The sequence below is a fragment of the Halichoerus grypus genome, chromosome 4 (genome assembly GCF_964656455.1).
Source record: "Halichoerus grypus chromosome 4, mHalGry1.hap1.1, whole genome shotgun sequence".
Classification (NCBI taxonomy): Eukaryota; Metazoa; Chordata; class Mammalia; order Carnivora; family Phocidae; genus Halichoerus; species Halichoerus grypus.
In genome coordinates, this window is record NC_135715.1 from 42,711,147 (window position 1) to 42,783,235 (window position 72,089).

Genomic DNA, 72,089 nt, shown 5'->3' on the forward strand with positions numbered 1-72,089 from the left:
GAAGGAAAGAGTCATTTAAAATGATGTTTCTAGGGGCACCTGGGTGGCTCAGTCAGTTAAGCGTCTGCCTTCAGCTCAGGTCATGATCCCAGGGTCCTGGGATTGAGTCCTGTGTCAGGCTCCCTGCTCAGTGGGGAGCCTGCTTCTCCCTCTTCCTCTGTCCCCCAGCTCGTGCTCTCTCACTCTCCTTTTCTCAAATAAATGGATAAAATCTTTAAAAAATAGATAAAATGATGTTTCTAGAGATAGGCAAGAGCTAGGTTGTATACAGGCTTCCAGGCCAAGAAAAGATGGTCCTTTTTGTATTGAGTTCAGTTGAAGTCCATTGTTGGATACCACGAATGAGTAGCATGGATCACTTTAGGTTTTCAAAAGAGCATTTTTGTAGTTAAAGAATGGACTTGACAGGAAACAGATTGAAAGACATCTCAAGATGTCTAGACATGATAGGATAGCCTGGCTTAAATGCTGTAAGTGCAGATAGAGAAACATAGATTAATTTGTGATATCATCTAAAGGTTGGCTCTATAGACCTGATCAATGCATAGGGAAGATAATGGAGATAAATTACTTAGAATAGTCTCACAGTTTTTGGTTTGAAAATCCAGGACAATATTTGGCCTTATATTTATTTGAAAGGGAAAGTTAGTGAAGTAATATGTTCTAGGGAAAAAACAAAAGTTAAGTTTTGGGTATGTTATCTTTCAGATGCCACTAAACATTCAGGGACAGAAACAAAGTAGGTAGTTGAATACATAATTTAAATACTCAGAGAAGTATTTTCTATTACACATGTAATGTTGGAAGTGGTTGTCACAAAGATGGCATTTAGGTGATTAGTGTGAATGGAATCACGTAAGCAGAGAACAGTGGGGGTAAAAAAAAAGAACCTAAGGATTGATGACTGAAAAGATCCCCACAACTTTAAGCTTTTTAGGAAATTTCAAAACAAATGAAATTAAGAAAAAAAATTTCAGAGTCAGAAGGGAAAAGGAGAGCATGGACAAGTTGCAATAGAGACTGAGAATTTTTCTAGGAGGAAGATGTCAATCATATGACATTTAGAAAAAGTAAGATGAGGATAGATGTGTCCACTGGGTTTGTAAATACGAAGGTCAGGAGGAAAAGAACATGAGACTGGTATAAGAATGGTATTGTGAGGAAGTAGAAGCAGAACAAGCAGATCATATTTTTCAAAATGTTTTCTGTGAAGAAAAGAGCATAACTTCAGTGGGTTGAAGAATCACGGTTTTCCTTTAAGATGGATAATTTTTTAAAGGATCATTAATTCCTAATGGGAATGAGTCTATTGAGAAGGAGATACAGAAAATGTAGGAGAAATACGTACAATACAAGTCATGTAACTGTGACCCACAGCCTTTGTGGGGGAGATTGTCCTTTGATTAAATGTGAAGCTTTTCTATTTTCACAGAAGAAAACCAGAAGATAGATTCAGAAACAAATATATTAAACATTTTACTTAAAGGAAGATAAGGGGATTTACGCCTCACGACTTTTATTTTTGTAATGATATAAATAAAATCAATAGAGAGAAAAGCAATGGTAGGTTTGAGAAAAAAGGGAAAGATAGACTATAATAATTGTAGAGAGTGAGTGATCTTTCTTAAATGTCCAAATGAGGTTAGCATTCATGAATCTATAGCAGCACACAGATTTCAGGATGTGCAATTTTCTCTAGGAATAAACCACCCACTCCATTAATAAAACATAGAGCCAATATCTGAGTTCATCCATAGCTGGCGTACCAGATAAAAAGATCTGGAGATGAAAGGCTATTTTTAAGGGAGTGATTGTAATGATGAACTATAGAATCTACACTAGGTAAAGAATAAAGCAAAGCTGGTTCCTTCCAGGTAAACAAACAATATACAGTTGGAATAAATGGATTTTGTGTCTTTTCATGAGAGTGAAAAGTTGTTACATTGAGATGGCTTTAGGAGGGGACATGGATAGATGGATAATAGCGGTTTGATAGGATATATGAATTTGTGGTTTTAGATGCTCTGCAGTTTCTGGCAATGGCTGTTTCCAAGGCATTTTCCCATAAGTGAAGGAAAAGAAAAGTTCATTGGTGGGCAAAGAACAAAGAAACTCAGGGTCATCTCCATGTATGTTGCACTCACCGAGATCAATTTGAAGTGTGGAACACACAAGAATATTGTGAAGCAGATAATAAGGCCAGCAATGAATACGGAAAATAATCAGAAATTCAGGATATACTAAAAATAATCATTGGTATACTTGTTAAAATATACTGTTTCTGGAAACTATTTCTGGAGGTACTGAATATGTAGGTAGCACTTCAGAGTCCGTTCTGTTGCCAGTTACCACTGGTGATTTCTATCATCAGGAGTTCAAGAAACACTGAGTTAGGACAAAGGAGTGATAGAGAATGATATGAGACAGTAGTCAGGCTATTAGAGGTTTCCCTGTGTCAGAATGGGAGAAACAGACTTTGTAGTGGAACGACTAGAGGCAAGTATACCAGTGGGATATGAGGCATGGTGTGCAATGATAAAGTTGAAACTTCAGTCAAGCAGTCAGAGGATTAGTGCTGGGGCTTTACCAACAACTTATTTGGATGAGGAAATGCATCTTCCATTTCTTTCAGCTGATCTTCCTCCTCCTCACAAAGAATATCACATTGGGAAGAACTCTATTACTAGGGCTTGCCAGTCTAGTTAATGAGATTTCTAAACTCTAAGTGTATTTAGAAAAATGGCTTCATTTATATACTCTTTTTTAGTGCTACAATAGATAAATAAATAGGCATGTTCTTTGTGCCTTGGCGTATAGGCTGCTACCATCCCAACTGGCAGATCTAGAAATTGTTGCTCACAGGTATGATGGTGGGCCAACTGAATTACTAGATGGAGAATACCTGATGAAATGCCAAACGTGCTTTGCTCACACCATTATAATGTGGATTGATAAAAAGAAGAATAGGGAAGGTGGCTATCATTAAATATATTCAGGTAAATGTAGGTAAAAATAAATTGTATGCTGACCTGGTAATAGTACCACTGTAGGTCACCAGAAACTACCTGGATTGTGTACTCTCCTTATCACTTTTTAATTGTTTCTACTGTTGGCTGAGGCATGACCATACTGTAAGACTAAATCAGACACCAGAAATGAAAGAGTGCATAGAGTCCTTATCTCATAGAGCATCCGGCTCCATTTTTCTTCTCATACCTTGTAATACTGACATAGATCCATTGGTTTCCCTCTAATTTCTTGTTTTTGTTTTGTTTTGTTTTTTTTAATTCAGTTTATTGTGTGCCCTTGAATGGGTATCTAACCCCACTTTCGTTTTCTAGATGCTTAGTCTCAGTGACAGAGCATCTAGTAAATGATACAAAATTTCCTCCTACTTAACCTAAATTCATAAACTAAGTTTCTGTGTTTTATTATTTTATAAACATCTCTTTAATCCTTACTTGTGCTAAGTAATGAATATCATATTTATTTTTACTATAGCAAAGCTTAAAATGTCTTATTCCCATTTGTATGAAGAATCAGATTCAGAAAGATTTAGTGACTTGCCCTAGACCAAACTGCTAGTAAGTCACTGAATCAGGGGTTCAAAATCAGGTGTTCTCTCTGCTTGCTACAGCTTCCTTTACTACTCTTTCCAAAGTAGTACAATTCTGTCTTGTTGAAAATAATACATGGTTTCTCGAATAGAGTGAAAATAGGTACAAAAATAACTCAGACAGAATAAATTTGATTAGAAATTAAATGTTTGGGGATTTAAACAATAAATCATTTTAGAGTAATTAGATTTTCATGTATTCAGAAACTGAAGTATAAACTTGCAGGGCATATGGCATTTTTGTTGGGAGGGAATAGCAAATCCATGGGAAAATATTCCAAGGGAAAATTTATGAAAGAAAGTGGCAAAGATTGGGAAACTCAAGATGTTTCCAAGGAAGAATTATAGGTTTGGCCAGTAACAATGAAGGGAGTTGTAGGATATAAAAATGGATAGGTTCATCTGGGTCAGGTCACAGAAAGTCTGAAAAATCAGGACAAGGAATTTTAGGGAAAAAATAGGTAGACTTTAAAGTATCAAATTACAGTTGTATTGTGAGATTAATCTGGTAGGGCTTCTTAGGGTCATGAAATAATAAAGACCAGAATTGGGTTTTGGTTGTGAGAAAGGAAAGAATAATACAGCCTCACTGAATAGATGGGAGTTAATATGTGGGGAGCAAGAATAACATTTCTGGTTTGGTTAGCATCGTGACCTCATAAACAGGTATAAACTGGAAGGAGGAGAGGATAGATTAAGGAAAGGTGGTAGTTTGTGATAGAAGAATATGGAATTCCAATAAGAAACTTGGAATGCCATATTCAAATGAAAACCTGGAATTCAGAAATCAGGATGTGGATATAGATTTGATAATAAATCTTATGAGTGTGGAGCTAAAATTTTGAGTAGTAACTAAATGCCAAATATTGTTCCAACTACTAATTTTTCTATTCCTACAACAGACTCGTTATGTAAGCACAACATTAGAATCAGCATTTTAAGGGGCGCCTAGGTGACTCAGCTGGTTAAACATCCAACTCTTGATTTCGGCTCAGATCATGATCTCAAGGTCGTGAGATTGAGCCCCCAGGAGGGCTCCATGATCAGTGGGGAGTCTGCTTAAGATTCTCTCCCTCTCTCTCTGCTCCTCCCCCCACTCATACCTGTGTGCTCTCACTCTCAAATAAGTAAAATCTAAAAAAAATTGAAAGTAAAAAATAAATAAAATCAGCATTTTAACAGATGAAGAAATGAGTAAATGGAAATCATGGTAGATAGAGCCAAAGAGTTTTATTCTAGAATATTTGTTCTTAACCCTTATACTATTCAGCCCCCAATAAGAGTGGGAAAAAAAAGGAAATAAAGAATGCTATAAATGGAACAGGAGCACAATGGCTTATAAAAGGCAGTAGAGAACATTTCAAGAGGCAGTAGATGGAATTAATATTTGCTACAAAGGAGTTCATGGATATAGCCAGAGAAATGTCTGCTAAATTTCATCACAAGTGTTTACCTTTGACAAATAATTTGATAAAAAGATGTGGAAATGAACAATAGCAAAGGACTGTATGGAAAATTACTCCTCTAACACTTTTTTAGTGAGATTATTTTTTCCAGTGAACAAGAAGAGGTTCTGGTTCAAGATGGCAACATAGGAAAATGCTGAACTCATCTGCCATGGACGCACTGAATCTATAGCTACTTTTGGAAAAATTTGCTCTGGAAAAAGACTTAAAAATTAGTTGAGCAACTCCTACACACTGAGCAAAAACAAACAAACAAACAAACAAACAAAAAACACATCAAAGCAGGTAGGAGAGGATAAGACACATTCTCACCATCAACGCCACTCTGGCATGGCAACTCAAAATCAGGAGGGAATCCCAAATTGGGAGGGAACTCAAAACCTGGAGCTTCTCCCTGAGGAGTGAAGGTTTTAAAATCCTACATTAGGGACCTCAACTTTTAAGACCTACACTTGAGAGGGCACCTGGGTGGCTCAGTCGTTAAGCATCTGCCTTCGGCTCAGGTCATGATTCCAGGGTCCTGGGATTGAGTCCCACATCGGGCTCCCTGCTCAGTGGGAGGCCTTCTTCTCCCTCTCCCTCACCCCCTGCTTGTGTTCCCTCTCTCACTGTGTCTGTCAAATAAATAAATAAAATCTTAAAAAAAAAAAAAAGACCTACACTTGAGAGATGATCCCCCAAAATACAGTTGAAAAACAACTGGATTCATGTCCACAAGATCCCCAAGGTGTAATACACTGACAACTTTTCCTAAAAGGTTTGAGCACATGGTCTTACTCTCCCCAGGGCACAGACCAGAAGCAGGTGATTGAAAGGCACCCAAACTTTCTGTGACAGAGGCTGATTAGCTCATCTTAAAGCACTGGCCTGAAGGGCAGGCATTTAATTTAACCCACATTAAGGGGCTTACTGGGGTCCTCTCCAGGGATGCAGGTTGTTGAGTACCATCTTCACTCTCTCCCTGTGCCTTGCTCCAGCTAGCTGGTATTTTCTGGAAGGGAACTTGTTCCCTCCTCTGGTACACCAAAATTTGCAGCTTTCACCCAGGGAACACCTCTAGATCACCTGGGTCTTGGGGGCAGTGGGGTTTATGCTTGAAGGGCACACAGGACTGCAACCAACAGAAAAAGTGTTTTTAAACCACTACTCCCCCCACACCTCCCCCAGCCCCTGCACAGCAAGAGGCAACAGGCCCAGCAGCACAGTCTCTCTATGAAAGATGCCTATTAGCTTATCTTCACAGCTACAGCCTTAGGGGCAAGCTTCTAATTAAACTCCATCTAAGGGCTATTTTCCTTTCTAGAGGATCTCAGAGGGTAGGCTCTATCTTTGTTCTCTCCCTCTGCATGTATGTGTGTCTGGTGACCTACTTTTTATATATGGTGTCTCAGTTTTTGTGGCTGCCACCCAAGGGCTGCCCCTTGACTGCCTAGCTCTGGTGTCCCCAGGGCTTCCAGACCTGGGTCCCATGGGACTGTAACAATTTTTGGCCAGCTACCACCCTAAAGGCACTGCACTGGTAGATTGAAACACACACTCCCAGTCTTTCTGTGAAAGAAAGGTTTTGAACATTTGCTAAAAACCTATAATCTAGCTGAGCAACTACTACACATTAAGCAAATGAGAAAAACCTGCATCAAAGGAGGTAGGAGAGGCTGGGACACATTCTCACCATAAATTCCACCTCTGACTTGGCAAATCAAAACCAGGGTTGCTATCCTGGAGCTTCAGACTGAGGGACAGGATCCTGTTTTGGCACATATCTAGGGGTCTACTGATATATACTCCAGTGATGGAGGCTGGTGGATGCCATCTTTTTGCTCCACCACTACCTCACTGCAGGTCGCCAATATCTCCCAGAAAGGAGCTAGTACACTTGACTGATACCCTAATTTTTGTGACTACTGCCCAGGGGCCACTGCTAATGTCCTGGCTCTGTAGCAAGTGGAACTTATGCTTATAGTCCCACAGAACTGTATATATTACCATATTTTAAAGGCTATTGCCTGAGGGTCTGGCTTCCAATCAGCCTGAATCTAGGTGCTCACTGAGATTCTCCTCATTTGGGCACTGACAGGTCTTGGCATACTTTCAACTAATGGGAGCCACTAAAAATAAAATAGGCTGCTCAGACAATCACAAAGGTTTGAGAGACAAGCAAGATGGGGGCAGGGTTAATGGTGAGGTTCATCTCCTACAAGGGGCCGTCTGTCAAGACAGGATGTGGCGGTTTTATATCTACTGCATAGAGCCAATACAGAGTGACCAGGAAAATGAAGAAACTGAGGAATGTGTTCCAAATGAAAGAAAAAGTTAAATGCTCAGAAAAAGTCCTTTATGAAATGGAGATAAGTGATTCACCTGATAAAGTATTCAAAATATCAGTCATAAAGATGTTCACCAATCTCAGGGGAAGAATGGATGAATACCGAGAACTTCAGCAAAGACATAGAAAATATAAGAATTTACCAAATAGAAGTTCCAGAACTGAAGAGTGTAATAACTGGACTGAAAAAAGTACCCTAGAGAGATTCAATAGCAGACTAGATGAAGCAGAAGAAATGATCAGTAAACTTGAAGGCAGGGCAATAGAACTCACACAAACAGCACAAAGAAAAAAAAAAAAAGTGGAGATAGCTCATTAAGGAACTCTTGGGACAAGAGTGAAGTGAACCAACATTCTAAAGTATAGGTGTCCCAGAAGAAGAGAAACAGAAAGGGGCAGAAAACTGCTAATGGCTAAAAACTTCCCTATCTGGTGAAAGAAACAGACTTCTATTTCCCGGAAAACCAGAGTTCCAATAAAAGGAACACAAGGAGACCCACACCAAGGCACAAAATAAAAAAGTCAAAAGTTAAAGATAAGAAAAAAATCTGAAAAACAGCAAGAGCAAAACAATTTGTATGTACAAGGGAAGCCCCATAAGACTTAGGCTTTTCTGCAACTTTGCAGGATAAAAGAGAATGATATATTTAGAGTGCTAAAAAAAAAAAAAAAAAAAAAAAAAAAAAATTCCAACCAAGGATACATGGTAAATTTGTCTTTCAGAACTGGAAGAGAGATAAAGAGTTTTCCAGATAAGCAAAAGCTAAAGTAGTTCATGACTACTGGACTGGCCTTACAAGATATGTTAAAGGGACTTATTTAAGCTTGAAAGAGAAGGTGCTAATTATTAACAGGAAAACATATTAAAGTATTGATCTCATTGCTAAAAGTATACAGTAAAATTCAAAATAATCTTATATGTAATGATTGTAAATTAATCACTCAAAGTGAATATGAAAGTTAAAGACAAAAGTGGTAAAAATAACTATAATGATTAGTTAAGGAATACACAAGATAAAAAAAGATGTAAGATGTGACATCAAAAACAAAACACAATGAGGGGAAGTGAAAATGGAGAGCTTTAGAATGCCTTCAAACTTAAGTTATCACCTTAGAATATTGTGAACAATATAAGCTGTTGTATGAAAACCTCATTATAACCACAAAGAAAAATCTACAGAATATATACAAAAGATAAAGACAAAGAACTAAGCATACTACTAAAAGAAGTCATCAAATCACAAGGAAGAGAGCAGAGGGGAAGAAAGGAAGAGAGAGGAACTACAAAGCAGCCAGAAAACAATTATTAATATGTAACTTACTGTCATTTTGTTAAGTGTAAATGGACTAAATTCTCCAATCAAAAGACAGAGTGGCTAAATGGATGAGAAAACAAGACCCAACTATATGGTGCTTACAGGAAACTCTTCAAGTGTCTTCCCTTCAGACACAGACTAAACATAAAGGAATTGAAAAAAGATACTACATGCAAATAGAAACCTAAATAAAGTTGGCGTTGCTATACTTATATTAGACAAAATAGACTTTAAAATAAAGATTGTAATAGGAGACAAAGAATGTCATTACATAATGATTGAGGGGTCAATCCAACTAGATGATTTATAAATATGCAAATTTTAGGAACACCTAAATATATAAGCAAATATTTAACAGACATAAAGGAAGATACAGATAGCAATAATAGCATGGGACCTTAATACCCCACTTCATCAATTGATAGATCATCCAGATAAAATCTCATTAAGGAATTATTGGCCTTTCTCATTAAGGAAACATTACACCAGATGGACCTAACAGATATATAGAGAACATTCCATCCAAATGCAACAAAATACATTGTCTCAAGAGGACATGGAACATTCTCCAAAATAGGTCATATAGTAGGCCACAAAACAAGTCTTAATTAAATTTAAAAAGATTGAAATCTTATCAAACACCCAATGGCATGAAACTAGAAATCAATTAAAATATATGGAGATTTAACAACATGCTACTGAACAACCAATAGATCAATGAAGAAATCAAAAGAAATTAAAAAAAAAAAAAAAAACCTTAAAACAAATGAAAACAGAAATACAACATACCAAAACTTATGGGATATAGCAATGGCAGTTCTATGACAGAAGTTCATAGCAATAAATGCTTATACCAATGATTGAAACAGACTACTATGAACAATTATACAAGAGTAAATTGAACAACCTGGAAGAGACAGATAAATTCCTAAACACACAACCTACCAAATCTGAATCATGAAGAAATAGAAAATCTGAACAGACCAATCACTAATAAGGAGATTAAATTAGTAAAAAACAAAAACAAAAAACAACAAAAAGACCCCCTGCCTACAAACAAAGGACTAAGACCAAACAGCTACACTGGAGAATTCTACTAAATATTTAAAGCAAAATTAATAACAATCCTTCAAAAACTTCCAAAAACTAGAAGAGGAGGGAACTCTTCCAAGTCTTATGAGGTTAGCATTACTCTGATACCAAAAATAGACAAAATGCCACAAGAAAAGAGAATTACATACCAATATCCCCGATGAACATAGATGCAAAATCTGCAACAAAATATTAGCAAATCAAATTCAAAAAGACATGAAAAGTACCATACACCATGATCAAGTGAGATTTATTCTAGGGATGTAAGGGTTCAAAATCCACAAATCAATGTGATACACATAACAAAATTAAAGATAAAAATTTTATTATTGAAATAAGTGCAAAAAAATCATTTGGCAAAAATCAATACCCATTTATGTTAAGAACTCTCAACAAAGTAGAGAGAATATACTATACCCCAAGATATAAAAGCCATGTATGACAGGCCCAGTGCAAACATTGTACTAAATCATGAAATGCTGAAATTTTCCTCTAAGATCAAGAACACGACAAGGATGCTCACTCTTGCCATTTTCATTCAACATCGTAGGGGAAGTCCTAACCAGAGCAATCAGGCAAGAAAAAGAAATAAAGACATCCTATAGGTTCAGAGAAGATGGCAGAGTAGGAGGATCCTGAGTTCACCCTGTCCCATGGATACACTAAGATAACAGCTACATATATGCAACTAACTCTGAAAATGACCTGAAGACTGGCAGAACAGACCTTCCACAGTTAATCATAGAGAGGAGAATACACTGCAAAGGGTAGGAGAGGTGGAGATGCAGTTGGAATCAAACTCCTGGCAAGACTAACCACAAATGAGAGGGACATCACAAGCACAGAGAAGAGGATCACCCCACACCAGGAAGCCCCAGGCTGGTGGAACACTTGGAAGACAAGCCCCATAACATCTGGCTTTGAAAACCAGTGGCACTTAACATCAGGAGCCTTTAAAATCAGTGGGCTTAACTCCAAGAGAGCCAGGGGGCATCCACTCTTTAAGAGCCAGCATAATAAATAACTCTACCTGAGATAGCACAGAAGCAGCAGTTTGAAAAGTGCCTGGGATACACGTGAAGGAAATTTATTTAATAATCTATAACGTGCTAAAGGAGTAGAAATCTTCAGGACATTTCTTCAGGAACCAAAATGCTGGTGCGCACCATTTCTCTTCCCCACCCCTAGCCTGGATAGCTTGACACTTGCAGGAGACAACACTAACACTCTCCATCTACCTTACTAGAAACTCATGTCTCGCCTCCATGTTCCCCTGCAGACTCACCCCATCAAAGCTCCCCACTACACTGCCCCAACAGGGACTAGAAGGACTGCTAATACTCCAAAGTGACTCCTGCCCTGGAGAAAGAGATAACCACACACACCATCACATCTGCACTTCTAGAAGCTCAGTCTTTTAGCTGGCTGTCCAGAGAACATACCCTGTGCCCTTTGGTGCACCTGCAGTTATGGCAGAGAGGCCAATTACAGACAGCCAGTCTGAATGCTGGCTAAGCCCACCAATGAGCCCACCATAGCCTTAGGCCCCTCAACAGTGTAGGGACCAACCCCTGCAGTATGCCCACAGCAGGTAAAGCAGGCCATTGCAGGTGGCTAAGCTGAAAGCAAATATGGCTCAGCTACAACATTAGGGCATACACAGCCCCCACAAGAGATACCTCTGGAGTGTCTGGTTCTCATGACCAGGGAGGACTGTGTTACAGGACAGCATAGGACTTCTTATATCCAAGGACAAAATGTAGCTGGTCTCCCTAATACAAAGGAAGTTAGACAAAATGAGGAGACAGAGAAATATGTTCCAAATGAAAGAATAAGACAAACTAACACCAAAAGAGCTAAATGAAATGGAGATAAGCAATAAGCCTGATAAAAAATTCAAAGTAATTTTCATAAAGGTGCTCACTGAACTTGAGAAAAGAATGGATAAAGTCAGTGAGAACTTCAACAAAGAGAAAATATAAAAAAAAAAAAGAACCACTCAAGGGTGCCTAGGTAGCTCAGTTGGTTAAGTGTCTCACTCTTGATTTCAGCTCAGATCATGATCTCAAAGTTGTGAGATCAAACCCTGCATTGGGCTCCATGCTGGGTGTGGAGACTGCTTAAGATTCTCTCTCTCCCTCTCCCATTATGCCCCCCATCCCCTGCTCTCTCTCTCTCTCTCAAAAACAAACAAAAAACAGATGAAGCATTCAATACCTGAAAGAAAAAAATGCCTAGAGAGAATCAAGAGCATATTAGAATATGTGGAAGAATAGATCAGCAGGATCTGGAAGACAGAGTAATGGAAACGAACTAAGGTGAACAGCAAAAAGAAAAAAGAATAAAAAATGAGAACAAATTTGAGAGAACTCAGCCACATCAAGCATAGTAACATTGACATTGTAGAGATCCCAGAAGGGGAAGAGAGATGGTGGGGGCAGAAAACTTCTCTAATCTGGGGAATTAACCAGTTATCCAGATCCAGGATGTACAAAGCGCCTCTAGCATTATTGACCCAAGGAGGTCCATACCAAGACACATAATTAAAATGGCAAAAAGTAGTGATGAAGAAAGAACATAAAAAGCAGGAAAAGAAAACAGTTATAAACAGGGGAAACCCCATAAGGCTATCAGCTTATTTTTCAGCAGAAAGTTTGCATATCAAAAGGGAAGGGCATGAGGTGCCTGGGTAACTCAGTTGGTTAAGCATCTGCCTTCAGCTCAGGTCATGATCTCAGGGTCCTCAGATCAAGCCCTGCATTGGGCTCCCTACTCAGTAGGGTATCTGCTTCTCCCCACTCCCCTCCCCCTGGCTCATGCTCTCTCTCTCTCTCTCTCTCTCTCTCTCTCTCTCAAATAAAATAAAATCTTAAAAGATTTTAAGGAATGGTAGGAAATGGTAGGATATATTCAAAGTATTGAAAAGAAAAAACCTGCAACTAACAATACTCTTCCCCACAAGATTATCATTCAGAATCAGAGAAATAGTTTCCCAAACTAAAGTGAAAGGAATTACTCACCACTAAACCAGCCTTACAAGAAATGGTAGAGAATTCTTTAAGTGAAATGAAAAGATCATAACTAGAAGAAAATTATGAAAGGTAAAATTTTCACAGGTAAAAGCAAACATCCAGTAAAGGTAGTAGATTAATCACTTATAAATGCAATATGAAGATTAAAACAAAGAAGTATTAAAATCAGTAATGTCTACAAAAATTAGTCAAGGGATATACAAAAAAAGATGTAAAATATGACATATCTACAAAAGTGGGGGGGTAAAAAGTTATTGTTCTTTGGATGTATTCGACAGTTAGCTACCATGAAATTAATATTCACTGCTATATACATAAGATGTTATCTATAAACCAGATAGTAACCACAAATCAAAAACCTATAATAAATATACAAAAAAACAGAGAAAGGAATCCAAGCATAACACTAAGGAAAGCCATCAAACCACAAGAGAAGAGAGCAGGAGAAAAAAGGAAAAGACAAATACTTCAAAAACAACCAGAAAACAATGAACAAAATGGCACTACATACATATCTACTAATAATTACTGTAAATGTAAATGGACTAAAGGCTCCAATAAAAAAACATGGGGTGATTGAACAGAAAAAATAAAACAAAAAAACAAGGCCCATCAATATGCTGCCTATAAAAGACTCATTCAGAACTAAAGACAGACTGAAAATAAAGAGATGGAAAAACGTATACCATGCAAATAGAAGAAAAAGAAACAGGGTAGCAATACTTATATGCAACAAAAGAGACTTTGAAACAGATTGTATGTATCAAGAGACAAAGAAGGGCACTAAATAATGATAAAGGGAATCATCCAACAAGAGGATATAAAAATTATAAACATCCATACACGCAAACATAGAACCACCTAAATACACAAAGCAAATTTAACAGATAACAAGGGGGAAATTCCCTGTAATACAATAATAGTAGGAGATTTTAACACCTCGCTTATATCAATGGGTAGGTCATCCAGACAGAAAAATCAACCAGAAAATAGTGGCTTTAAATGATGCATTGGGGGGAGGGGGGAGAGAGCAAGATGGTGGAGGAGTAGGAGACCTAAATTTTGTATGGTTCCAGGAATTCAGCTAGAGTTATCAAACCATTCAGAACACATACAAACTCTCCAGGAGATTGAAGAAAAGAATAGCAACAACTCTCTGAACAGAAAAGCGACCACTTTCTGGAAGGTAGGATGTGTGGAGAAGTGAATCTGAGGTGATATTTGGGAAGATAGACCACGAGGGGGAGGGAGCATCAGTCAGCATGCTATTGGCAAGTAATAGAGCAGTGGAGCACAAAATTGGAACTTTTAGAAGTCTGCTCCACTGAGGGATGTCACTACAGTGGCTAAGCAGGGGGTGGTACCCTCGCTGGGACAGTGGGGTCTCAAGACCCTGGGGGTAACAGAAAGACCAGGGGTGTTTGAGTGTGGCAGAGCTCCCAGGTATCAGAGCAGGGAAGCCAGCTGCAAAGATGGAGCCGAGGAGTGGGCTCTCAGCTCGGGGTTGCCATAAGACATGATCTGTGACACATCGGGCCACTAGCCTTTGAGCAGGGACCCAACAAGTTACAGATCCAAGGAGATTCCTCTTCCTCCCCCGGGAGGAGCAGCATGGGAGCCTGCTGCAGGAATCTGCTGGGTTTGGAGACTCTAAACAGGGTCATGTGCCAGAGATAGAAATGTTCGGTCACAGGCCGGGTGAGCACAGAGTGCAGCCGGAGACCAGGGAAACAGGAGTGATTGACTGCTTTTCTCTGAGGGCTCACTGAGGAGTGGGGCCCCAAGCTCTTGGCTCCTCTGGGACCAGAGACTGGGAGGCCGCCATTTGCACCCTCGTCCTCCAAAGCTATATGGAAGGCTTTCAGGGAACAAAAGCTACCAAGAGCAAACCTGAGCAGATTACCTAGCCTGGCCCCTGGCAAGGGCGGTACAATTCCGCCTAAGGCAAAGACATTTGAGAATCACTGCAATAGGCCCTTCCCCAAGATCAGAAAGAACATCCAGCCAAGACCAAGTTTACCAATCAATGAGAACAACAAAACCCCAGTGCTAGGAGAATACAGCACATAGAATTCATGGCCTTTCCCTGAGAATTCTTTAGTCTTTCAAAGTTAATTTTTTAAATTTTCTTTATTTTTTTCTTTTTGTATATTTTAGTTGAATTTCTCTTCTTTCCTTTTCCAACCAACATCAATTCCTTTTTTTAAAATCTTTTTTAATTTTCATTTTTACAGTCATATTCTATCCCTTCATTGTATTTAACCTATTTTTTTGGTGTGTGTATATATATGTTATATATATATATGTTTTTCTTTCTTTAAAATTTTGGGATACAGTTTCTTCTAACAGACTAAAATATACCCTAAATCTAGTGTATGATGTTGTCCTATTCTTTTTTTAAAATTTTTTTCATTCTTTTTTTCAACCAACTTATCAATTCCTTTTTTAAAATCTTTAATTTTCATCTTTATAGTCATATTCCATCTCTTTATTGTATTTGCCCTTATTTGTGTGTGTGTGTGTATGTGTATACATATATATATATAACAGACCAAAATACACCCAAAATCTAGTGTGTGGCTCTGTTCGATTCACCAGCCTGATTATATCCTCTTTCCCCCCCCCCTTTCTTTTCCCCCCAGTTTTGGGTATCTTATGACTTGTATAGTGTATATTTTTCTGGGGTCATTGTTACCCTTTTAGCATTTTGTTCTCTCATTCATCTATTCTCCTCTGGACAAAATGACAAGGAGGAAAAATCCACCTCAAAAAAAAGAACAAGAGGCAGTACCAACTGCCAGAGACCTAATCAATACAGACATTAGTAAGATGTCAGAACTAGAGTTCAGAATGATGATTATGAAGATACTAGCTGGGCTTGAAAAAAGCATAGAAGATACTAGAGAATCCCTTTCTGTAGAAATAAAAGAAAATCTAACCAAGTGGAAATCAAAAAGGCTCTTAATGAGGTGCAATCAAAAATGGAGGCTCTAACTGCTAGGATAAATGAGGCAGAAGAGAAAATTAGTGATATAGAAGACCAAATGATGGAGAATAAAAAAAGCTGAGAAAAAGAGAGAAACAACTACTGGATCATGAAAGGAGATTCGAGAAATAAGTGATACCATAAGACAAAACAACATTAGAATAATTGGGATCCCAGGAGAAGAAGAAAGAGAAGGAGGGGCAAAAGGTATATTGAAGCAAATTACAGCAGAGAACTTCCCTAATTTGGGGAAGGAAACAGGCATCAAAATCCAGGAGGCACAGAGAACGCTCCACAAAAATCAATAAAAATAGGTCAACACCCCGATATCTAATAGTAAAACTCACAAGTCTCAGAGACAAAGAGAAAATCCTGAAAGCAGCTTGGGAGAAGAGATATGTAACTTACAATGGTAGAAACATTAGATTGGCAACAGACCTATCCAGAGAGACCTGGCAAGCCAGAAAGGACTGGCGGGATATATTCAGAGCACTAAATGAGAAAAATATGCAGCCAAGACACTATATCCACCTAGGCTGTCATTGAAAATAGAAGGAGATATAAAAAGCTTCCAGGACAAACAAATCTAAAGGAGTTTGCAAACACGAAACCAGCCCTACAAGATATATTGAAAGGGGTCCTCCAAGCAAAGAGAGAGCCTAAAAGCAACACAGACCAGAAAGGAACACAGACAATATACAGTAACAGTCACCTTACAGGCAATACAAAGGCACTAAATTCATATCTTTCAATAGTTACCCTGAATGTAAATGGGCTAAATGCCCCAATCAAAAGACACAGGCTATCAGATTGGATTAAAAAAAACAAGACCCATTGATATGTTGCCTGCAAGAGACTCATTTTAGATCCAAAGACACCTCCAGATTGAAAGTGAGGGGGTGAAAAACCATTTACCATGCTAATGGACATCAAAAGAAAGCTGGGGTGGCAATCCTTATATCAGACAAATTAGATTTTAACCAAAGACTATAATAAGAGATGAGGAAGGACACTGTATCCTACTTAAAGGGTCTATCCAACATGAAGATCTAACAACTGTAAATATCTATGCCCATAACACGGGAGCAGCCAATTATATAAGCCAATTAATGACAAACTCAAAGAAACACATTAACAAAAATACAATAATAGTAGGGGACTTTAACCACCCCCCCCACTGAAATGGACAGATCTTCTAAGCAAAAGATCAACAAGGAAATAAAGGCTTTAAATGACACACTGGAACAGATGGACTTCACAAATATATTCAGAACTTTCCATCCCGAAGCAACAGAATACACATTCTGCTCCAGTGCCCATGGAACATTCTCCAGAATAGATCACATCCTGGGTCACAAATCAGGTCTCAACCAGTATCAAAAGATTGGGATCATTCCCTGCATATTTTCGGATCACAATGCTTTGAAACTAGAACTCAATCACAAGAGGAAAGTCTGAAAGAACTCAAATACATGGAGGCTAAAGAGCATCCTACTAAAGAATGAAAGGGTCAACCAGGAAATTAAAGAAGAATTTAAAAAATTCATGGAAACCAATGAAAATGAAAACACAACTGTTCAAAATCTTTGGGATGCAGCAAAGGCGGTCCTAAGAGGACAGTATATAGCAATACAAGCTTTTCTCAAGAAACAAGAAAGGTCTCAAATATACAACCCTAACCCTACACCTAAAAGAGCTAGAGAAAGAACAGCAAATAAAGCCTAAACCCAGCAGGAGAAGAGAAATAATAAAGATCAGAGCAGAAATCAATGAAATAGAAACCAAAAGGACAGTAGAACAGATCAACAAAACTAGGAGCTGGTTCTTTGAAAGAATTAACAAGATTGATAAAACCCTGGCCAGACTTATCAAAAAGAGAAATGATCTAAATAAATAAAATCATGAAAGAGGAGAGATCATAACCAACACCAAAGAAACACAAACAATTATAAGAACATATTATGGCCAACTATATGCCAGCAAATTAGACAATCTGGAACAAATGGATGCATTCCTAGAGATGTATCAACTACCAAAACTGAACCAGGAAGAAATAGAAAACCTGAACAGACCCATAACCACTAAGGAAATTGAAGCAGTCATCAAAAATCTCCCAACAAACAAGAGCCCAGGGCCAGATGGCTTCCCAGGGGAATTCTATCAAACATTTAAAGAAGAATTGCACTTCTGAAACTGTTCCAAAAATAGAAATGGAAGGAAAACTTCTAAACTCATTTTATGAGGCCAGCATTACCTTGATCCCAAAACCAGACAAAGACCCCATCAAAAAGGAGAACTACAGACCAATATCCCTGATGAACATGGATGCAAAAATGCTCACCAAAATACTAGCCAATAGGATCCAACAGTACATTAAAAGAATTATTCACCATGACCAAGTGGGATTTATTCCTGGGCTGCAAGGTTGGTTCAACATCAGCAAATCAATAAATGTGATACAATACATTAATAAAAGAAAGAACAAGAACCATATGATACTCTCAATCGATGCAGAAAAAGCATTTGACAAAGTACAGCATCCTTTCTTGATCAAAACTCTTGAGTATAGGCATAGAGGGTACATACATCAGTATCATAAAAGCCATCTATGAAAAACCCACAGCGAATATCATTCTCAATGGGGAAAAATTGAGAGCTTTTCCCCTAAGGTCAGGAACACACAGGGATGTCCACTATCACCACTGCTATTCAACACAGTACTAGAAGTCCTAGCCACAGCAATCAGACAACAAAAAGAAATAAAAGGCATCTGAATCGGCAAAGAAGTCGTCAAACTCTCAGCCTTTGCAGATGATATGATACTTTATGTGGAAAACCCAAAAGACTCCACCCCAAAACCGCTAGAACTCATACAGGAATTTAGTTAAGTGGCAGGATATAAAATCAATGCACAGAAATCAGTGGCATTCCTATACACCAACAACAAGACAGAAGAAAGAGAAATTAAGGAGTCGATCCCATTTACAATTGCACCCAAAACCATAAGATACCTGGGAATAAATCTAACTAAAGAGGCAAATGATCTGTACTCAGAAAACTATAGAATACTCATGAAAGAAATTGAGGAAGACACAAAGAAATGGAAAAACGTTCCATGCTCATGGATTGGAAGAACAAATACTGTGAAAATGTCAATGCTACCTAGAGCAATCTACACATTTAATGCAATCCCTATCAAAATACCATCAAGTTTTTGCAAAGAAATGGAACAAATAATCCTAAAATTTGTATGGAACCAGAAAAGACCCCGAATAGCCAGGGGAATGTTGAAAAAGAAAAGCAAAGCTGGTGGCATCACAATTCCGGACTTCAAGCTCTATTACAAAGCTGTCATCATCAACACAGTATGGTACTGGCACAAAAACAGACACATAGATCAATGGAACAGAATAGAGAACCCAGAAATGGACCCTCAACCCTATGGTCAACTAATCTTCAACAAGGCAGGAAAGAATGTCCAATGGAAAAAAAGTCTCTTCAACAAATGGTGTTGGGAAAATTGGACAGCCATACGCAAAAGAATGAAACTGGATCATTTCCTTACACCACACACAACAATAGACTCAAAATGGATGAAAGACCTAAATGTGAGACAGGAGTCCATCAAAATCCGAAAGGAGAACACAGGCAACAACCTCTTCAACCTCAGCTGCAGCAACTTCTTCCTAGAAACATCACCAAAGGCAAGGGAAGCAAGGGCAAAAATGAACTATTGGGACTTCATCAAGATAAAAAGCTTTTGCACAGCAAAAGAAACAGTCAACAAAACCAAAAGACAAACAATAGAATGGGAGAAGATATTTGCAAATAACATATCAAATAAAGGGCTAGTATCCAAAATCTATAAAGAACTTAATAAACTCAACACCCAAAGAACAAATGAGCCAATCAAGAAATGGGCAGAAGACATGAACAGACATTTCTGCAAAGAAGACATCCAAATGACCAACAGACACATGAAAGAGTGTTCATCATAATTAGCCATCAGGAAAATTCAAGTCAAAACCTCAATGAGATACCACCTCACACCAGTCAGAATGGCTAAAATTAACAAGTCAGGAAATGACAGATGTTAGCGGGGATGCAGAGAAAGGGGAACCCTCCTACACTGTTGGTGGGAATGCAAGCTGGTGCAGCCACTCTGGGAGACAGTATGGAGGTTCCTCAAAAAGTTGATAATAGATCAACCCTATCACCCAGCAATTGCACTACTGGGTATTTACCCCAAAGATACAAATCTAGTGATCTGAAGGGGTACATGCACCCCAGTGTTTATAGCAGCAATGTCCACAATAGCCAAACTATGGAAAGAGCCAAGATGTCCATCGACAGATGAATGGATAAAGAAGATGTGGTGTGTGTGTGTGTGTGTGTGTGTGTGTGTGTGTGTGTGTATATATATATATATATATATATATATATATATATATAAAATGGAATACTACTCAGCCATCAAAAAATGAAATCTTGCCATTTGCAATGATGTGGATGGAACTAGAGGGTATTATGCTAAGTGAAATAAATCAGAGAAAGACAAGTATCATATGATCTCACTGTTATGAGGAATTTGAGAAACAAGACAGAGGATCATAGGGGAAGGGAGGGCAAAATGAAACTAGATAAATCCAGACAGGGAGACAAACTGTAAGAGACTCTTAATCTCAGGACACAAACTGCGGTTTGCTCGAGTGGAGGGCGGTGGGAGGGATGAGGTCGCTGGGTGATGGACATGGGGGAGGGTATGTACTATGGTGAGCGCTGTGAATTGTGTAAGACTGATGAATGACAGACCTGTACCCCTGAAACAAATAAAACATTATATGGTAATAAAAAATTTTTTAAAAAAATGATGCATTAGACCAGATGAACCTAACAGATATGTACAGACCATTCATTTCAAAAAAAGCAGAATACACATTCTTTTCAAGTATACATGGAACATTCTTCAGGATAGATCACATTAGGCCACAAAACAAGTCTTAATAAATTAAGAAGACTGAAATAGTTATGAAGCATCTTTTCTGACCACAATGCTATGAAACTAGAAATCAATCACAAGAAAAAATATGGAAAGAACACAAATACATTGAGGCTAACATGCTACTAAACAATGAATTAGTCAATAAGAAATAAAAAAGGAAATCAAATAATACTAGGAGACAAATGAAAATGAAAACAACAGTCTGAGATCTTTGGGATGCAGCAAAAGCAGTTCTAAGAGGGAACTTGACAATTATACAACCCTACCTCAAGAAACAGGAAAAATCATGAACAACCTAACCTTACACCTAAAGGAGCTAAAGAAAGAAGAACAAATAAAGCCCAAAGCTAGTAGAAGGAAATAATAAAGGATTCGAGCAGAAATAATTGAAATGAAGATTTTCGAAATAGAAAATATCAGTGAAACGGAGGGTTGGTTTTTTGAAAAGATAAATGATGTGGATAAACTTTTAGCCAGACACATCAAGAGAAAATGTGGACTCAAATGAATAAAATCAGAAATGAAGGATAAATATCAACCAACACCACAGAAAGAGAAAGGACTATAAGGGAATATTACAATGCATTATATGCCAAATCAGGAAGGAATAGCAGAAAATTTGAACAGACCAATTACTAGTAATGAAATTGAATTAAAAAAAAAAAAAAAACTCCCAACAAACAAAAGTCCAGGACCAGATGGTTTCACAGATGAATTTTACCATTTAAAAAAGAGTGTATATAGGGGCGCCCGGGTGGCTCAGTCGTTAAGCGTCTGCCTTCGGCCCAGGTCATGATCCCGGGGTCCTGGGATCGAGCCCCACATGAGGCTCCCTGCTCAGCGGGAAGCCTGCTTCTCCCTCTCCCCTACTTGTGTTCCCTCTCTCGCTGTGTTTCTGTCAAATAAAATATTTAAAAATAAATAAATAAATAAAAAATAAAATAAAATAAAAAAGAGTGTATATAGGGGCATCTGGGTGGCTCAGTCGTTAAGCGTCTGCCTTCAGCTCAGGTCATGATCCCAGGGTCCTGGGATCGAGCCCCACGTTGGGCTCCCTGCTCGGCAGGAAGCCTGCTTCTCCCTCTCCCACTCCCCCTGCTGTGTTCCCTCTCTCGCTGTGTCTCTCTCTGTCAAAACAAATAAATAAAATCTTTAAAAAAAAAAAAAAGAGTGTATATATCTATTCTTCTCAAACTATTCCAAAATATAAAAGAAAAAGGCCAACATTATCCTAATACTAAAAACAAAGACACTAAAACAAAACAACAACAACCCAAAACAAAACAAAACCCCTATAGGCTTGTATATATGATAAATATAGATGCAAAAAATCCACAACAAAATATTAGCAAACTGAATTCGACAATACTTGAAAAAATAATTCACCGTTATCAAGTAGGATTTATTTTAGGTATGCAAGTATAATTCAATAGTCACAAAATAATGTGATATACATTAACCAGAGAAAGGATAAAAAACATATGATCATCTCAATACATGCAGAGAAACCATTTGATAAAGTACAACATCCATTCATGATCAAAACTCTCAACAAAATAGGTTAAGAGAAAACATACTACAACATAACAAAGGCTATATATATATATATATATATATAACCTATATATATATATATAACCTATATATATATATAACCTATATATATATAACCTATATATATATATAACAGAAACCTATATATATATATATCAGAAACCCACAGCTAACATCTTACTCAATGGTAAAAGATGGAAACCTTTTTAAGATCAGGAACAAAACAAGAATGTTCACTCTATTCTAGCTGTAGCATCAGACAAAAAGGAAAACTCTAGCTGTAGCATCAGACAAAAGGAAAAACAGAAAAGGAAACAGAAAAGGCATCCAAATTACTAAGGGAGAACCAAATCTGTCAGTATTTGCAGATGACAGGATACTATGTATAGAAAACCCTAAAGACTCTACCAAGAAATTGTTAGAACTGATAATTCCATAATGTTGTAGGATACAAAATTAACATACAGAAATCTGTTGCATTCCCAAAGGAGCAGGAAAATTAAGAAAACAATCCCATTTACAACTGCACCAAAAAGAAGAAAATGTTTAAGAATAAACTTAACCAAGTAGGTTAAAGATCTGTACTCTGAAACCTATAAAACACCGATGAAAGAAATTGCATGGATTGGAAGAATTAATGTTGTTAAAATGTCCATACTATTCAAAACAATCTATAGATTCAATGCAATCCCTATCAAAATACCAACAGCAGTTTTCACAGAAGTATAACAAATAATCCTAACATTTGTATGGAACCACAAAAGACCCTGAATAGCCAAAGCAATCTTGAGAAAGAATAATAATCTCAGATTTCAAGATGTACTATAAAGCTATAAAAATCAAAACAGTATGGTACTAGCACAAAAATGGACACATAGATCAATAGAACAAGATAGTGAGCCCAGAACTAAACTCATGCTTATTTGGTCAATTAATCTATGACAAAGGAGGCAAGAATATACGAGGGGGAAAAGATAGTCTCCTCAATAAATTGTGCTGGGAAAACTGGACAGCTATGTGCAAAAGAATGAAAATGGATCACTTCCTTCCACCATATACAAAAAGGAACTCAAAATGGATTAAAGGTCCAAATAAGACCTGGAACCATAAAACGCCTAGAAGAAAACATAGGCAGTCATCTCTTGGACATTGGCCTTAGCCGCATACTATGGATATGTCTCAAAGGCAAGGGAAACAAAAGCCAAATAAACTTTTGGGACTATACTGAAATAAAATGGTTTGCACAACAAAGAAAACCAACAAAGCAGAAAGGCGACCCAGTGAATGGGAGAAGATATTTGAAAATGATATATCTGATAAGGGGTTAATATCCAAAATATATAAAGAACTTATACAATGCAACACCACCAACAAAAATATGAGATTAATAAGTGGCTAGAGGACCTGGCATCTAAAGAGGATGGGCAATAGACACATGAAAAGATCTTCCATATTACTAATCCTCAGGAAAATGCAAATCAAAACCTTGAGTGCATTATGCTGAGTGAAATAAAAGAAAGACAAATACCATTTGGTATCACTTATATGTGGAATCTAAAAGGAACAGAAATAAAACAAAAACTTCACTCATAAAAGAACAGATTGGTGGTTGCCAGGAGCCAGGGTTGGGGGGCCAAATGGATGAAGGCGATCAAAAGGTACAAACTCAGTTTTAGAATAAATAAGACACGGGGCTGTAATATATAGCATGGTGACTATAGTTAATAATACTCTATTGCATATTTTAAAGTTTCTAAATGATTAGATCTTAAAATTTCACATCACAATAAAAAATTGTCACTATGTATGGTGACAGTTATTAGACTTATTTAAGCAGTCACATTCTTTATATATGAATGCATAATGGCAGATAAATTACAATTTGAAGTTATTATGCCACCTTTTGTATTTCAATGGAATACGGAATGAAAATGACTTAGACAAGCAATGATTGACTCTAAATTTTAATATGTATGACTATTAAAATTAGACCCATAAGGTTAAAAGAGAAATCAGAATGGCTAAACGTTACCATATCTGCTATAATATTTCCACAGAAAAATTAAACAGTAACTTTAAGACTTAAATATTCAGTGTCTATTTATTTTATTTTACTTTGATTTGAAAAGTCCATCATGTGAGAGAAGAGGCATTTGGTTGAATGAAATTCTATATAGGTGCATGTCAAGTTTTGACGTCTCAAACTGAAAATATCTTAAAACTGCTGGCTTGTCAGAAAGAAAAGAGCTACATTGAAAATTTCTAACACATCTGACTCTTAAAAATCTAAATTACCATATATTTACTTTTGACAAAATATTTTGTGAGAAAACAAAATAACTCATCAAAGACAATTGTATGGTGTCCCACTATATAGAATATTGATGATATAAATAAAACATGCACCATATTTTAGTATCTTTTAATTTGCACAGCTTTAAATTGTTTTTCCAAGTTGACAATACTATAGACATTTTTTTAGAGAGAGAATGGTCCATTTAAAAAAGAATTCAATTATTCAGTGTTACTGTACTTTATGGAATATATGTGAAATGTCCTATGTAGAAATTTGCATTATTAGCAGAAGAGTAAATTTAGTTCAAAACAAATAGGTCCAATTTGAATTATCAAACCATATAAATCTATATCTACATACAAATGACTTAGGCTTTCTATGAATTTTAATATTTTTTTTTAAAGATTTTACTTGAGAGAGGAAGACAGAGTGCATGCACGCACACATGAACGGTGGGGAGGGGCAGAGGCAGAGGGCCAGAGAGAATCTCAAGCTGACTTCACCCTGACCACAGAGCTTGACGTGGGGCTTAATCCCAGGACTCTGAGATCATGACCTGAGCTGAAATCAGGAGTTGGATGTTGAACAGACTGAGCCACCCAGGCACCCCTGAATTTTAATATTCTAAATGTAAATTTTAATATGCCAAACTCGAAGATTGCTAGTCTGTATGGTATGTTTTCTTTTGGAAACAGTTGAAAGGAAATGGGGATGGATATATATGATCAACAAACAAGTTTCAACTATTCTAACATGCTTCTTGGCAAAGTTTCTGGAATTTTCACATTGGGTGCATATCTATAATCTTCTTAATGTGGAATCAATATGCACTTACTAAAATACTGACAGCAGAGACAATACACAATTAGAATACAAGACTATCATCAAGGACCTGGTGATCTCCTGTGATGACTGAAACAGCAAATAACTACAAGTGAAATATAATAAAACAGGGGCGCCTGGGTGGCTCAGTTGTTAAGTGTCTGCCTTTGGCTCAGGTCATGATCCCAGGCTCCTGGGATCGAGCCCGCATCAGGCTCCCTGCTCCGCGGGAAGCCTGCTTCTCCCTCTCCCACTCCCCCTGCTTGTGTTCCCTCTCTCGCTGTGTCTCTCTCTCTGTCAAAATAAATAAATAAAATCTTTAAAAATATATATATAATAAAACATTCACAAGGCAGGTAAAATATCCTCAGAAGATTCATCATCTGGGTCGTATACTTCTGAATGTTTGGAAGCAACTGAAATACCCCCAAGCCAGTCTCCTCTGCCATTTCTAGTTCAGGTACATTTTGTTGTGTTAAACGACCCCAAATACCCATCACTGCTACTGTCCATGTGGACTTAGATTGCAGGAACTCATCATTAGAAATCCTGGCTTACTAGTTAATATAAAGTGATGCTGGAATTTAAAGTCAGATGAAAAAAGAACATCCACTTATTTAATAAACATTTAATACATTTTATAATATTTACTCACATGGAAGTGAAGAGTCACTGTAAACCTTAGCTACAGCATTGTCCATAGTACTGTTTTTTTTTTAATCAAAACAAAAACATTAGTTCCTAGAACTATATAATGATAGTTTTGAATGTTTTAAATCCATAGAAGACATCTAAAGTGTAGGAGACAAAGAGAAAATGGGAAAAAAATCTGAACTATTTTGTGATAATAAAATGATTGTAGGAAAACAAAGAATGCAATTTTTCGTTCATGAATAAATGGAAAGAAGCAGATCATTTGGAAGAAATGTAAGGGAACACTGTAAGTGTGGTGATGTTTTGTGTTCAGTGCACAGAGCACTGGTTAGAACTGATGAGGCCTGGCCTTTCTAAGTGTTCAGCATCACAATGAGAACAGTGCTGTTAGCTTTTAAAAAGACGATGAAGTTGTAGAATTTAGGTGTCGATAGTAAACTTCCCCTTAACAAATATCGAACAAAACATTTGCTTACAAGGCATACAAAACTACCCCTCAGACTGTCCACATAAATTTACCAGTTACATCTCTTTGGGCTCTTAAATTTTTAACTTTTGTTTTTGTACTTTTAAATCAGGTGATTTATCTTAATTCTTGACAGTATTTGAATTGACAAAATGTCCGATGTCTGAAAAAAAAAAAATGTTCCTTTATTTGTGTTACTGCTTTTTCTAGTTAAGTATAAAAGAATATAGAATTCTTCAGCTTTAGTGATTGACAGATTTGTTAAGGTGTGTGTTGAAGTGTGTGGAAGAGGGATTATCGTTTGTTTCTACAAAGCTAAGCATGTCATTTAACCACGTCAGTAAACAGGGATATTTTATAGGAGTTACCCAAATTGTCCAACTTTAGTAGGTAAAAAATTCCAGCTGAGAAACAACAAAGCCTATGGATCCATCATGAAGACAGCTGAAAAGAATGAACTGGCCATACCACCCTTCAGTTGGGTAGCTGCATGAAGAAAGACATATTGCTACATTGTAGCATTCAGAGAGGAAAAGCTTCCTTTAATACTTGTAGAGAATGACAACTTTTGTTGTATGTTTTCACTTTCCAACTTTCTTTTAGAACAGGAAGTCCTGCAGATACAAAAATGAAAGGACACTGAATCAAAAAAATTAATGAGCATGAACAATTAAATCTATCAGTGAGGTGTTATAAACTGCTTTATATGGGAATAAAGGGAATCATATGGGCTTTCAAATTCCTTCAGAGTCAAAAATTGCTACTTAGGTCTCAATTCTGAGTTATTGGGGCAATAATGCATATCTCTTTTACTTAATGAATACAGGAAGGAGTATTTTCTATAACCTTATTCAGTGCTGAAAGAATTACATAGAGGAAACAGAAATATCTTATATTTTTAAAGCTGGACACTGACCAAAGATTTCTTTTTATTTTTTATCTTGTGCAAGTATTTGTAAATTATCAAACAAATGTGTTCATTTTAAATTCTGTAATAAAATAATAGTCTTTTAGGAGACACATAATTATCCAGGGACACTGTAAAACAGTACTGTTTTTAATATTTTATATGGTATATAACAAAAAACTTGAACATATTCCATGAAAAAATGGTCTGTTTTTCGTATGTATGAATCCATAAGGTGAAGGAAAATAAAAGTTTGTATTGTATCTCTTTTTTGACACCATTACATTCTGCTCAGTTCTAAGTACATTATTCTGTAGAGGATTAATTTTATGTGTCTGGGTCAATAGAAAGCCTTCTGGTTCAAATGTTTATTTCATAGTAACTTTATTGAAGACAAGCAATGTTTTCTGTGATGCCCATACCAGGGGAAACTGGAAAGAGTACTAGAGAAAAAACACTGCCAAGGTTAAAGTGGCTAGTTCCTAAACTAATAATTATACAGTTAATCATATTAACGCATTGTCACTATTCTAGGGATTAATAGCACTGTTTTAGCTTAGAAGAGAGTTTAGTATATTCTTTATAATTCTTGGCATTAAAATAAGTGCTGGCTGGTGAAAACCAGTACTTTTACTAAAAAAAATAATTCTTAACTTTGGGTTCTGTTTAATGTATTATGAACACTTGTGAGTCTCTAAAAGAATTGCCTTATATTCCATAGTTTCTCCACTATCACAGCAAAAAGCATATAACATATGCTTAATGTCTATTTGTTTAATTAACTAGGATATTAGACAATAGGAAGTTAAATAAAAATTCAAAAATCTGCTTTTTAAAATGATTGTATAGGTCACAATATTAATATCTGATAAAACAGGCAATGTATAATGAAAGATGGAAGAAAACTGAATTTTTAATGGTTTCTTTTAAAGAAATTATTTATCAGAGGCCACCATGAGAACATTAAAATGCTAAAAAGATGCTTACTTATTGCACATGGGATAATCTGTCATTTGGATTTCTTATCATTCATAACTCTGTTCACTTCCAAACTAAGAGTAACACAAAATATGTGCATTTGGCAAAAAACTCATTACTAAATCTTCTAATCGCCATTTCTAGAATGCTTTTCAAAAACAAACCATACATCACCTCTATCATTTTCCTTGATGACCGGTAATCCATGATTTTTTATACTTTACCCACTCATTGTTTTACTCATGGGTTAATGAAACTCATATGCACTATAAACTTTTAGATGCATGAATATATCAGCGTTTTTCATTTAAAAAATTATTTTAGTATCTAACAAACACAGATGAAAAATCTAAGTTAAATATATCTTTCACACAAATTTATTTGCTTCTCCATCTTTCTAGAAACTTGTAATTATAGCATTAGATTTTTTTCAAACAATTTAATTCATGGATTTTACTTTTCAAGATTTACTTAGGAAGACTGCGATAGATATTGCAATAGAGGGGACAAATTCAATAAAAGATAACAGATGGGTTGCTAGAGGGGAGGTGGTAGGGGGAAGGAATAATTGGGTGATGGGCATTAAGGAGGGCAACTTGATGTAATGAACACTGGGTGTTATATGCAACTGATGAATCACTAAATTTTACCACTGAAACTAATAATATACTATATGTTAACTAATCTGAAATTAAATTTAAAAAAAATTTTAAAAAAATGATAACTAGGAGAAAAAAGAGAACAGATTAAAGGGATTCTATATAATCCATGTTAAAATCCAGACAAATTTTGTATAATTTTAAAAACAAATTTTAATATAGTGAAAAATACTGGACACTTTATACATAAGAATATAAAATTATTTTCCTACATATAAACTTAGAAATTGAAACTTCAGTGGTTTTCTAAATGCTAATCAAGGGGACCAGCTATGTCAGAATAATCAGGGCAGTTTTAAAAAAATGTAATTCCTGGGGGTGACTGGGTGGCTCAGTCAGTCAAGCATCTGCCTTCAGCTCATGATCCCGGGTTCCTGGAATCAAACCCCTCATTGGGGTCCCTGCTTGGCAGGGAGTCTGCTTCTCCTTCTCCCTCTGTCTCTCCTCCTCTCATACTCTCAAATAAATAAAATCTTTTAAAAAAAATGTAATTCCTGGACTGCACCTGTGATTTAGTATACTGAGGTAGATCAGGGATTCTACAAATTTTAATGATTCTTAAGTGTTTTGATTCCAAATTAGATTTAAAAATTATTGTACTATTTCATAACTTCTTTCAAATTAAAATGCTATATAACTTTAAAATGTTTTGTTAAATTTGTCCATGTTTGCTTTTGTATACATTGTTATTGTTCAACTTATCTTAAAGCAACTTGTGATTATAACAGATTTTTTTCAAAATTAGCAATGATTTGATTAAATATTCCTAGAAAGTGTCTGGGCTCTCATGTAAGTAGGAATAAGAATGCCTTCTGGAACAGTATACATTAAAGGACTCCTGTGAGGAAAGCCATGTGGGTCACAGGGGAGACAGGTGGGCTCTTGGCCCAGGCTCGGGCACCAGGCCAACCAAGCCGGAGACCAGCCCTCCAGTGGGCCGGGGGCGGGGAGGGGTGGGGACGCCTGGTGCCAGGACCCTGTTCCACGTTGGGAACGGCTTCACCCTGGCCTTCTTGCCCTACTTCATCACCTACAAGTGCAGCAGCCCATCTGAGTACAACACCTTCTGGAATCACCCACATCTTCGTGCAACCATGCAAGATGCTGTTCCTGGACACTTTTTTTTCCGACCCGGGAAGGTGGCATCTATGACTTCATTGGGGAGTTCATGAAGCCAGAGTGGATGTGACAGACCTGATAGACCTAAACCTCGTCATGTCCTGGAATGCAGGCATTGGGTAGCACAAGATCATGGTTGTTGCCCTGAGCTGGACCACCCCTGAGCTCATTGTGTCCCGCTGAAATCCCCTCTGTGTTGGAGCCCCGGGTTTTGAGTTTGACTGACGTATATCCAGATGAGCAACGATTCCAACATCAGTCTGGTCCATTACATCGTTGCATCTGCCCAGGTCTGGATGATAACACGTTACGACCTAGGCCACAGTTTTCAGCCAGCAGTACTCCTGATGTTCCTTAGCATCTACAAGGCTTGTGTCACGGAGACCTTCATCCACATCTGTTCCCTGGGCAGCAGGACAGCACTGCTGTCCAGAGCTGTGATGACAGGCCTGCTGGCCCTCAGCACCCTGGCTCTCTGTGGTCCTGCTGTCAACATGCACTCCTCGGTGTCTTGTACCAGACACTCACATACCGTTCCCGGCTTCCAGGTTTCAGTGAAGTAAACAGTAAAGTCAAAGAATAAAAATAAAAAAAAATGAATGCTGTGAGATTGTACTACCTGTGGAAATATTTCAATGCCAATAATCTTTGTTTACTAAATTATAAAAATAAATGTATTTCTTCTTCATACACCTACTTTTACATACACACCATGGGCCTACTTGGGCTCTGTGTTTTCTATCTGAAAGAAAAAGAAAAAAGCTGCTAAGGAATGGGCTACCTTCTGGACTCAGTTGAATAGGCCAATATACTGTCCAGATGTCATCATCTTTGTGACTTAAAGCAAATTCATAAATTACCGATTAATAAAACAATTTGAGATAAGTGTGCATATAGGGATTAGAGGGAAATAAGAGTTACTGTCACAGTTATTTTGGCTGCATATTATAATAGGGCAAACCTCTTGAAATCAATTGGTAGAGGTTAGAATCAAGCAATCTGCTTTTGTTAACTGAGGAAAACTGTAATGTGGATCTTAATAATTTCCTTAAGAAAATTAAGTGAGGCTTACATGTGAAAACATACAAATATTGTCCAGAATGGGAGGCCCTGGCATTTAACCATCATTATCATGTCGTATAGGCAATCTGTTGTGTTCTAACAGAGACAAGACCTATTCCAAGAGGAAATGCATATTGTAGCTCAGCATGAATGTTCCTGGTATTATGTGCTTGTTTGCTGTACCTCATCAGTGTCAGCTTTAGGGTAGGATATGCTTCAACATTTTGTGACTATTGCTATGTCATCAGTGAGGAGAAATTAGAATCATGTTTCCATGCATTTATCAAATAATGCCAAACAGTAATATTTGGTTAATGAATATTTAACGATCTAATACTGGTGGCAATAATTTGACATTGCACTTCTCATCATGCACAAAGATGCTATGCTTTAAAAAAATGTTTCTTGAATTATAATGTATTTAATACAAATATATTTAGAATTTATGGTTTTTCCTTCACAAAAAAAAAAAGGCAGATTGCTGTATATTTGGACACTTGATTACTACATTTTTATATTATTTTTATTTTTTGTTTTTTTTATTTACCTATTTATTTTATATTATAACTCAATGTGCTCCAAGTATTTGTTAAGTAGCTCTAGCTGAAATAAAAATTTTTTATATTTCTAAAAAAATGATGTATTTTAATTCATAATTAAGGTCATAATGGATCTATTTACAATATTCCACAATTAGAAATAATTATTTGATAGTGAATACTTTAGCTTTGAATCAAATGTGAGATTTGACTCATTCTCTATTCTAACAATACCGTACTTCTTCTCTATATCTCAGTGGGAACAAGTAAGATATTCAACTTTGTATGTTATCAGAGAAACTCCAAATTAATTCTTTAGGCCATTGCCATTGAGAAAATATTAAAATGTGAAATAAAGGTTATTACTGTGACAAAGAGGAGCTCTGAACGTTGATAGCCATTTGGGTTTAATATTGTTAAATGAGGCCACATAATCGCTACAACAGTTGGCTGTCTAATAAGCTGGAATATCTCATCAGGAATATTATAACAAGATGTGCTCTGAAGAGTCTGTTGGAAAACAATCACTTGATATAGCTCATTTAAGGTTCGGTACCATCACTCTCATTTGCCTCTTCTGTAGTCTATTTGTGCAGGGTTAGCAATGAGAACGAAGCATCACACCATTATCAGTCTCTGGCACCCTGACGGCAGCAGGGTTTTGATTAGTCCCCGAAGAAGGTACGTTTAACTGAAAGACATCACGATTATCAACAAAAGGAAGCAGGATGGCAAATGAGGTTGGGAGAAATTGCTCAAATACAGAATGGAAATACAAAACCTATTAATTCAGTGACATTTCCGAGTCTGTTAAGCACTGGTCATCAAAGCACTGAGTATGTTGTATTTATGGATCCAGTGTCTAGTCTCAAGGCTTTTGTGAATCTAAAACTAGCTTTTGGATATATCACTATTTTTTAAAATACAGAGGCACATAAAAATGTACCATTTAGTTTTATACATATATATTTATATATATGTATGTATGTATATATATATATATATATACACACATATTTTTATTTACCATTTAATGTAGAGTAAACAATAGTGACTAAAGTTTTCCCTTTAAATTTGGAGATCAGGTCTTTTTCATAACAAAAATATATTCATTGTAAAGCATGCTTTTTATGTAAAACTCTGCATGCAGGACTACAACTCTGAGTCATTTTTAGAATGTTTCAGATTACAGATTTCTGTGCAATATTAGGAAAAAATATAAAAATTTCAATATCAATTATGACACTGCCATAGATTTTATAAAAAGAATCTTTTCATTGAAAAGTTATATGTAATTTCAGTGACTCATAGTATACTATTTAGGATTTATATTCCATTACCTCTTCCAGGTTACTTTACATAAAATCCTGCATATTATAGTAGTGTGCAAATTAAGTTTCCAGAAATCTAATACATAGTGTATTTCTACTTTCAAGGATGAACAAAACCTATGCATTAAAAATACATGCTCTTCCACTGAAATTCTAAGAGGTTTTTCTCTTTCGGTGTGTTTTATCATTCCCAAAAGTGCAGTGAAGATGTTTGGTTTGAGATTACTAACATCTCTTGCATTTTCAAGACTGCTTCTTAGTGTGCAATCTTCGTATTTTGTTGATATATCCCTGGAAGAATGCCAGTTCTGCATAAATGAACCAAATTAATCCTTTCTGACTCACTGAATCGGACATGAAACTCTCCAGTAATATTTGCGGGCCTACTATGTGCTGTTTATGTTTAACATCAGAGATTCCAGATATGGAGAAACACAGACAACCTCTTGTTCTGACGGAGCTTGCCGCTCTTAGAAAAGACAGTGAGTGATCAAAATACCACACTAATGAAATGGTGATTGCACACTGAGAACAACAGTGAGAAAAAGCAAAAATAGATGAGGATGCATTACAAAACTTTTAGAAAGCTTCTGAGGAAGTGATGCTTGAGCTGATATCTAAAGAACAAATGGCATTTAACTAGGTGAAGTGTCAGTGGGAAATGTGCAATGGGAAGCATCACAGAGGGAAGAAGTAGGACGAAAATCCTGTGATGTGAGGAAGCATGGTACACTTGAGCTGCTTAAAGAAGTCTGCATCCTGGCAGCAGAGGAAATGGAGAGTGAACTTCTACACAACTTTCAAAAAGTATGGTTATTAAGCTAAAATAAGAAATGAGAGGACTCTAGAGCAGAACTTGCAATCATGTGTTTGAGGGTGTAGTTTTCTTTTTCTCATAAAACTGAAGAGACGTGAGCATATCTGAAGGTCAATGGGACAGACAGTGTGGAGAGACTGACAGAATGCATAAGACAGACAAATATGATTGTTAAGATACATTTTCCAGGAAGAAGGTAAACAATAGAATCCAAAGAGCAAATGGAGGGCACGACTTTTGAAAGAAATAGGATCGATTTCTTCTTCCATAGCTGCAGAGGGGAGCCTGGTGGATTCGCGGCTACAGTCCTTTCATGACAGTGGGCCCTAAGCCTAATGGCTTGAGGTCCTGGCTCACTCGTCCTGGGGTGACAGGAGTCTAGCCTGTGAGATCTCTGCTCACTTGGACTGAGGGTTGCTAAACAAAGAAACTGCTGTTTTAGGACTTGTTTGGATATTTTCTATAGAGACAAATGTTTTCATTCCCACAAATATTAACTCCCTCCAATTCCTAATTATGTCTAGCATTTCATTAAGGACATTAAGAGTTAATAAGATGCTACAGTAAGATACTCTATATTTCAACCAGAAAGTATGTATTTGTAAAAATGGCCATTCCCCTTTGAACTAAACATTTTAGTCACATCTTTTCTTTCTTCCTGGAGTTATTAAATATCTGAGGTAATGACCAGTGCTGCTTCTATGGCAGGTTTGATTTATGCTAAGGTACTAAAAATTATGTTCCTTCAGGGAATGTCACTGAAATATAGTGCTGCTTGAAATGTATATGTAAAAATAGGTTTTATATATTTTTTGTTAAAAGTTCAAGGTGTAATTGGAGATTAGAATTAAGAATGACACAAACATTATTAAGAACTATTTAAATTACAGCATAGCAATTGTTTTAACAACATTTTCAAAATCATAGTTTAGTAATTGTGGATGGTTATAATATCGATCAATAGTGATATAAAATTCATAATAAAATTCAAAATCTATTTGTTTCTAAAGTGAAAAGGCTTTAATTTTAAATTAAATGTTATATCAGAAAATGTTATTTTCTCTTTTAAGCTTTGTCAGTATAATATAGGAGTTATTTCATTTCTCCTTTATACAAGCATCCTTATACAAACTGCCAGTTTTTATAGGAGCCAAAAATACAACTTTTATGCATTTTTTTCAATACATTTAAAAAACCTTGTTGGAGCATAAAATTTCAAGCAATCCTAAAACAAAGACTTTAATTCTTACCAGGATTTGTGATTAGGATGTATATTTAAGATCAGTTAAATGTTTGGTTTTTTTTTTAAGATTTTATTTATTTATTTGACAGAGAGAAACACAGCGAGAGAGGGAACACAAGCAGGGGGAGTGCGAGAGGGAGAAGCAGGCTTCCCACCAAGCAGGGAGCCCGATGTGGGGCTCTATACCAGAAACCCGGGATCATGGCCTGAGCTGCAGGCAAACGTTTAACAACTGAGCCACCCAGGCACCCCCAGTTAAAGGTTTTTAAAGTAACGTTTTAAATTACATTTACAGTTTAACTGTTTCCTCTAGAATTAGCTGATCCCCTGAAGTCTATCCTCTAACAGATTGGCCTCCTCTAATATTCCCCTGAAACAAGTTGTCGCCCAATACTTAAACAATTGATCCTAGTCAACTGCAAAACTTGAATCCCAGGTCTTCAATCACATCATGGAGGGGCTGATACTTCCCCAGTAATGATTGCTGATGTGGTGAATCTTCCACTGGCTTACTATATCTTATAGCTGTCCAGAAGTGTTTGTATTTCAGGCCCTCCACCATGCTAAAGGAAGGCTGAGTGCTACCACCTACCAAAATAACTAGGCTGTCAAAGAATTATGTTATAGCATACCAATTCATGATCACACCAAGGTAGGGACAAGTGCTCCCCTAAACATGTAGCTTGAAAGCTCCTCTGGGCGCCTGGGTGACTCAGTTGGTTAAACATCTGCCTTTGGCTCAGGTCATGATCTCAGGATCCTGGAATCAAGCCCCAAGTCAGGCTCCCTGCTCAGCAGGGTGTCTGACCCTCCCCACCCTTGTTCCTGTGTTCTCTCTACAAATCAGTTAGTCAATCTCCTCAACTTCTTCTACACAAGGCTACTACTTTCAAGACCACGAGACATAGCTGACCTTCCTAATACTAGAAACAAACACAGAGAGGTAGACAAAATGAATAAACAAATATATCCCAAATGAAAGAACAGGGCAAAATAACACCAAAAGAGCAAATGAAATGGAGATAAGCAATATACCTGAAAAATAATTCAAAGTAATGATCATATAGATACTCACTGAACTTGAGAAAAGAGTGGAGGTTCTCAGTGAGACCTTCAACAAAGAGGTAGAAAATATAAAGGGAACCAGTCAGAGATGAAGAACTCAATAACAAATAAAAAATACACAGAGGGAATCCACAGCAGATTAGAGGATTCAGGTGAATGGATCAAAAGCAACCAAGCTGAACAGCAAAAAGAAAAAAGAATAAAAAATGAGAATAAGTTAAAGAAACTTGACAACATTATCAAGTGTAATAACATTCACATTACATTATAGGGATCCCAGAAAGGGAAGAAAGAGAGAAGGTGACAGAAAACTTATTTGAAGAAATAATATCTGAAAATTTCCCTAGTCTGGGGAAGGAAACAGACATTCAGATCCAGAATGCACAGGCTCTTAACAAGATTAACTAAAAGAGGTCCAGGGGCACCTGGGTGGCTCAGTCATTAAGCGTCTGCCTTCAGCTCAGGTCATGATCCCGGGGTCCTGGGATCAAGCCCCACATCGGGCTCCATGCTCGGCGGGAAGCCTGCTTCTCCCTCTCCCACTACCCCTGCTTGTGTTCCCTCTCTCTCTATGTCTCTCTCTGTCAAATAAATAAATAAAATATTAAAAAATAAAATAAATAAATAAATAAAAGAGGTCCACAACAAGACAATCATTAAAATGGCAGAAAGGAGTGATAAAGAGGGAATTTTAAAAGCAGTAGGAGAACAGAGAACAGTTACATAACAAGGGAAACCCCATAAAGCTATCAGCTGATTTTTCAACAGAAATTTTGCAGGCTAGATGGGAGTAGTGTGGCATGATATATTTAAAATGCTAAAAAGAAATAAACAAACAAACAAACAAAAACCTATAACCAAGAACACTCTACCTGGCAAGGTTATCATTGAGAACAGAAGAGAGTTTCCCAAACCAAAGTGAAAGGAGTTCATCACCACTAACCAGCCTCACATGAAACACTGAAGAAATTATTTTATTTTTTAAAAAAGATTTACTTGGGGGGGGGTGTGTGCCAGGGCTTAAAAGTGCTCAGGAGCTATTGGAAAACTCTTTCCTCCTCTACCTTAAAAGCACAGACTGAGCAGGGTCTGGCTTATAGGCTTACAGTAAACTTGGGACCTCAGTGAGCCTAGTGTCCACAAGCCCACACCAGCTGCCCTGTGGTACTGGGGCACAAAAAACAAGCCATGGTTTTGTGCATGTTTTTATTTTTTTAAATTATTTATTTAAAAATATTTTAATATTTAAAAATATTTATTTTATTTATTTTTATTTATTAAAAAATAGATCAATCAGAATTGAAAATATAATAATTGAAATAAAATCACACTAGAGAGAATCAACAGTAGATTAGAGGTAAAGAAGACTGTATTACAGATCTGGAAGACAGGGTTATGGAAAACACACAAGCTGAACAACAAAAAGAAAAAAGAATTTTTTATAAAGTAGATAAAGATATCACTTGGATAATAACAAGCAAAGAAACTTTCACATTACAGGGGCCCCAGAAGAAGAGAGAAAAAGGTGTAGAAAATTTAAGAATAAATGAAAACTTCCTTAACCTGGTGAGGGAAATAGACATCCAAGTCCAAGAAGCACAGAGAGTTCCAAAGAAGTTGAAACCAAGGAGGCCCACATCATAGCACATAATAATTAAATGTCAAAAGTTAAAGATAAAGAGAGGATATTAAAGGCAGCAAGAGAAACAAAAAGTTACATACAAGGGAAAACCTATAAGGCTCTCAGCTAATTTTTCAGAATTCAGAAACTCTGCAGGCTGGAAGTGGCATGATATATTCCACGTACTAAAAGGAAAAGACCTAAACCAAGAAAACTCTACCCGCAAGGTTTTCACTCAGATTTGTATCAGACCTAAAGAGTTTCCCAAACAGAACATAGAGGAGTTTATCACCACTAAACTAGCCTTAAAAGAAATGTTAAAGGGACTTCTTTAAGTGGAAGAGAAATGATCATAATTAGACATAAGAAAATTATGAATAAAAAGATGTAAAATATGACAACAAATACATAAAATGTAGAAAATGGAGTAAAAAAGGAAGAGAAAAGGAAAAAGATTTTTTTTTTAAAGAATATTTTAACTTAAATGCTCATCCGATTAATATGGACTGTTATTTACTTAGGATGTTATATATGAACTTCATGTAACCAAAAGCAAAACCTATGATAGATGAACAATAAAAAGAAAGCCAAACACTATAGATATTCATTGATCATAAATAAAGAGAGCAAGAGAAAAAGGAACAAAACTACAAAAACAACCAGAAAACAAATTTTAGAAGTGACTATAAGTACATACCTATCAATAATTACTTTGAATGTAAATGGGTTAAATGTAAACTAGCTCCATTCAAAAGACACAGGATGATGAAATGTATAAAAAAAGACCAGTCTATATGCTGCCTACAAGAAACTAACCTCAGATCTAAAGACACATAAAACGGAAGTGAAGGAATGGAAAAACACTCACCATGCAAAAAGAAACAAAAAAGGGGGGGGGGTAAAAAGCTGGGGTAGCTATACTTAAATAAGACAAAATAGACTTCAAAGCAAAGACTGTACCAAGAGATAAAGAAAAGCATTATGGGGTGCCTGGGTGGCTCAGTCGTTAAGTGTCTCCCTTTGGCTCAGGTCACTATCCCAGGGTCCTGGGACTGAGGCCCTCATCGGGCTCCCTGCTCTGTGGGAAACCTGCTTCACCCTCTCCCACTCCCCCTGCTTGTGTTCCCTCTCTCACTGTGTTTCTCTGTCAAACAAATAAATAAAAAATCTTTAAAAAAAAAAAAGGAAAAGCATTACATAATGATAAAGGCATCCATCCAACAAGAGATATAACAATATTATAATTATCTACCAAACAATGGAGCACCTAAATACATAAAGCAAATATTAATAGTCATAAATAGAGAAATTGATGTTAATGCAGTAATAGTAGGGGATTTTTAACACTGCACTTATATCAATTGATACATCATCCAGACATAAAATAGGGTAAAAATGTCTTTGATACATTGGACCAGATGGACATAATAGATATATACAGAACATTCCATCCCAAAAAAATAGAATACACATTCTTTTCAAGTGCACATGGACCGTTCCCCAAAATACAGCACATATTAGGCCATAAAACAAGCTTTAATAATCTAAGAAGACTGAAATCAGACCCTGCATCTTTTCCAAATACAGTGGTATGAAACTGGAACTAAGTCACAAGAAAACTGGAAAAAACAAACACATGAACACTAAACACAATAAACAACAGATGGGTTAATAAGGCAATCAAAGAAGAAATTAAAAAATACATGGAGACAAATGAAAATGAAAACACAATGATCCAAAATCTTTGTGATTGTTTCTTGAAGTAGGACTATATTGTTATATATTTCCCTCTTAGAACTGAGTTCACTATAGTCCTACTGTATTGAAAGCAGTTGTAAGGTAGGACTGTAGTGAAAGCAGTTCTAAGAGGGAAATATATAACAATACAGTCCTACCTCAAGAAACAAATCAAACAAATCAAATAAACAATCTAACCTTATACCTGAAGGAACTACCAAAAGAACAAAGCCCAAGGTGAGTAGAAGAAAGGAAATAAAGATCAGAGCAGAAATAAATGACAGAGACTAAAAACCACCACCACCACCACCAAAAATCAATGAAACCAAGAGCTGGTTCTTTGAGAAGATAAACAAAAATCGACAAACTCTTAGCCAGACTCATCAAGAAATAAAGAGAAAGGACCCAAATAGAGCCAGAAATAAGGAGAAGTAACAACAGAAACCTCATAAATACAAAGGATTGTAAAAGAATACTATGAAAAATTATATGCCAACAAATTGTACAACCCAGAAGAAATGGATAAATTCCTAGAAATATGCAATCTTCCAAAACCGAATCAGGAAGAAATAGAAAATCTGAATAGATCAATTACAAGTAATGAAATTGAATTTAACAAACAAACAACAACAACAACAACAAAAAACCTACCAAAAACAAAGTCCAGATAAAGGACCAGGTAGATTCAGAGATGAATTCTACCATACTTAAAGAAGAGTTAATACCTAATCTCCTCAAACTATTCCAAAAACTAGGAGAAAGGAAAGCTTCTAAATACGTCTACAACAAGCATTATCCTGATACCAAAACCAGACAAAGAACACCCCTTACACACACAAACTAAAGGCCAATATCCCTGATGAACATAGATACAAAAATCTTCCATAAAATATTAGCAAACCACATACAACAATACATTAAAAAGATCATTCACCACATTCAGGTTGGATTTATTCCTGGGAGGCAAGGATGGTTCAATACTGGCATTTAATCAAGGTCATATACCACATCAACAAAACAAAGGATAAAAATAATATTATCTCAATAGATTCACAAAAGTATTTGAGAAGATTCAACATCCATTCATGGTAAAAACTCTCAACAAAATGGTGTTAGAGGGAACATACCTCAACAAAATGAAGGCCATATATGAAAAACCCACTACTAACATCATACTCAGTGGTGAAAAACTGAGAGCTTTCCTTCTGAGGTCAGGAACAGAACAAGGATGTCCACTCTCACCACTTTTATTCAACACAGTACTGAAGTCCTAGCCACAGCAATCAGACAAGAAAAAGAAATGAGGCATCCATATTGGGAAAGAAGTCAAACTGTCACTGTTTGCAGACAACATGATAGCATATATAAACTCCTAAAGATTCCACCAAAAAACTATTAGAAGTAATAAACAAATTCAGTAAAGTGGCAGGATACAAAATGGATACTCAGAAATTGAGTTGCAGAAAGAGAAATTAGAAATTCCATACCATTTACAATTGCACCAAAAAGAGTATCTAGGAATAGGAGCACCTGGGTGGCTCAGTCAGTTAAATGTCTGCCTTCGGCTCAGGTCATGATCTCAGGGTCCTGGGATTGAGTCCATGTCAGGCTCCCTGCTCAGTGGGGAGTCTGCTTCTCCCTCTGCCTCTCCCCATTCTCATGCCCTCTTTCTCTCAAATAAATAAAAATCTTAAAAAAAAATAATACCTAGGAATAAACTTAAACACTGATAAAAGAAATTGAAAATGAAACAAATGGAAAGATATTCCATCCTCATGGATTGGAAGAATTAATATCATTAAAATGTCCATACTATACAAAACAATCTACAGATTCAATGCAATCCCTGTCAAAATGCTAAGTGTTATTTACAAAACTTGAATAATACTAAAATTTGTAAGGAACCACAAAAGACCCTAAATAGCCAAAGAAATCCTGAGAAAGAAGAACAAAGCTGGAGGTATCAAAATTTCAGATTTCAAGATACACTAAAAAGCGATAGGAAGCAAAACTGTAAGGTACTGGTACAAATACAGACACATAGATCAATGGAACAGGATAGAGACCCCAGAAATAAACCCACATTTATATGGTTAATTAATCTGTGACAAAGGAGACAAAAAATAATGGGGAAAAGAGTCTTTTCAATAAACGGTTCTGGGAAAACTGGACCGCTGCATGCAAAACAATGAAACTGAACTATATTCTTACTCTATACACAAAAATAAACTTATAAAACTTAACACCACCACCAACAAAAAAATTTGATTAAAAAATGTGCAGAAATGGGCAGAGGACCTGAATAGACATTTTTTCCAAAGAAGACATACAGATGGTCAACAGACACATGAATAAAATGCTCAACATCACAAATTAGGGAAATTCTAATCAAAACCACAATGAGATAGATCTCACACCTGTCAGAATGGTTGTAATCAAAAGGATGAGAAACAATGTGTTGACAAGGATATGGAGAAAAAGGAACCCTCGTGCACTCTTGGTAGAAATGTGAATTGGTAAAGCCACTGTGGAAAACAGTATGTGGTTCTTCAAAAAGCTAAAAATAGAAATACCATATGATCCAATAATTCTATATTGGGTTATCCAAGAAAAATGAAAACACTAACTCAAGAAAATATATGCACCCCATATTTATTACAGCATTATTTATGATAGCAAAGACATGGAAGCAACATAAGTGTCCATTCATAGAAAAATGAAGATGTGTTATATATACAATGGAATATTACACTGTCATAAAAAGGTGAGTTAATGCCATTTGAGACAACATGGATGAATCTAATGGTTATCATGCTTAGTGAAATAAGACTAAGAAAATCAAATACCATATGATTCCACTTATAAATGGAATCTAAAATAAATTAATAAACAAAAAGCAGATTCAGAACTATAAATACAGAAAACTGATGGTTGCCAGAGGAAGGGGGTTTTGGGCAAAATGGGTGATGGGGAGAGATACAGGCCTCCAGTTACATAATGAATAACTCATGGGAATAAAATGCAGAGCATACGAAATATAGTAAAAACAAAAACAAAACAGTTGTTTTAAAACTGATTTTCTATTTTATAAATAGTACTTCAATCAGAATGTATTTTTGTCAGTAGCTGCATGAGACCTCAACAATCTTTGAAAAACTGAAAATCAGAATTGAATTATTAATCCACCATACCATCAGACTTAAATATGACCTATATCTGTTTCTGCATATCCAAATGTCTGATCTCTAAGATAAAGTACCACATTTAACAATATATCCTTTCTATAAACAGCAGAATATTATTCAAGAAATTTTTCAATAACACATTTTTTAGAGGGGACTTAGTTAGCATTTATAGCTTGAGCAAATATGAAAAAAATACTTCATCTTCAACTACTGAAAATGGCTCATAGTAACTAGCAGCTGTCAAATTATGGCCCGAGGGACAAATCTAGCCCTCTGCCTGTTGGATGAGTAAAGATTTATTGGAACATACACACAATAGTATGAAGTCATTGTGTTCTTATAAGAATTAGAGGAGTTAATACGTGTAAAAACATTTAGAATAAAACCATGGTATATAGAAAGTGTTAAACAAAAGACAAAGTGTGACTGAGTGGATTAAAAAAAAAATGAAACCCATCTATATGCTGTCTACAAAAGACTCACTTCAGGTGTAAAAAAACATATGCACTGAAAATGAAGGCATGGAAAAATATATACCATACAGATGGAAGTGAAAAGAAAAGGCAGGGTACCAATATTTTTATCAGACAAAATAGACCTTAAAATAAAGACTATAACAAGAAACGAAGAAGGACACTATATAATCCTAAAGGGAACAATCCATCAAGAAGATATAGCAATTGTAAATATCTATGTACCCAACACAGGAGCACCTAAATAAAGCAAATATTAACATATATAAAGGGGGAAATTGACAGTAATACAGTAACAGTAGGGGACCTTACCATACATGTCAATGGATAGATCATCCAGACAGAAAATCAACCAGGAAACAGTGGCTTTGAATGACACTTTAGACCAGATGAACCTGATATATACAGAACATTTCATTCAAAAAGAGCAGAATACATTCTTTTCAAGTGCACATGGAATATTCTCTAGGACATATCACATGTTAGGCCACAATACAAATCTCAATAAATTAAAGAAGACTGAAATCATATCAAGCAACTTTTCTGACCAGAACATTATGAAACTAGAAATTAGTTATAAGAAATAATATGGAGAGAACACAAATACATGAAGCTAAACAACATGCTACTAAACAATGAATGGGTCAACCAAGAAATCAGAGGAAATAAAAAAATACAGAGAGACAAATGAAAATGAAAATACCATGGTCCAAAATCTTTGGGATGCAGCAAAACTGTTCTAAGAGGGAAGTTTATAGCAATACAGGCCTACCTCAAGAAACAAGGAAAATCTCAAATAAACAATCTAACCTTACACCTAAAGGAGCTAGAGAAAGAAAAACAAAGCCCAAAGATAGTAGAAGGAAGTAATAAAGATTAGAGAAAACTAATGAAATAGAGAACAAAAAACAATAGAAAAAAAAAAATCAATGAAAGTGATAACTGGTTGTCTGAAAAGATCAACAAAATTGATCAACCTATAGCCAGACTCATCAAGCAAAGAAGAGGGGAGGGGCATTTGGGGGTGGGTCAGTCCATTAAGCATCCAACTCTTGATTTCAGCTTAGGTCATGATCTCAGTGTTGTGAGATTAAGCCCCATGTCCCATTGGGCTCCACACTCAGTGGGGAGTCAGCTTGAGATTCTCTCTCTCCCTCCCCCTCTGTCCCCTCCCTCTGCTCACTCTCTCTAAAATAATATACCTTTAAAAAAAGTAAGAGGGAGGACTCAGATGAATAAAATCAGAAATGAAGAAATAACTGACACCACAGAAAGATAAAGTTATAACAGAATGTTATAAAACATTATATGCCAATGAACTGGACAACCTAGAAGAAATGGATAAATTCCTAGAAACATACAACCTTCAATACTGAATCAGGAACAAATAGAAAATTTGAACAGACTGATTGCTAGTAATGAAATTGAATTAATAATAAACTCCTAACAAACATAAGTCCAAGACCAGAATGCTTCATAGGTGAATTCTACCAAACATTTAAATAAGAGCATATATTTATTCTTCTTAAACTATTCCAAAAAATTAGAAGAGAAAGGAAAACTTCCAAATTAATTCTGCAAGGCCATCATCACCCTGATACCTAAAACAAAGACACCACAAAAGCAAAGAAATTTAAAAAACAAAAAACAAAAAAAAAACCAGGCCAATAATTCTGTTGAACACAGATGCAAAAAACTTCAAAGTATTTATAAACTGAATTCAATAATACATTAAAAAAATCATTCACCACAATCAAGTAGGATTTATTTCAGGTATGCAAGTATGGTTCAATATTTTCAAATCAATAAATGTGATATATCACATTAACAGGGGAAAGGATAAACATATGAGCATCTCAATAGATGCAGAGAAAGCATTTGACAAAGTACAACATCCATTCATGATCAAAACTCTCAACAAAGTAGGTTTAAAGTGAACATTCTTCAACATAATAAAGGCCATATATGAAAAACCCACAGTTAATATCACACTCAAAAGTGAAAACAGAGCTTTTCCTCTATGTTCAGGAATAAGGCAAGGATGTCCACTGTCACCACTATTAATCAACATAGTAGTGGAAGCCCTAACTGCAGCATCAGACAAAAAAAAAAAAAAAAAGGAAAAAACAGAAAATCATCCAAATTGATAAGAAATAAAACTACCTTATTTGTAGATCACATGATACTATAATATAGAAAACTCTAGAAATTCCACCAAAAGTCTACTAGAACTGATAAATGAATTCAGTGAAGTCAAAGGACTTAAATTTATATACAGAAATCTGTTGCATTTACCTACACTAATAATGAAGTAGCAAAAAAAGAAGTTAAGAAAACAATCCCACTTGCAATTGCACCAAAAAGAAATTACTTAAGAATAAACTTAACCAGGGAGGTGAAAGATCTGTACTCTGAATACCATAGAACACTGATGAAAGAAGTTGAAGATGACACAAATGGAAAAATATTCCATGCTCATGGATGAATATTGTTGAAACCAAAGCAATCTACAGGATCAATGCAATCCCTATCAAAATACCAATAGTAGTTTTCACAAAACTGGAAGAAATAATCCTAAACTTTGTGTGGAACCACAAAAGACCCCAGATATCCAAACCGATCTTGTGAAAGCAGAACAAAGCTGGAGGTTTCACAATTCCAGATTTCAAAATATACTAAAAAGCTCTAGGAATCAAAACAGTATGATACTAGCACAAAAAAGGACACATAGATCAATGGGAGAGGATAGAGATGTCATAAATAAACCCATGCTTATGTGGTCAATTAATCTAGGACAAAGGAGGCAAGAATATACAATGGGGGAAAAACAGTCTTTTCAGTAAATGGTGCTGGGAAAAGTTGACAGCTACATGCAAAACAATGAAATTGGACCACATTCTTCCATACACAAAAATGAACTCAGAATGGATTAAAGATCTAAATTTAAGACCTGAGACTATAAAACTTCTAGAAGAAAACTCAGGCAATAATTTCTTGGACATTGGCTTTAGCGACATTTTTCTAGATATGACTCCTAAGTCAAAGGAAAAGCAAAAATAAACTTTTGGGACTCAACTAAAATAAAAAGCTTTTGCACAGCAAAGGAAACCATCAGAAAACCAAAAGGCAACCTAGTGAATTGTAAAAGATATTTGCAAATGATGTATCCAATAAGAGGTTAATATCCAAAAAATATAAAGAAATTATAAAACTCAAACAACAACAACAAAAATTTAAAAAATGAGCAGAGGACCTTCTCTGCTCATTTTTTAAAAGAAGACATCCAGATGGCCAACATATACATGAAAAGATGCTCAACATCACTAATCATCAAGGAAACACAAATCAAAACCACAATGAGATACCACCTCATAAAACCACATCAGATAGAATGGTTATGACCAAAAAGAAAAGAAATACCAACCGTTGGTGAGGATGTGAAGAAAAAGGAACTCTTGTGCATTATGAATGGGAAAATAAACTGGCACGGTCATTGTGAAAAACAGAATGGAGGTTCATCAAAAAATTAAAAATAGAAACACCATATGATTCAGTAATTCCACTACTATTTACCCAAAAAATATGAAAGCACTAATTTGAAAAGATATATGCACCCCTGTGTTTATTGCAGCATTATTTCCAATAGCCAAGATCTGGAAGCAACCCAAGTATCCACTGATGGATGAATGGGTAAAGAATATGTGGTATATATTATTCAGCCATAAAAAAATGAAATCTTGCCATTTGCGACAAGGTGAATGGACCTAAAGAATATTATGCTAAGTGAAAGAAGTCACAAAAAGACAAATACCATATGATTTCTCTTACACATGGAATCTTAAAAACAAAACAAATGAAAACAAAAAATACCCCCTCTTAATACAGAGACCAAACTGGTGGTTGTGGGAGGAGGGGAGGAGGAATGGGTGAAATAGAGATGAAGAGGTTCAAACTTCGTTATAAAATTAGTCAGTGATGGGATGAAAAGTACAGCATTAAAAATACAGTAAATATTGTAATAATGTTGTTCAGTGACAGCTGGTGACTACACTTGTAGTGAACATGGATATTTGGAATTGTTGAGTCATTATGTTGTATACCTGAAACACTGTATGTAATCATACTTCAAAAAACAAAAGTCTTACACAATTCACAGCGACTGTTGAATCACAGACCTGTACCTCTGAAACAAATAATACATTATATGTTTAAAAAAAAAAGAAGGAGAAGAAGAAGAAGAAGATAACAGGAAGGAAAAATGAAGGGGAGGAAATCAGAGGGGGAGACGAACCAGGAGAGACTATGGACTCTGAGAAACAAACTGAGGGTTCTAGAGGGGAGGGAGGTGGGGGGATGGGTTAGCCTGGTGATGGGTATTAAGGAGGGCACGTACTGCATGGAGCACTGGGTGTTATACGCAAACAATGAATCGTGGAACACTGCATCAAAAACTAATGATGTACTGTATGGTGATTAACATAATAAAAAAATTAAATAAATAAAAATAGCTTTGCCATTCACAAAAAACAAAACAAAACAAAACTCCTCCTCAATTCCTAGAGTCTGATATCAAGCCCTTCCAAATTTCTGTGAACCATCCCAGAGTGCAATAGTCCATGGTGGGGGGAGGGGATTATATACCTGCTACTCATTCTATTTCCCCAGTGAGTGGTCTCCTAGCAAGTCTTATATATATGCTGCCTCTCCATGTTCCTCATATGATCAATAGTCTCCATCAGTCCCTTTTTAATTTACCAAGATATTTTCATATGTTCTAACATGCAAAATCTAGGTGATAATACAAAAGAGGCTGAAATAGTGCAATTGTGCTAAAGGGTGAGAGACATATACTATTGAAAAAGAATGAATGTTTGCTGAGTGGAAGAAAACCACCTTCACACGGATATGATCAAACATGACTTTAGTAGAAACCTACAATTCTTACAAAGGACTTATGTATACGATTTTAGAAAAAGGACATGAAACCTGTTCCTATAAAAAAAAAAAGTACATAATAGACAATATCAAATAATTAAATGATGTTCTTGTCCCCATCCCTGCTTATACAAACCAGGTAACTTGCCTTTTCTGGAAGTGAGGTGTTAAACAGGACACATGATTTGCAATCAATGAATCATCCAATAATGGATAAAACATCATCCATTTCTTCCCCTCTCTCTCTTGCCTGCCTGTTCTATATAGGCTTGGATATGCAAATACTTTCTTTCCTATCTCCTTGGCAGCCAACTGTGGCCTGAGAAACAACTATGGTCAATGAGATTCTTCAGAACATCTGAGGACACTCTGGAAGATTTCGCTTTTTCAGTTAAAGAACCAGATGCCAGGGCTCTATTCTTATCACTTTATTCTGATCCTTAAGATGAATGTGCTGCCTGCAGCTTGAAGTGATCATGTTATTTACAAAGGAAAGGCAAAGGAAATCTGATTCTGACTCAGTTGACATAGAACTAATTTAAACATTCAGCCTCTTTTGAATTTCTTTTGGGAGGGGGGATATTGCAACTATATTTCTAAGTTACTATTTTCTATCCCATACTGCTAAATTGTGTCCCAATTGATACCAATGTTAAATTGTGTACTTTTTTGATTATCTTTCAATTTGATGAATGGCTTAATATTTGTTCTTGACAATTTACATTTTATTCCTTTGTCAGCTTCTTTTGCAGCATACTTATTTTACTGTTAAATTATCAGATCTACTAAAATCAATTTTTAAAATATTTATAACATACAATACAGTGCATATACAGTTTATATACATATACCTGCATATACATAAAATGAAGTATGCAGAAATTTTATTCACAAACTTAAAAACAAAGGTCAAAGACAAATTTTAGACACTTTGATCAGATTACAAAACAAAATCATTTGTATTTTAAGAGGTCAAGAATCTAGTGCCAATGGCTTTGCCACTGCCAGTTAGAGATTTTATAACACACCCCCAATTCTGTGAAGCAGTTACAAAAACTGTTTTTTTTTTTTGTAGTGTGCTTATAGACATTAACTCATTAAAACTGAACCCACTAGACTCTCATAGGCATTTGTAATTTTTTCAAGCAGTCCATTTTCCTCCCAGATATGAATTCATAAGGAGTTGATATGTCAACATTTTTATACTTCAATTGGCTTTAAAATTTGACTCCATTCAGCAGTGATTCAGAGAGTGCTAAATTGAGTTGTTGTCACATGAACAGTAAAGCATTTGATATTTCTACAAGAAACGGATCTTGAAAAATTTAAGTATTAAGTCATACATGCTTTCCTATTTGTGTAGAAGTGAACAGAAACCTTATAAACTTAGAATAGGATTCTGTACTAGATTTTTCTTAAGGACTAAAAGCACAGGGAAACAAAACAAATTTCTGTCAGAAAGTGTGAACTATAACCCAAACTCATTACAAATTCAGCAAATATTTACTGAGCTCCAAATGTGTATCAAAAGTATGTTTTCCCTTCCGAGTCTATTGTTTATTAGAGGACAGGAAAAAGGAATTAAGCCATTCATTGTACATCCTCTAGCAGCAGGAGGCTTTGGGAACACAAAAGAAGGAGAGGGAATCCAGTTTTAGAAATGGAGACCAGAAGAAGTAGAGGATAGGTGGATGAAAAGGAGTGAAAGGGATGAATAGACACTGGGATAAGGAAGCAAAAAAGTGTAACATATTCTGGCAACTGTGCATATTTAGTTGAATATTACCAACACGAGGGAAGATGGTGATAGAGGAAGAAAGGGTCAGGTACAATTCATAAAAGTCTTTATATATTATGCAAAGAGGATGGATTGTATCTATATGGCAATGGACAACTATTAAAGTTTTTTAAAAGAATGATAGGATTAGGCTTATATTGTGAAATACCACCCTGGTCACAGTTGAAAGGTTGGGTTTTAGATAAGTGGAATTTGGAGAGATCTGACTAAGGATACGGATGCCAGTTAACATACTGTTACATCAATTCCTGTGATAGGAAGTGGCCACCTAAATTAAATGAGTATCAAAATAAAAATTTGTGAATTGATTTGCAAGCCAAAGAGAAAGGAAAATACGTGAAGATTTATTTTCTGTGATATAGATCACAAGTTAAAGATAGTGCAAGATAATAGACCAAACAGATTGAAAAATAGATGTATGGGAAAATGGAGAGATAATGGAGTAGTTAGTCTGAAGTGTTCCTATTCCGGTCATAAAATATGATTTTTCAGATGAGATTTTCCCATACCTTTGCCACTAAATACTAGCTAATATCAAAATGTCAATTTTTTGTTTTTGTTTTAAACATATATCAATTTGGAGACCTACCTGGTGTCAGGCATTCAGCCTTGCACATACATTTTTTCCACTTAATTTTAACAACTGTGTTGTAAGAATTATTTTTTTCCATTAAGGCGGAGTCTTGCCCAAATCTGTATATTTGGCAAGTGCTGAGGAGGTACTTATACACAATTTTCGGATTCTAAATCCTTTGTGTTTATAAAAACTTTCTAGTTACTAGATTAGGAGTTTCCTCTTCCTTTGGAAATACACACAGGCTAAAATCTATGACAAGATATACAGATTATATTTACATTTCATTTGAGAGAACTCTAATTTTCATGCTTATCTATATGTTTCATTGGGTAAGGTGTCCGAGAATTTTTCATTAAGTGAGAAATCTGTGAGGGAACTCTAGAATGCATAAGTAAAGCAAAAATCTGGAAATCTCTGTGGTGAGACAGCAGCGTATGGTTCATAATATTTTTAAAGGAATTGCAGCTAAGCAACATTGTTATAACCCCATTCAGGTATCAGTTGGGTGCAATATATTTACTTTTCAAAAATGTCATCATTATAACATCATCATCATCATCATCATAACATCAACATCATCAATAACGATTTGGAATAACAAGAAGGGGAATTATGAGACTATTTTCTTTTCCCCTTCTGTGAAATGATCAACACTTTACTTAACATTCATTTTGTAATTCGGTATGCACTGAATGTGGTAGACAACATTCCTATACGAGTGAACACTCCCATTTTTCTCTCCAATGTAGACAGACACACTGGCAGTGTCACACGGAAAGTAACTCCTCCTTGCTGGTGGTGTTGGGGATTTCATGACCAATGCTCAGGGACTGAGTAGTCAGAAAGTGAACAAAACCCAGGCAAAAGAGGTCTTCTTTATTAGTATTTTGATTATCCAGGTTTATTATGCTAATGATGAGGTCCATTAGCATTAACTCACCATCTGACTTACCTAGCAGTTAACTTCAATTTGACTCCTGTTCTGTTAGTGTTGTGGAACATCAGAAAGGAGACAGGTGAAGAGAAACCATCATTGATGGTAATCACGGTCTTGACAATATTATTTTATGATCCTAAATCTAGGCAACTGCTCTAGCGTGATGCTTAACATCTTTCTTCTCTTTCTTTCTAGTTGGTACCATTTGCAGTTAAGATAATTAAAGAGTTTAGCATAGTATCTTTTCTACTGGCCAGTTTCCTCTATCCTCTCAAACTGAATAGTTATCCTTGAAAAGAAAATATTTGAGATTTAAGTTTAACTTCTACAGTGGATATGTAGCCATTAGACCTGATGAGAGCTGGTGTTAAACAAACATGAAGTTAGTATGCTTACTCTAACATGGAAGAATTTTAGGCCATTGTACCATAAACCCCTGCTCCACCGGTTTCCAAGACCACCTGGTATATCTGGCACTAATTTGTTAAAGCATCTATGTATCTTGCAACCAAGTTTGTACAGTCCTAGCATGAGAGGGAACTTAGAATTCATACAATATAACCCATTCTGGTATAGATGGCCATTCATAAAATTCCTGGCATATATTCTCTTGGTGACTTATCAGCTCTAGCCAAGGGGACTATCACAAAATAATTTTCCTAATAGTGAAATATTTCCAACAATTAGAAATATGATCCTTGTATAGAACAAACATTTCTATCTCTAGTTTTTCCAAAATTTATCTTTAGTCTTTATTAAATCTGTCTGAAATTCTGGTATATATAGTCATGCAATTTTTCTTCTTTCTACATGGAAGTAGGGGGAAAGAAAAAATATATATTCAATTTTAGAAGTGGAGACTTCATTTAAAGAAGATATCCTAATTATAACCATGAGCCCAAATTTTGTTCGCATAAGTTTTTCAGTATCTCATGCAGGATGATTCAGTCTGTAAGAGTTTGGGCTTAGGACTCCGATAACCTTCTTTTCATAGGTTATTTTTTCCTTCACTACCTAGGACCTTGGAAAGGACTTAGATTCTTGCCTCCACAGTCTATTTATCTTGAAAGAACACTAATACATACTTCAGAAGGGAATTAATGTATTAATGTTTATAACTTTGTAAAATTCAGCTCAAATTTAAAACTAAAGTGTCTTAAAGTATGAACAAAACATAATATATATGCATAAATGACAAACATATTTATATATTCTACATAGTTCATTTGAGGAAGGGTTCCAGTGCCAAAATTATTCCATATTTATTAAGCCATTGTAAACTATGATCTTTTGCTACCGGTCAAAAGTGATTATCACCCAAAGCAGCTAAAAGTCTGGGTTAAACAAGGAACAAAAAACATGTACGATGAAGTACTATGAAATGAGAACCATTAAAAAATACACTCCTTAATCTATCAAATACTTTGTGAATACTTATTTTTTAGGTATATAAAAGATGACAATATAATTTCTCTGTATAAAATGATCAATATATATTGAAATATTTAAATATTAAAGAAATGCTAAATCCTGAAATCCTTCCCTCCAAAGCCCCATAATTTCATATCATGCATAGAAGTTTTCAATTTATAAAAAAAAAATACCCCTTAGGAGATGCTTTGTAAAGTGGTCCAATTTAGATTACTTTAAGAAAATCTGATATAAAATCATTCAAAAATTTGTTTCTGTACCTTGCTCTTTTTGGCATTGTGGATACCTAAATAAAAGATCTCACCTTTGAAAAGTTCAGTCTTGTGTCAAATATTTGTGAAAAGGAAATTGACAATTACTGTGTATTTAAGTAAAATGGTTAAAACCTTATCGTGTGTTTAGAAAGCGATAAACAATCTAAATGTTTTACGAATACTCAATTTTGCTTCAAAAGAAACTTAGAAGATGGGTACTCATTATTATCATTATTTTATAGATAGAAACTAAGACAGAAAGATTAAATAACTTGTCCAACTCACACAGAAAGAACACATTAGAATGAGGCTTTGAACTCCGGGTTAAAAGTTCAAAACTCCAGAGCCTAATCTCTTAATTAATATTATGCTTGGAATGATAAAGGGAAGTGTCAGATACCTATATTCACATATGACAGAACACATACTTTAGACATTAGACACCAAAGACATTGGGGACTGCAATGTATGAGCTGTAGGCAAAAGGACAACTCAGTAAAGATAAGAGAGGAAGAGATTACAGATCAAGGGACATTATGGCCCAGGATATTGAGTCTTAGAACTTAGAATGTAAACAACCTATATTTCTAATACTATAAAACAGAAACAAATAAATGACAAGGACTGGAAATAAACACTGCACTACATACTTGCAAGTCGCTAACAGGGAACTTAAATATTCTCACCATATGCACACAAAAAAGTAATTATGTGAGGTGATGTTAATTATTTTATAATTTATTCAACAAGAATTTATAAGTCTGATATTGTATCCACTTTAATGAATACGTTTATAAGTATCTCTAATGTGGAAGGCTTCTTGGTTGCCTATAATGAACAATGAAGTGATGCTCGTGAAATTTGGTTAGTCATGGTTCACAACCTAGTGCCTATGGTACTTATCCCATTTAAAAAAAAAAAAAAAGTTTTTTTTTTTTTGAAAGTTTTCCTTTAAAGAATTCAACAAATTATGCAAATATTGGTGTAACTTTTAGAGTAATTAAATGTAAAATATTAACAATAAGGATAATTTCCCCAAATTTATATCAACAATTTCTATTTTATATAATTTATTATAAATGATATTAAAATGGAACAGAAATTGTAAGATTCAACAAAGCCTCCTAAGGTAAAATGTGTGCTACTTTACTTCCATTATAAATGATGTTGGGAAATGTTCCAACTACTCTAGTGAACAAACTGGCATGTAGTCCTAAAAAGGCTTGTATATTGAAGCCCGTTTTTATAATGACATTGCATCTCAACCTGCATGTTCTTTAAATAGGCATTCATCTTTTGCCTTTACTTGTACTTGTGTAAAATAAACATTTGAAAACATAACTGTTCTCTATTAGTTAAAAAGAAACTAGAGACTACAGAAAAGATTAGGTGTGCCTATGTAATCAAGATGAAAACCTTGCAACTTTTTCAGGCTACAAAATTATCAGTTCAACACTTGAAAATTATTTTCCTGTAGTTTTAAAGTGTTCGAGTATCATCAACTGATTATAACAGAGTAATAAAATATGTTGAATTAAATGTAAGGTTTGGGGGCTAATATTTGATTCTGGATCATTCAGTACATACACATGTACTTCATGTCCAAAGAGAAGTTTTGATTTTTGGGTCCCACCCCCCCCTCATTCTTTAGATTGCTGTGATAGCTTCCCTAGCTAAAATTAGTATTCTCTGAAGTTGGAGTATTGATTCCCGGATTTCAAAGCCGTTGTTTTATCTTTTCAACACACAATGTTACTTGACTTTTTTTAGGTCTTTCACTCTTTTTTCTCTACTCTTTCTTGTTCTGTTTGGTTTTATCTATGAGGCTATTTTTTTTCCTTGCTTAACCAAGGAATGATGAACTATCTGCTGAATCAGATTCTTTTCATGTTGATATATGAATGGAAGGGGGTATGCATTCCCACATATATAAAGAATGTTACAGGTCTGCTGACACTTGGAGGAATATGCGAAGCTTAAAGGAAATAGTATATATAAAATTTATGAATTTAGAGTATATATCTTTGAAAAAACTAATTTTAGGTTATTTTTTAACTCTGCAATATACCATTTTAAAAAGTTGTATAAGTGAAAAGGTGACAAGGGGGTGGCAGACATACAGGTGTGGTTTTATAAGCATAACATGAGGAATCTTTGTGGTGCTGGACTGTGCCATATCTTGATTGTCGTGGTAGTTACAGAAATCTACCAGGTTAATAGAGGTGTATGGAAGTTAATACACACACACAAACACACACGTGTGCAAAAGCACATAAGAATAAGTGAAAAGATGTAAATAACATTAATGGATTGCCTCAATGTAAATATCCTTCTAGACCATATGGTCAAAATGATTGTCACCAATGAGGGTCATATGAATATCCTTCAATTCTCTTCCTTCCTTCAATTCATCAAATGTCCTTGAACATGGTTATAATTTGACAATATCACATTCCTTTAGTGGTTTTGGTGCATTTAGAATTATGTTCAATTCCTTAATATAGCTTACAAGTTATTTCAGAACCTAGAATACTTCTGGACTGCTTCAGATCAATTTTCTATATTTCTTTATCTTACAATCAACATAAACTTATTTTTTTTAAAGATTTTATTTATTTATTTGACAGAAAGAGAGACAGCGAGAGAGGGAACACAAGAAGGGGGAGTTGGAGAGGGAGAAGCAGACTTCCTGCGGAGCAGGGAGCCCGATGCGGGGCTCGATCCCAGGACCCTAGGATCATGACCTGAGCCGAAGGCAGATGCTTAACAACTGAGCCACCCAGGTGCCCCAATATAAACTTATTTTAGTTTCTAGAATGTGTCATGTTTTCTTTTCTCTACATTTTCTTATTAAGTATTCTAACAAAAATCTCCATACTCCTCTGGAGCTCACCATGAGTCTAAAATTCCTTTTTATCCTCTTCCCCTTATTTATAGCTGCTCTATAATGAAAACTTAAGTGCTTTCTCTGGTATATGTTTTAATCACCTCCTCTTGACCTCACTGGTGAGGGAGAGATTCCCATCAGAGGGTTATGTGGACTTCTGAACACACAGTATCCAACACTGGACAGATGAAGGCAACAGAAGTTTATCAGTCAGAGGCGCTCACAGCTCAGGGGCAGAGGACATTGCAGATCATGCAATCACACTGGGTTGCCCTCGGCAACAGAGTGAACACAACCAGGGACTATGCAAGTCAGGCTTCGTAGTATCAAGAGGTGGAAGTGCCTCTTTGTTTCCAAGAGAGAATGTGATTGGCTTGTTTGAATAATTCTGTAGGCTGGCAGAAAACTGAAGCCTGCTCTCAGGAATAGTAGGAACTGCACCCTGTCCATGTGATAAGGAGCACCAGGGGACATTACCCATGGGAGCAGAGTGGGGAAGAGAACTCGTGGTTGGGTCATTCAAGGTTCCACCAATTTTACCAGATTTAAAGGCAGAACAACATATTATCTACTCAATAAGGATGTGTAAATTTTAATTTTCTTTTCTCTCAAGACCATACTACCCCTTTGAAAATGTCACTTCTAATCAACCAAGTCATCCTAAAGCACTTGTGGCTCAAAGTAGGCTTTATAAAACTAGTACTTTTGTACTTGTGTTTTAGAAAAAGCAGTCAAAATTTATATTGAATTTAATAATACTTACAAACTAACTTGTAAGTTATTCACCACCATGTTTTCCAGTACATATGATACTAACTGGTCTAGAGAGTGAAGAAAGGGAAAATTCAAGAGGGCTAAATCTCAAAACATTAACCCTGGATCAGGGATTGAGAGGTATGGACTCAGAATTATGTTTTAGCATATGCATTAGATTTATATAGGAAAAAAATTCAAGAAAAAAAACAGTTAGATACAATATGCATTGATTTGTGTGCAAGTAATCCCATATTAAAAAATAGTGAGTAAAGGAATAGAATGTTATTAGTAAACCCATATTCAGTTAAGCATTAATAAATGAGGGGAAAACACTAGTTTCTATGTTATTACAATATTTTTGCTCCCCTCTGCTTATAAATTTAATTACATTTTCATCTTTTATCATAGCGTTTCATAAGTCTTATTAAATGTTCTATGTCAGTATATTTATCACTGCAACAGGTATGTAATTATAAGTAAAAAGTTTATTGCAGTTCTTTGTTATAATTAGCAGATTGCCGCATTTTTTCCCCAAGAAAGTTTAATGGATTTTGATTTACTGTCATTTGAAATACTCAATTCAACTATCCTACTGTACAGAAGTTCTGAGTTTGAGCTGAAACTAGTTGCAGTGCTACATTTGCTGTGTATAATTTATGTTGTTTGGAACCTCTGAAGTGAAATGTACAGCTTTGTGCATTATGATTACTTTTTAATAAAGACTTGAAACACTTTTGACTTGTGCTTTGAGAAAAACAATTTAAATATATATTTTTAGAGGAGTTTACTGACATTTCAAAGATGACATCTTAGAAGAGACAGTTCTTTCAAGTAATTTTTTAAATGACATACATAGATCTTCCACTTGAATGTGTCTCTGAAACCATCTCAAAATGTATTGAAATTAGGCTAAGACTATGATCATAACCTGACCAGCTGACTCCTTAAAAAAAATAAGGAAAGCTCTCTCATTCATTATTATTTCACTAAATGAACATTTAAAGTGGTTCTGATATGGACATATTTTGTTAAATGTTGAGAATAGTGTACCAAATAAAGCAGGGATCATTCATTTCCTAATGAAGGAAAATCACTCAAAATATTAACGAAAAAATTTTTAGGTAAGATCTCGATCTGCTTTGAAAATTTTATTTTACGTAAAGAAGCCACAACATCATATAGAAGGAAACATAGCAATAGGAATTAAATTCCAGTTAGTAGGAGATGAAGTGAAGACATTCAAATATTCACAGCATTAGGATATATAGATCCCATCTAAATGTCCAACTTTATTCTTCCCACTATTAGTTTATATTATTTAAAGTAAATGATATCATAAAATAATTTAATTTTAGGGTAGGTCATTATATGTAATTTGCATCTTGTGATATTTTGCTAAGAATGAATAGAACCCACCAAATTTTGAATAAGTATGATTTCCTCAGTTTCCATTATGATGGTGATTAGGTCCTGAAATTTTGCATAGTATTTCCAATTAAGCTAAGATTATAATTGCTCTGATACCCAACAAAATACAAGGAATTTCAAGGAATATGCAGTACTTTTAAATGTCCCTAGTAAAGTAAGTCAGCAGAAAATATACTAAACAAAAGAAAGCAACAAAAAAATAACCAATAAAACCCAAAACATTAAAGATGTCTAAAAGAGATCACATATGAAAATAAGCATGGGGCTTTTAACAGTTGTGGAAATTACTCTGAAAATGGCAGGACTAAATCCTAGTGGGAAAATGGAATAGTTGGTAGATCACAAAGAAAGGATCCAATCATCTGGCCAACTTCAGGGACTGCTAAAAGTTAGTTGTCTGAATGTGATTACAGGTTTTTTTTTCTTTTTTTTTTACACAATTATACAGGGATATTTTAGTTTAGTTTAAAATTACTTTTTCGTTGTTTTTACAGTGACCTAATTCACACACACAAAAAAAATTCAGTAGACAAAGTAATTGAGAAGTACAAATGTAATTCACAGGGTTGCAATAATATTTTGGCAGGTTAAATTTCACTCCCACAGGATATGAATGAAGAGCTCCGAGAGAAATTGTCTGGGTGCAAAGCAACCCCAAACAAATTTTGTGAATGTATTAGCCAACATACACACAAAATGAAATTGACAAATTCAACGTGGACCTATTCCCCAAGTATATTGGAAAATAGAGTCCGTGAGTTAGCTTTAAGTGACTTATGAGATAGGGATTCCATTTATTTTTCCTGTATTTTTCATTCTATGAAATATTTTAAGGCAATTCCACAGATGCCACAGATCTATATTGTCTTTTTCTCAATATATGAATTCACTGTTGTTTTATTTACTCTTAAATAGAATTATGACATGATTGCTCTGAAGAAGAGCACAAAAGTTCTTTTATAAAAGAATATATGAGTAGGCCCTAAAAGAATGATACAGTGTGGTGGTTTCATCATTAAGATATTTTTAAATAGGGGCACCTGGGTGGCTTAGTCGGTTAAGTGGTAAGCTCTGCCTTCTGCTAAGGTCATAATCTCAGAGTCCTGGGATCAAGCCCAGAGATGGGCTCCCTACTCAGTGGGGAGTCTGCTTGTCCCTCTTCCTCTGCCCCTCCCCATTCCCCCACCTATGCTTGTCCTCTAATAAATAAAATCTTTTAAAATACATATATTTTTATAATATATAAAATATAGGTGAAGTTGTGGTTATCAGAACCACCTACTCTTTTACATAGCAAATGTGGCTCTCCATTCTCTCCCACATTCCAGATATGGCTCATTAGGAGTTAACAAGCCCATCCCCCATATCTGCCACATACATCTTCCTCTAGCCTTCTTATAACTCACTGCTGTAAGACAGTATGGTTAGGCAGCTCCCCCAACCTGAGCAACTTGGACAATGAGACCAGGGTGCCATTTCTCTGCTGTGCAGAATCCAAACATCTTCCTCCTTCGTTGTCAGAAACAAATGGAAAAACCATGGTTCTGGCTCCAAACGATAATAAAAAACAGTACAGCTTCCAGAATACGCCTCTATCCAACACATGCTAGACTGGAAACACCTGCCTTGGAAAGTGTGGCTTAAATAGCCTATCACTCTGAGTGCTGTAAATGGGCTCCCACCTGGGCTAGTATTTATCTAATTAGCACTGTTCGTCTTGAAGATTTCACAATTGAGGAAATATGGGTAAGGAGACATGTGGCAATCAGACAGGCAGAGAAAAATCCTAAACCATAAGTCCCCAATAAGCCACAGTGGTCTGGAACCAATTAGGAAGCCAAGAGCAGAACTCCAAGAAGCTACTCAAGAGACAACAATCATGGCTACGGCATCCTGTTCACTGAGACAATTGTTTTATAAGATTGAAAGATTATTTTGGGGCGCCTGGGTGGCTCAGTCGTTAAGCGTCTGCCTTCGGCTCAGGTCATGATCCCAGGGTCCTGGGATCGAGTCCCACATCGGGCTCCCTGCTCCGCGGGAAGCCTGCTTCTCCTTCTCCCACTCCCCCTGCTTGTGTTCCTGCTCTCACTATGTCTCTCTCTGTCAAATAAATAAATAAAATCTTTAAAAAAAAAATTGAAAGATTATTTTAATCATGGAACTCACACAGTACTCTGGATAAATGAAAAGTAGAGTTTTGTTACTTACAGCTGTAAAGGAGAGAAGAACACCAGGCAGGGCCACGTGAGGGGTTGCACCCTTGGAGGGAGTAACAGCAACCTGGAAATATAGGGGACAGCTTATGTACAGCAAATGGGGTGGGGATAACTAGGTTTTGCTAGATCCAAGTGGTTTGGCTAATTTGAATAATTACACAGGCTCAGAGGCATATTGACCTGTCCCTAGTCATCTCCTACTTGTCCACGGAATAATTAGGGTAGATGAAAGGGCGCCTGGGTGGCTCAGTCATTAAGCATCTGCCTTCAGCTCAGGTCATGATCTCAGCGTCCTGGGATCGAGCCCCACATCAGGCTCCCTGCTCCACAAGAAGCCTGCTTCTCCCTCTCCCACTCCCCCCTGCTTGTGATCCCTCTCTCGTTTTCTCTGTCAAAAAATAAATAAAATCTAAAAAAAAAATTAGGATAGATGGATAGTGACCCTGAAGTTTGAGAACCTATAAGGGAAGTGGTTGGGTGTGGACTTACCAAACTCTGGAGCAGAGGAACGCACCAACCTGTAACGGAGTCCACCAAACTCTCTTTTTATCAGAGAAAGCTGGATTTCTCGGGATCTCTGGGAATTTACAGGCTTGAGCATGGACTTCCTAGGATGAGAAACACCTGGATGCCTCAGGTATCACAGGTCCCTCCTCTCAGACTCGCTCTTAAGGAGTCTGGCTCATACCATCTGTCACTCAAAGCCCAAGGCTGATGAACGCCTTACCCCTACCTCTCCCCCTCAGGGTCACGATGCTTCAGTGCCAAGCCCCAGAATGCAGGGGAATGGGGGTCTGGACCAAAGAATGTGCAGGAAAGGGCTGCCCGGGATCACAACTGGGGAGTAAACTGCACATGAGCTGACCACAGTTCTGTAGCCTTCTAGGAGCAGGCATGGAGGAGCATGTACTTGTAGTGATTTTATAGACCTTCCCTAAGGAAACAGTCTCCCTTTTAATCAATGAGTTCCAGGTTTAAGAACTGACTGAGATCTGGAAACTGGGGAGGGATTGGGCAGAGCAAGTTTCTGTGGACTTGAAGAAGGCCCTGGGGTAGAATGACACACTCAGGTGTTTCACACACATGAAAACATGTCGGCTGTAAGGTGAATCTAACCTTTTAGGGAACAATCTCCTACAGGTGTAGCTACAATCAGAGGCGAAGGCATGTGATTGGGGCACGCTAAGGTCTTTGCTACAAGAGCTTTCTTAGACTAGTTTTAATGTGTTGACGGGTGAATTTCTTTGACCTCTATGGGATATTTGTATCATTTCACAGGCATGGTTTTTTATGATACAATTTTCACTGTTGAATGCCTTTTCAGATCCCCTCTCCTATGCATAAGTGATAATGTGATGGATGGTTTCCCTGGTAGCTTTGTTTGAATTTTAAAATAATTGTCCTCTGTCTCAGCACTGCCAATCCATCTCCTTCGTTTATTCAGTTTGTAGTTGTTTTAGTTCTGTTCAGAAAATGGTTTGGGAAGTCAGGTTTCCCTCTATGAAGTGCTACAGGCATTGGTTGGGAAGGAGCCAGGAGGACTGTGGTGTTGTTACAAAGTATGTATAAGCCTCCCTCAGCTCTTCTTTTTTGTTTGTTTTAATTTAAATCCAATTAGCCAACATATAGTGCATCATTAGTTTCAGATGTAGAGTTCAATAATTCATCAGTTGCATACAACACCCAGTGCTCATCACATCCCGTGCCCTCCTTAATGCCCATCACCAAATTACCCCATCTCCCCAACCAACACCCCCTCCAGCAACCCCCAGATTGTTTCCTATAGTTGAGAGTCTCTCATGGTTTGTCTCCTTCTCTGATTACTCCCCATTCAGGTTTTCCTCCCTTCCCCTATGATCCTCTGTGCTGTTTCTTATATCCCACTTACAAGTGAAACCATGATAATTGTCTTTCTCTGACTGACTTATTTCACTCAGCATAATACCCTCCAGTTCCACCCACGTCGATGTAAATGGTAAGTATTCATCCTTTCTGATGGCTGAGTAATATTCCATTGTGTGTGTGTGTGTGTGTGTGCGTGTGTGTGTGTGTGTGTGTGTGTGTGTATATATATACCACATCTTCTTTATCCATCTAGGCCTTTGGGGAGATAACAAGCTATGTTCATTTATGAAACATAATCCAAATAGTAAACTATGAGATTTTTAATGACAATTTAAGTGCTTTAAATTTTATAGTAACCCTAGATTTTCTCATAATACCTGACATGAGAGATGCTTAAGAAGTGCATACTGGATAAATAAATGAACAATATCTAGCATTTTTATACCCTTCTCTAACATGATCTTTCAATATTTCATTCTCCATACCCTTCCAAACTGCAGCGTCAGCTCTACCAAGAAGATCCTCAGTGGTCCCAAATCCATTTCTCCATGTTCATTGTCCTTTATCATTTTCAATTTCTTCCTCATAAAAAATTTCATTTTGATTAATTTAATTCCCATAGGGTCTCCCTTTCCCTACCATAAAACTACGTCGCATACTATACATCTTTCATGGAACTTACGGGGATGTTATACCTTTAATTGTAGTTATTTTTTCTGTGTTTTATATTGCTGTTTTTTCCTGTTATTGTTTTGTTTTTTTGGTGATACTCTTTTAGATAATCTGTATTTATATAAAAGATGATGGTAATAAGTTTAGGGAAATATTCTATAAATAAAAAAATGTTATTTCTTTGAAAATGGTGAGTGGTCTGCTATGTAACAAACCATTTGCTAAATAATGGGGATGCAACAGTTAGTGAGACATACACACACAATCATTGTTCCCATAAAGCACACTCTAATGAAATAAATATGTGAAATATATAATTATACAAGCACTAGAGAGACACCACTAAGTTCTATAAGTGGAAAGCACAAGTCGTTATAAAAACTTACAAATGGAGGGGTGCCTGGGTGGCTCAGTCGGTTAAGGGTCTGACTCGGTTTCAGCTCAGGTCGTGATCTCGGGGTCATGGGGTCAAACCCCGTGTCAGGCTCCACACTCAGCCAAGAGTCTACTTGGGATTCTGTCTCTCCCTCTCCCTACTCTCCACTCTCACACTCTCTAAAATAAATAAATCTTAGGGGAAAAAAAAAAAACCTTAAAAATGGAGATAAAGAAAGGCTTTCCCTAATGACAAACATCATAAATTGATTTCTCACAGTACTGGAGTCTGGGATTTCCAAGATCAAGGTTCTAAGAGATTCAGTGTCTGCTGAGAGCTGGCTTCTTTTATGGACTGCTATCTTCTTATTGTAACCTCACAGCTGGCAGGGGCAAGAGAGCAAGATAGCAAGAGAGCTGTCTAGTGCTCTAGCTGTCTAGGGCACTAATCCCATTATGAGTTCTGTTCTCATAACCTCATCACCAACAAGTCTCACCATCCTAATACCATCACATTGGGCTTTAGGTTTCAACCTATCAGTTGGGCGGGGCGGGATGGGGCACAAACATCCAGATTATAGCAATAGCCAAGCAAAGGATTTCGTTGTTGAGGTCATTTTGTTTTGTGTGGGACAGTAATGACCGATACTGTTAATATGTCATTAGGGAACATGGAGCTTACTCCCTGGAAGCAAAGATACTAAGAAACTTTGGCTGGGGCATCATGAGCCCAGGAGAGCTGGGGGAAAGCTAATCAGTGGCTCCATTCTGTAAGGCATCTTGGATGAAGCTACAGATATTTCACATTCTAGGGTAATTCTTTGTAAATGTTATCTACAAATGTTTATTACAACATCAGTTCTAATGTAGAAAATACAAAAAATGCTTAACATTTAAAAATAAATGAGGTGATGTATGTTATATGATAAAATATTATGTTGCTCTTAGTATTTGTAAAATATTGAATGACATTAGAAATTACTTATAAAATTCAGTTGAAAAAACATTAATACACAAGTGTGTATTAGTATGCTTAATTAGCATACTAGTAGAATTCTAAGTAGTAGCATACTTAATTAGTACAAACTTAATTACATAGCAATCATACATGTATAAGGAAAAACATGCATAGACAAAAGCAAGTCACAAGTCACACTTAGAAGCACTAGGTTTTGTTTTATTTAAGAGCCCTAATATATTTGATGAATACGCTAGAATTGGAATTAAGTGGCATGTGTGGAATTTACTCTGACCAATCATCTTACCTTCTGTTTTGGGTTTTGCTTGGTCTAGAAACATTAGTAAACGATCTCTCTTATTTTCTCTCACATGTTTTATTTAATTCTACAGCACTTCTACCAACAAAATCATTGTCTTTCACAAAATAAAGTTACGAAAACACATGCTGCCAGTCGCACTATCTAACTTCTGTCATTTTCGGAATTAAGAACTCAAGTTACATCTACATGTGAACTAAACTGCAGCAAAAACATCAGTTCTTTTGGCTATCTTCATTATTGATACCTGTTGTTGGGACTGAATCAATCTTGAGGCAATCTACATCAATCGTTACAACAGCTTAAGTGAGCCTATCAGTCACTCTACGGAACACTTACTTTGCACATGTGACCATGACATTACACTAAATCGCTTAACCTTTTAAAACTTAAAAATATCATCTTGCCAATGTACATATTTCTTTCTAGAACTGCATGATCTTTTCATTGTTCTTGTCTTGTCTAAAGGTTTTCTGCCTTTTCTTAGAGGAAGAGCAAAGACTGAGATAATATAATTTAAGGTAAAATTTCCTTTCTCTTTTTCTACCGTTTTAAAGAATATTTAATTTCTTTGCTACTGTTCATCAAATTTTCTTATACAATCTCTGCAATAAGTCAGATGAAGAATTGATTTTACGATGCTTTCACAAGTATTTAAAGGCACATATAAATTAAAATACATTACACAATTAATTCTCAATTGAGTAAATGTCTCTGTTGATACACTGAACAGAATTTTTAGGCACTAATGTTGAATTTTGAAGCAGCACTATTGCTAGTAATCATTGGAATTGCTAGCAATCACTATTGCTAGTAATCCAATGTTCTTTTTAAATGTTTATGTATGGCCAGTGTAAATTCAGATCCCTTTCCCAATAGAACACATTCAGGTTCACTCTAGTTTATACTGTTCCCTAACTTGTATCCATGTCTCCCCTTCTTTATCCCTACCTTTGGAAAACAGATTATTTTGTCCAGATAGACTGTCTAATAGTTTTTTTAAGAGCCCAATTGTATACTTATTACAATCAATCACAAGGGGTTGAATTAAAGTAAAATAAACAGACAATATAATAAAATGTGAAAAGTGCCTTAATAGAAGTAAAATTGCAATGTTATGGAAGAACAAAAAATAGTACCTAACTGGAAAAGGAGGGGATAAGTAACAGCTTTCTGGAGGAAAAGACCATCAATAAAAATCTTAAAGACTAAGTAGTAGCTAAACAGGTAGGAGCTGTTTAGGAAGAGCAAGTAGCGAGTTCAAAGTTAGAACTGTAAGACAGTATCTCTACATTTCTGACTTGTAGAACTTCCTTTACTTATTAAGCTGAAATCCATCTCATTTTAGCATCTACCAATTGTGCTGAGTCTACTTTCTTAGGGCCTTAAAGACTTCGATTACTTTATTTTGTCAATTACCTTACCAAAATCCAGATGAAATCTGCCTGCTCACGTTTCCTTAATATGAAAATATAAATGCTGCCAATGATGAAAATGAGTCTAGAATAGTTCAAATTGGGGTTAAATCATTAGGATATACTAATGATAAAAAAATGGGTAAACAGGATCTGTTTCGTAAATCTGAGAAGTAAATATGTAATAAATGAGAAATGCAGATGACAGTGCAATAAAATGTATGGTGTATGATTCCAATGGAAAGGACCATAGAATCTTTACATTCTTGTTGAGTTCAGGAATGCTTACAGTTCTGAAGAATATGGTTTACTGAAAGGAATGAAAAAAGGGTTATAAAAGGATGAAAATATTTAGGTGATGCAACCACTGAGGCCATAGATAATTAAGGAGAGATGTAGGAAAGCTAGAGAGTGATGGGTCTAGCCTGAAGTCAGCACCTGAAGAATTTACAATAGGGAGGTGAGAACGGGAAAAGCAGAAAGGTTGATGGACTCCAGGTTGTTGAGTGACCCCAGGAGCATGTGTGCTATAGTACACCAGTTGAGGCACCAGGGTGTAGAGCATATCAGCAGAAATGTAGGAGCCATTGAACCAGGAGGAAGTGCCCCGACTCAGCAGAATTTGGAGGTGGAGAGGAAAGACACAACACAGAAAAAGGGAGGAAGTTAGAGGGTCACATGATTTTACAGCACATAAATTCTCTGAGTACTGTGAGCATAGTCACAGAACACAACAAAATCACCTCTTCCTCAAAATGATCAATTCCATAATGTATACAACTATTACTGATTGGTCAATAGGGTAAGACTCTAACAATACATTTAGAGCAGTGTATAACTTTGAACAGAAAAGTAAAAATGTAATGTAATGAAACCATATTTTAAGGAAAAAAAAATTATTTTGTTAATGTGAACTATCCTTACAGAGGGCATTTCTTCCTGTGGCTCTTTGTCAGACTTGGTTTTGAGAGAATTTTATCTCTTTCCACTGAGAAAATAACAAGAGAATTATATATTAAAATATACGGAGATTTTAAAGGATTGAAGTAGGCAAACATATCAGGAAAAAAAATAATGGGCATTAAAAAGGTCTGATTAGGGGCACCTGGGATCGAGCCCCATGTTGTAATCCCTGCTCAGCGGGGAGTCTGCTTCTCTCGCTCCCCCCACCTCTGCTCATGCTTTCTCTCTCGCTATCTCTCTCTCTCAAATAAATAAATAAAATCTTTAAAAACAAAAAAAGCTCCTACTAATATGACTGGGCCTTCTCTTTGTAGCTGTTAGAGCAGGCTTTAGCATTCTGTGAGACCATCACATTTATATTTCTTTATTTTTTCAACTAATAGCTGGGGTCTGCATTTACCAAACTTGTCAAGAAGTCCACATTTTCCTTCATGAGGCTTATTTATCCCCAAAACATTCTAGAAATTCAGGGCTATTCAATCCAAAAAGTAAATCCTTCTTCCAAAGCCAGGAATATGGGAACTGATATTTCTAACACCAATGGTACTGTTATTGCTACGTAGCCTTGATACTAAAAATTGGTCACACCAGGGGAACCTGACTGGCCCAGTCAGTTAAGTAGTCCGACTCTTGATTTCGGCTCAGGTCATGATATCAGGGTTGCGAGATGGAGCCCCGTGTCTGGCTCCACGCTCAGCGCAGAGTCTCCTTGAGATTCTCTCCCTCTGCCCCTCACCTCCTAAAATAAATAAATAAATTCTTTAAAAAAGTTCGGTCACACCAAAAAATTTTTTTAAAAAGTTGGTCATATCTTCACTGGAAGCTTATTCAAAGCTCTGTTGATCCTTCTTTGTGCCAGGCTTTATAGGTATTTACAAAATGGTGTTTCCTGGTTTGATTTCAATAAACAAAAAAAAATAAACTATAGCTACTTCAGTTTACATATGCTCACCTATTATCAAGACACAAATATGGACTAGAGGAACTTTCAACTTCCGGCACAGCCATCTAGCCTATCCCTTCCATCCAAACTAACAAACCAAAACAAGACCGAATCTTTGAGGAGCCTAGGTTATCATTCCAGAATGCGGCTGCCAGTAGGTTAAATTACCCTAGGGATCCCTTCATAATGGTGGTTCTCAGTGGGGACTATTCTAATCCATCTAATGATATTGACATCACAAGGGAAGCTGCGTTACTAGTTTATTTTCTGAAGAATTCTTGAGACCTTTTTAAATTTTTATTACCTGCTTATTAGAAACTCACTACAATCTATCTGCAAATGTTTTGAAGGAGATTTTTTTTCAGGCTGCATCTGTTCCTGTGCTCTTTTCCCCTTGCTTATTATAAATAAAATGGACCAATCAAGTACAATCATGAAATCAATTTGATTTTTGGTCATACAGTGTCTATCTTAACTCATAAGTGAAAGATGAAAATAATTCTTCCCTTTCCGCTATGTGAAACTGGGGCAGGTCCCATAACTTTTCTAGTCTCTTTTATGTAACCAAAGTCCCTATGGTCCCTGCAAATTACAAAGAACATAGTCAATTAAGCAATGAAAACTCAATAAGTTTTCCTCCCTCCCCTAGTCAGGCTTATTGCATGTGGGGGCTAGACTTTGCAGAATGTATAAGGTTGTGGGTCCTTTCCTGGGTCCTCTGAGACAACCATCCTGTGTTCCTCTGGTTGTATATACCTTGCTGAAGGCTCCACCTCTGCCTTGGACAGGTGGCCCCCCTAAGCCTCTGGTTTTGCAGTGTTTATCTCCACACATATTTTTTTGCTGTGGTGCATTGAGTCAGGGCGACTGTATATTGATACTTGCAGTCTTCTAGTTAGAAATCACATAACATCAACACATTCTTACACGCACATACACACACACATCATTAGTAAAAAGCATTTGGAAGGTTGTTCTCTTAAAGTAGAGTCTGTTTTGAGATTATAGGACATCAATGTTTCTAGTCACAGAAATGCCGTATTTGTGATGTTCTGCCTGACTAGGCTCTCTGTTGCAGAGACTGTCTGCTTTAAGTCCCACCCCTTACCTTTAATTTGCTCTGTGTTCAGTTCCTAATGGTACACTCAAATCATGTCAGGGCTTCAAGCTCCATTTTTTCCCCAGTTGCTCTGTCACTTGACTCCTCGCTTATACTCTCCCTCCATTCCAGTGGTTCTTAATTTTCACTACATGTTGGGATCTCCTAGGGAGATTTTTTTTAACTACTGTCGCTCAGGCTCTATCCATGGATTTGTATTTAACTGTGCTGAGATGGACCCCTGGCATAAATATATTTTTTATAGGCTCTCTCTGTGATTCCAATGTATAACCAAGGTGAGAACCACTGCTTTGGTTAGTTCACCTGTTCTTGGTTTTAAACTGACCCAGCATTTGCTTTCCTGCTTCACAGTGAACATCACCTGGTTTCAGCAAATAAATTAAGCTCAAGTTGTATTTCTCAAAGATTTCAGATAAATAGTAATCAGGCTATCTATCTAGCAATGTGTCTATTTATTGAGAAGGGGAATTATGTGATTATAATAATAATTTTGAAAAATATCCAGACCCAAATCGTTATTCCATCTTCTCCTCATTTAAGTAATTATTAAATTCATTCCTTTTCATGCATTATGGGCTGAATTGTGTCCTCATCTGAAATTCTTATTTGGAACTGCTAATTCCAGTTTCTCAGAATGTGACTGTATTTGCAGATAGTCTTTAAAAAGGTGATTTAGGTTATGGAGAACCTGGGTGGTGCAGTCAGTTAGGCAGCCAACTCTTGGTTTCAGCTCAGGACATGATCTTAGGGTCATGATATTGAGCCCCATGTCAGGCTCTGGGCTCAGCCCAGAGTCTGCTTGGGTTTCTCTCTCCCTCTCCCCTGCTCACGCCCTCTCTCTCAAATAAATAAATCTTTTTAAAAGAGGTAATTTGGGTTAAATGAGATCTGTTTGTGGGCCCTAATTCAAGGTGGTTGGTGTCCTTATGAGAAGAGGTAATTAAAACACAGACTTGCATAGGGAAAGCCATGTGAAGGTACCAAAAGAAGACAGCCATCTGCAAGACAAGGAGAAAGACCTCAGAGTGAAACAAACTCTGCCAACACTTGATCTTGGAATTCTAGCCTCCAGAATTGTGAGAAAATAAATTTCTGTTTAAGCCACCTAGTCTGTAGCAATTTGTTATGGCAGTCCTAGCAAATTAACTCACCATACTTCTAAAATATATTCATATCCTAATTATACTAGTTGTATGCATGCTTCTAATCCATTCTCCAAAAGGTAGTCAGGTCAGCTATCTAAAATACAACTATGACTATGCCATTCCTACTTAAACTCCTTAAGTGACCTATCTCCCAACCCATATATTGCTGGCTTGACTTTGAAATTTATTTTCTAGTACCAAATACTTCTAATTCTATATGCCTAGCATGTACTTGCTTTCCTCTACTCAATTTATCCTAAACCCATTCTATATAATTATCCCTACTATTTTTTTAAACTTATAAGTTTAAAGATTCATCTCAGGAGAACTGCATTGAACACCTCCAATCACTCTATAATGATCCTGGTTGAGTTAATATATTCACCATGATACTTAAATATCCTATGCACAAACAAGTGTTACATGTATTTCATTATATTAAAGTGATATGTTTATATATCTATCTTGACTTAAGGATTATAAAATTATCAAGGAGTCAACTATTTCTTATTTCTCTTTGTAGTTCCTAGGCAGGTCTAATGCAATGTTTGCAGTAAAATCACTTGATATTTGTTAAAGAAATGTTGCACTTCCTTGTGTGGGTCTATGTTCAATAAATAATGGCCCAGATTACCTGCATCCCAGACCCTTGACAGATAATTCAACCTCAAGATGACTGCGTTAAAATTCTCATTAAATTTTACTTGGAAAGTATATGCCCTTTATGGAGGATTGCTTCATAGGACAGTTTATTCTTTCTATTAGATCTTGAGTTCATCAGGTGAAAGAAGACTGTGCATGTATATTGCATGGTGTGTGAACCCTCTGAAATAGTCTGAAAAGTTCAGCAAGCACTGTATTTGAGTTTGTGCTTTTAGTGAGAAGGTTCATAGTTTTTTCAACCAGTAGTCAGTTTCTTGACTCCAAAATTTTACAGGCTGTCAATTATATATTTGTAGGTCTTATATTTACATCAAGGCAAGCTGACAGTAACTAGTGATATAAACTACATTATCTTGAATCTTCCTGGAATACTTTGGTTTTTATCTTTCACTTTCACAGAGATTACAGTCTTCAAAGAAAACAAACATAACAAAACCAAACCACTGCAACACAATCCTTCTGAAAGCACTTTTTTGTGAGGGAGTTTTAGTGAGAATACTGCTCATTACATCAGTGCTTCCATGATGCTTCCCGTATGAAAAATGTCTTGCATACACTTCACTATTCAGTAAATATTTTTTTCCTAGGGACCAGGTGCTTTGTTTTACACCAAAAATATGTTGATAAATAAGACTAGAAATATGTTGGTAAATATGGTCTGCTCTTTTGAAGCCAAAATTTTAGAGAAATGAAGGATGCAAAGAAGTAACAACATGTCTGAGGATGATACGCAAACATTTAAAGTAAGAAGAGATAATGACTGGACAATACTTTTTATTGGATATCAAAGACAAGATCACCAAGTAAATGACATTTAAACTGAGACCTGGGGGCGCCTGAGTGGCTCAGATGGTTAAGCGTCTGCCTTGGGCTCAGGTCATGATCCTAGGGTCCTGGGATCGAGTCCCGCATCGGGCTCCCTGCTAGGCGGGGAGCCTGCTTCTCCCTCTGCGTCTGCCTCTCTCTCTCTCTCTGTGACTCTCATGAATAAATAAATAAAACATTAAAAAAATAATAATAAACTGAGACCTGAATAGCCTGAAGGAGGCAGATGTATAAAAGTCAGAGAAAGATCATTATAACAGAGC

The 72,089-nt window shown here is 36.2% G+C and overlaps 1 pseudogene; it reads left to right on the plus strand.

The window, feature by feature from the left end:
* The first annotated feature begins 7,424 nt into the window (after positions 1 to 7,424).
* LOC118541872 (BOS complex subunit TMEM147 pseudogene) lies at positions 7,425 to 30,854 on the plus strand (annotated as a pseudogene).
* The last annotated feature ends 41,235 nt before the right edge of the window (positions 30,855 to 72,089 follow it).